At 37.2% G+C, this 69,909-nt stretch overlaps 1 protein-coding gene across 1 annotated transcript; it reads right to left on the bottom strand.

The window, feature by feature from the left end:
• Positions 1-29,728: 29,728 nt before the first annotated feature.
• Positions 29,729-39,248, bottom strand: LOC113303344. The gene is made up of 7 exons (XM_026552371.1): positions 39,053-39,248; positions 36,452-36,580; positions 36,286-36,329; positions 31,583-34,951; positions 31,138-31,242; positions 30,797-30,974; positions 29,729-30,283 (listed from the first exon to the last, which is right to left on the bottom strand). The coding sequence occupies exons 2-7, from the start codon at positions 36,566-36,568 to the stop codon at positions 30,074-30,076; spliced, it is 4,023 nt and encodes a 1,340-aa protein (XP_026408156.1). The 5' UTR covers positions 36,569-36,580; positions 39,053-39,248; the 3' UTR covers positions 29,729-30,073.
• Positions 39,249-69,909: the final 30,661 nt, after the last annotated feature.

The raw sequence follows: 69,909 nt of genomic DNA on the forward strand, positions 1-69,909 counted from the left end.
AAACCAGTAATGTAAGGACCCTCAAGGAGGACAGGATAAACGTCCCAGCGATTGTCATTAGATTTTCGTGCGGTGCGGTTAGTCTTATCGTGAAAATCAACATCTCGCATAATCCTTTCATCCTCCGTGATGCCATCTTTCCTCGCCAGACGAACAGCCCAGGGGGATGATTCATTCTTCATAATAACAACTTCGTAGTTAGCGAAGAATCTCTCAACAGTATAGTTAGAAGGGATAATTTCCAAATCAGCATACGCTTTATTCTTGTATTCTTTAGGGTAAAGGGATCCTAATCCAGCCGCACGGCGAGCGAACTCCACCATGATCTTGATAGCATCCCCACTCAACTGAAAGATCACACGCTTAAAATCATCATGAGATAAAATTTTATAAAAACAGAGGAATTCGCGGGTCAAAAAGAGAAATAGGAAGACCAGCGAGAATTTGTCCCAGGGAAATGATGATTTTTTGATCATTCGATTGATCAATCTCAAACCATCTAGGGTTAACCGTCAAAGTAGGTCCTGATAAAGGAGGAGCGGATAATTTAAAACCTTTATCTCGGAATTCAACTTCAAGTCTCTCAAAGTCTTTAACCATTTTCCACCCTGCCTTGTGCCCCATTGTTGTTCTTATAGAGTGAGAATATAAATATCAAGATAATCAAGATGATCAAGAAAGCGAGATAATACAATGAGCGGGAGATTGAAACGGTAGTTAGAACGAAGGCGAAAAAGAAAATGTGAAGCAAGAAGGATCAAGAATCAAGATCGAACGGAAGAACAACGGCAGTAAGAAGAAAATAAAATGCAGAGGTTGAAAAATAAAGAAGAGAGTAAAAAGAAAGGGATGAAAATGAGAGGGGGTATATAAAGGATTTTGTTTCCTTCCTATGAAATCCTCTTTTATGAATGCATTAATGGGTGAGAAGATATGAAGCGACAGGTGCAGGGGTCAATCACAACGTATCCAAAGATAAGACGATAAAAGCGACACGTATAGCTGTTAAATCCGAGATCTCGAAGTGTTGTCAGTTAAGGAATATGAAAAGTTGATAGGGTGCGGCAAACATCATGCAAAGGCGCGACGAGATGACTTAGAAGAATTTCTCTCATCGCTCTTTCTTCAACAAATACCGCTAAGAGGCAAAATGTAGGGGTAAAATATCGCACACGTAGTTATCACGCGAAGTGGTAGCATTATAAGGGGGCGAAGTCACTCGCACATATCATATTTCGGATGACGAAACTAATGACGTCATAAAGTCACGAGTAAAGCGTGAAAGTTGTGTGAAGTTAAAGAGCACGTGCGAGAAGACTCAACATAAGCGTGCGAGAACCTCGCATGTCAGATCCGAAAATAGGGGATTTATTAGCTGTCCTCCACTATATAAAACTCATATATATAGGACCAACTACCACTGTGTTGAGGGGAGATCTTTTTGAGAGTTGAGATAGAACTTTAGGAGAGAGAAAGTTTGCTCCCCAAGTTAGGGTTTATCTTCTTTCTTTATATTGATTTTTAAAACTTAATAAAATTCTTATAAATGTTCTTCATCATGATTTAATAGTTTAGTCTATAGATTATTCAAGGGATGTAGTTGTGGGATTTCGTGCAACTACACTTGACGTGCCTGGTTGCACAAGCTAACCACATCGTATCAGCCTCTTACCGAGCACAACTCACATTATCACGGCTCAAACCTACATCAACTTCTATTCTTTCATATGGAGTTTTTCTACACCTTCATAAACTCGTATTCGCAGTCACAGCCAATAGCAGTAATCAATACTGGCAGCAACCCATTCGACAACAGACATTGAACTCCCAAAGTGCATCGTCACCAATTCAGCCAGTAGAATAATCAAACTGTCAACAGTTTATGGAGCTTGATTCCATCTTCTTTCCATCTAGCCATCACCCCTTGTTGTACAAGCTCCGGACTCACTACACTAAACTCCAACTGCTCATCCTCCCTGACACCAGCAGCCGTCTGGTCATAGTAGAGACCTTTCTCCGAACTCCTAATTCGATCACAGCAAGAAACCCCAGCTTGTGTTCAATGTCGATAGCCTTCTTCTTCTTCTCTTGATACCGGCAAACCCAGCTTAAATTGGATTAGCCACCTGCTGCTTGAAGGAGACGGGAACACAAAACTGTTGGTCGAAGTTTTCTTCCTTATGTTTCATAAGAGCACCACTACAATATAAAGAATGAGAATTTCTCTGAGATGAGATGAGAACATCGAAATGAATATTTCTTTTTATTATGCACAGAACATGTGATGCTCAAACTGAAACGTAGTGGAGTTAATGTTGCCACATCATTCAGCCTTTAACCCTAGTGGAATTTAGGTCCTGCCTTTCTATGATGCCCAAAATGGCTGGGTCGCACAAGCGGATAACACGTTAGCAAAGAAGCCCAGGTCTGTCTCTTTTTATTTTCATGAGTTGCAAGTGACATTTAGCTTGTAATTTGGCCATTCCCAGCGGATGATCGGATTTGTTTGTATTTCCTACAAATATCTCGAAACATTGTTATTAGCCAAAATATTGAGTCCTATCTCGTATAAATATGGGTATAAAATGTAGCATTTACGTGTTTATCATGTGTTCAATCTGGACTAGGTCCTGGGGTTTTTCTGCATTTGCGGTTTCCTCGTTAACAAAACTTTCGGTGTCTGTGTTATTTCTTTTCCGCATTATATTTTGTTATACAATTGAAATATCACAGGTTGTGCGTTGAATCGATCATTTGGTAAATCCAACCTTTGGTTGTTGATTGAAATTGATTGATCCTTGAACATTGGTCTTTGGTACCGTTCAAGTTAATTTCTCTTGTATTCAATTAGACTCGCAGATTAATATTTGCACGAGTAAGTATTGAATTGAGAAATTGAGATATAACTCCTTGATATACTTTTCTTAAGATTGAGTCTGACTGTATAGTTGATTCTCTTGAAAGTATATTGGAGTTAGTCCATACAGATTGCTAAGCGAAATGTTGGGTGAGGTTGTTAGACCCTCACTTTTCAATTGGTATCAGAGCAGGAAACACGTTTAAATACCTCATAAGTCTGTGTTGGTAGCAATCTGTCTTTGTGGACGGAAAATTATCTCTTGCTGTTGCGCACACCAAAATGTCTTCCAAAGCTTTCAATTATGCCAAATGCCTTGGGATTGCCTCAAAGGATAACTCCTTAGCTAATAGACGCATTGATCGAATTTTTGATAGTGGTAAATAAGGTTTGTCGTTCACTCGGACTTAGTTGAGATTGATTCTAGGCTTAAATATAAAAATAAGAAATTATATACAAAATATGTCACGGGATGAAGAATTCACAAGGACTCGGGATTTCATTGTTTTTCATATTCAAGTGGTTCAGAAATTAATCCTAGGCAATTATAGCTCCAAACAAGAAATATTGACTCTATTCTTTGCCAAAATAGATTTCATAAAACATCAATTGTAAATTACAAGCATAGTGTATCAAAAGCACCTAAGACTAAGCATACACTATCCAACAAGATAACAATTGATTAACAGAAATCATAAATCATTTATAATCGGTGCAAAAAGTAAATAAGGAATTAATTAAATTTACCACATGATGAAATTCAGCTTCGTCCGTCGTCCCAGCGATGGGGTCTAGCTCATCATGTTGAAAACCCTCTCAAAGAATTTATTTATGCTCAAAAATGGTTTACAAATGATGAAAAGGGGAAAAATGATGAAAAACCGGGTTTGTAACAGTTATAAGTGTTACAAAACGAACTGTTACAAAGAACGATACAACTAATGTGTCACTGTCACTGTAGCATGAACGACTGTCTACAGGCGTCTTATGTTCTTCGTGTTCATCAATGGCAGCAGCAGCAGCGGGTTTCTCAAACTGGATTTCTCTCCATTTTGTTCTTCCCCCTCACGCTCCATCCCCTTATCTGACTCCGAACTCAGCTATAAATACACCACAGGACCATCAATCTCTCGAGTAAATACCAGAAAATATCGTATTAAAGTTTAGGAGATTTTATTCTTCTTTCCTCTATTATACACGTCTGAGTTGTCCGAAACTTTTTAAACTCTCTCTGGATTGGATAGAAACAAATTTTCAGAGAATATATCCTCTTAAATCCCACGTAATATGCTCTTATAACTCAAGCGTAATCCGAGAATATTTGTTCCCCTGTTTAACGCAACAACCATTCATGGGCAGATTTTATTCCTTGTTTTCCTTCCAAAAACACATCCTGCACCTATTGATTAAGTGACAACATAATCGCAGCATAATATCCATGAAAATCTCCCAGAAATCTTTCTCAAAATCTCGTGCAGTGGTGATGAAATATTTCCCGCCGAAAATGATTTTCAAATGAAGAAGAAGGGGGTGCCTTTAGTACTTTTCCGGGGGTGCCTTGAGCAACTTTTCGAGCCGAATCTTCCAAAAATGTTTATTTCCCAAAAATACCTACAAACACATAAAATACCATAATAAGTACGAAATCGAGTACCAACAATACAGAACATTGAGGACAAATTAGACACAAAAATGTGTCTATCAAATACCCCCAAACTTATTATTTTCTAGTCCTCGAGCAAAACTAATCTAGAAAAATAAAATCCTAACTCGCTAGGTGGCCCTAGCGACCGAGTTAATCTCGGGAGGGTTTACCAGAGGTGTACCCACAAAGCCTTTACTCCAGACCCTAGCTATCTACGCAAAACCCTGGAAGGCACTAAAGAATCTCCTTGGTTAGCATACTCTCATTGACTATAGGAGGAAGTGCCCTGATGCGAAATTCCGATTGATGTACACGAGTTTGCACTCAGCATACGAAAATTCATATATAATTGACAGATCTCTACTCAGATAGTTTCTGGACATCATAGCCGGAGTCAACCAATCACATGGAAAGATTAAGAAGATGGATAAAGAGAAAAGTAGATGGTTTAAATTGAACGGTGTTTCCCATATCTGTCTGAAGGCCTCTGCCAAGATGAACCTATCCTAATGGACTGAGATATCGGTCTGACTAATATCAACACAACTAGGATATACAAGGGGACCAGTGGTCGATAAACTTAACTCTAGGTAAACACAACTGGCATATACAAAGGCACCAGTGGTCGACTTTATTGAATTTATTCCGGTTGGTCTGATGGTCTGGTCTCAATTTTTTTTTTTTTGGTATCTCAATCACCCTAATTCACCCTAGCAAAGGTAACAACTTGAATCGTGTGCCCCACCAAGTCACTTAAAAAAAAAAAAACAGAAGGATTAGGATTCAACGAGATATGGCGAAACTACCATTTTTTTTTAATTCTAACACCTGAGCTCCGTGCTTTTACGAATAGACTCTTTAGATGTTTCCATCTAATCATATTGGTTCCTCAACTCCTACAACCAAGATGTTCCCATCCACTTAGATTGGTTAGTGCCAACCTTTAAGCATAAATTTCTAGGCTTTGGAGTTTATTTATTGCAACTAAAAAGTTTCTCCCGTACCCCCAAACTTAAATCTAACATTGTCCTCAATGTTCTAAAGATAAAATTAAAAGCATGAACAAGGAGAAACTGTTACCACCCGAAGCAAAAGAGTTAAGGAAAGATATTACCGTGAAGCATTAGATTGGGTTACCTCCCAAGAAGTGCTAAGTTTAAAGTCTTCAGCCAGACATCAGAAGGAATTAATCACCTCATAGAATCATAAAGTAATAGCCGGAATAACTGTGGATCACCAAAACCAAATCGAGCTATCACAAGTAAAAGGAATCTGCAACATGCCAAGAAAATTAACAAATAAAGCACAACCTTGTCTAGTTTCCTGTTTAAGACAACTACATCTAGCTGTGATTCAGGTTCAGGTTCAGGTTCTATAACAGGGTCTAGATAAAATATTTCCATGGGTTGCATTTCCTCATAAGTTAGATCTGAATGTTCAGGTTCTAGAGTCTGAAAAAACTCAAATACAAACTTAGAAGCACATAATAATAACCTGAATAATTGGGGATCCTCTATGTCAATCAGATTTGATTCACACATCTGACCACAATGAGAGTGGTGGTGTTCCTTAAATAAATGTGTCGACCCTAATCTCCTAAATTAATTAGGTTTAGTCTCAAAACTCAATAACTCACACATTTCAAATTCAAACGTTCCCACAATTGGAATAAAAGTTTTTGGTGGGAAAATAAAATCAATCTGGGTATCATATCCTGGGTAAACCACATCAACCAGAGGATGGGTTTCTAACTATTGAACTTCTTCCTGGACATTATTAGGTTCAGGAAAACGCGTATGAAGGTAATCTTGTAAAATGGTTGAGGCACATATGTCAAGTCCCAAGTGAGGGACCTTTCTAAGAGTTAAAGCACATGGAGAATGATGATCACCCCTAAACTTAGAGTATTCAGTGTCTCTAGAAAGACTAGTCACAACTTCCCTAATTTCTAGGTCATCAAATTCCTGGAAATGGTCAATTGATTCTTCTAAGTCGGGTTCATCCTCGCTCATCTCTACGAGTTCATTTTCTTATAAGAGTAGAGTTTCTAAATTTCTAGACTCGAAAACAATATTCTCAGGATAAACTAGTTCCTCTAAACCATCATTGGCTTCGTAATCAAAAGGAAGTACAACTTCGTCTAAAACGGTATTATCTCTAGTCAAATCCACGTCCTTTTGAATAGGTGGATAATAATTAAAATTATCGGGATTTGAACCAGAAATATCATTATCAAGCTCAATAGGAGTAACAAATTCCTGATCACCATGCCTAAATACTTCATATTCTTCATCAACATTGTCTACATCATACTCATCATTATCATAACATGGAAATGGATGAACCTCATATACACGAGTGTCGCCAATTCAACCTCGATATCTTGATTATGCAAATAACTATCCTCATTTTCAAGAGTATTATTGGATACACTATATTGGAAATTCAAGTCATTTCGAGCAATACTTTCTTTCGTCTCTAACTCAAGTCTACGTGTCGACTCAATTATCCTCTCAAGGGTCTCTTCTAAAGAAAGCTCCCTAAGTGTTGGATCTAAGTTTTCACTTAACCTATTCAGGATATATTCCAAAGAAGATTCAGCCGTTACTGCAGTTCTTCCGTCTATAACTACGTTGTTCACCTCATCTAACTTGTATGTCGATTCAGCTAACTTACGTGATGACTCAGCTAAATTCCTGAGAGACTCTTCTAGAGAAGGAATAGGAACTGAAGGATCATAAAAAGGACTACTTTTCAATAGATTGATTGTATCATCTAAAGACGAAGAATTAGTATTATAATCTTCTTGCCCGTATGACCAATGCACGTGTGGATAGTAATTGGGATCACCATGGTATGACCCAAAACCTTGAAAAGGTTGGCGTGCCCAACCACTATTCACACTATGATCATAAAAAGAGTAATGTCCATGTTTTTCAGTTGGATAATCATTGTATTGGCTATACCAGTTCGACATCCTAACTGCAAGGGAATTATAAACAAGCACAAACAAGGCTGACTCGACCACAACAAGCCTATTTTATCTAGCAAACAAAAAGCATGATGGCTCCACTTAGATTGTTTCTAGACTAGCTTCTATTATTTCGAAAAGGAATTCGTTACAATCTGAGCAAACCTCTCTGGAATCAATCCGAGTTAAAGTAAGTTGAATAGAGACGAGGAAAGCTCAGTGGAGCTTTGATACCCAAGGCCTCACCGGCGTTACAAGGCGGCGTACTCAACTCACAGTAACCATCATGAACTTTAAAGTATGCTCAAAAAAGTAACCAATATTTTTCGAACGATTTTCCTAATAAGCTCACTACCCTATCGGTCTCTTTCTAGTCCAAATTTTAAGGCTTAGGTTCACGTAGGTTACGTGTTCCTAAGGCAGGCAAGAAGGAAACGATGATGAAATCCGAGTCCTTATCTTGATTGAGCCAGGCCTTGCCCTTTACTAGAAAATTAAATCCGATTTCAGGTCCTCAACATATATGCATACGAAATCATCCAGTAAACCCGCTGACAAGGGATTCGCAGGTGTTTAGAATTCTTACCTCCCGTTCCAGACGGGGGATGAACCGTGGAAGTCGACTCGGGCCACCGACTCCAATGTCAGTGTACGAACCCGAGGGGTCGAGGCGATATCGTAATCGCCGTCCTTCTCTGCAAACAGTTTATTTAAAACTACCCTTCTGCAGGGTTTTAAAAATAAAGTCTAATGTTCAACGTCCAAAAGAAAAGAATAAGAAAAAAATTGTCCAAAAATAAAATATTACAAAAATAAAAACCTTAATTACAGTTTCTAAAAAAATAAAAATAAAATTATTTACAAAATCTTCTTCTTAACTCCTTTTGGATTTCTCTTTTCTTTCCTTTTTGGGCTTTTCCTTTCTTTTCAGCACTTTCTCTTTTCCTTTAGCTTAGCTCCAAATCTGAAAGCAAACAAAAATACAACGGTAAAAAAGAACAAATAAAATAAAACCTAAAAACAAATCTATAAACAAATCCGCGTCGGCGGCGCCAAAAATTGATCGAATTTTTGATAGTGGTAAATAAGGTTTGTCGTTCACTCGGACTTAGTTGAGATTGATTCTAGGATTAACTATAAAAATAAGAAATTATATACAAAATATGTCACGGGATGAAGAATTCACTAGGACTCGGGATGTCATTGTTTTTCATATTCAAGTGGTTCAGAAATTAATCCTAGGCAATTATAGCTCCAAACACAAGAAATATTGACTTTATTCTTTGCCAAAATAGATTTCGTAAAACATCAATTGTAAATTACAAGCATAGTGTATCAAAAGCACCTAAGACTAAGCATACACTATCAAACAAGATAACAATTGATTAATAGAAATCATAAATCATTTATAATCGGTGCAAAAAGTAAATAAGGAATTAATTAAATTTACCACATGATGAAATTCAGCTTCGTCCGTCATCCCAGCAACGGAGTCTAGCTCATCATGTTGAAAACCCTCTCAAAGAATTTATTTATGCTCAAAAATGGTTTACAAATGATGAAAAGGGGAGAAATGATGAAAAACCGGGTTTGTAACAGTTATAAGTGTTACAAACCGAACTGTTACAAAGAACGATACAACTAATGTGTCACTGTCACTGTAGCATGAACGACTGTCTACGGGCGTCTTATGTTCTTCCTGTTCATCAATGGCAGGTAGCAGCAGCAAGTTTCTCAAACTTGATTTCTCTCCATTCTGTTCTTCCCCCTCACGCTCCATCCCCTTATCTGACTCCGAACTCAGCTATAAATACACCACAGGACCATCAATCTGTCGAGTAAATACCAGAAAATATCGTATTAAAGTTTAGGAGATTTTATTCTCCTTTCCTCTATTATATACGTCTGAGTTGTCCGAAACTTTTCAAACTCTCTCTGGATTGGATAGAAACAAATTTTCAGAGAATATATCCTCTTAAATCCCACGTAATATGCTCTTATAACTCAAGCGTAATCCGAGAATATTTGTTACCCTGTTTAACGCAACAACCATTCATGGGCAGATTTTATTCCTTGTTTTCCTTCCAAAAACACATCCTGGGACCTATTGATTAAGTGACAACATAATCGCAGCATAATATCCATGAAAATCTCCCATAAATCTTTCCCAAAATTTCGTGCAGTGGTGATGAAATATTTCCTGCCGAAAATATTTATTTCCCAGAAATCTTTCCCAAAAGGGGGTGCCTTTAGTACTTTTCCGGGGGTTCCCTGAGCAACTTTTCGAGCCGAATTTTCCAAAAATGTTTATTTCCCAAAAATACCTCCAAATACATAAAATACCATAATAAGTACGAAATCGAGTACCAACAATACAGAACATTGAGGACAAATTAGACACAAAAATGTGTCTATCACACATTTATGTGTCTATTCTGATATCTATTTTCTATATTGTTAGTACCCATTTTTGTACTTATTTTGCTATTTTGTGTTTTTGTAGGTGTTTTTGGAAATAAAGCTCGATGTACTAAAATTTGAATTTTTGCTCGTAAAATGGAGGAAATGAAGTGATTTATAATTTAATGGGCTAGGCCAAAAAGGAAGAAAATTTGGGAGTTATTTCATTTGGTCCAATTATTTGGATATGGGAGTGTGGAAAGCGTGGAGCCCATTATGTCGACATAATTTACAAGATATTTAAAAGATATTTTATTATAATGAAGAATAAAGGTGTTGGTAAGAAATCTGCATGGAGTAACTAAAGGGAATTAAATATATGAAGAGTATGGAAAGAATAATATTCTTTATGGTTGGAGTTAATAAAGAATAAATAATTCTCAAATATAACTGAATAAGAATTATATTATTTGACGCGTGGCACTATTTTATTGAAGGGATTTGCATTGTATTGACATGTGGCACATTCTCATTGGGTGATGATGTGGTAGTGAGAAATAGAAAAGGAAATTGCTTTTCTTTGGAAGCTATAAATACGTTGTGGATACAAGAAAAAATGGAGTCCGGAGTATGAGCAAAAGAGTAGGGCTTTTATTTCATTCATTTAATTTTCTTTTGTAATAATGAAGTAATTTCTCCACTGGGGTTAAGGAAGAATCCAACTTTGTCATGTAAGAACTCGGTTATTTTCTAATTAATTATTCTTTTGGATTTAGTTTCTTATTAATTTCTCTTCTAAAAATGCTTCATTTTAACTGTTTTGGGTCGTCTTCGGCGATCGATCTTTTATAAGCGAAGGATTATACTGTTTTGGGTACAACAGAAGTTGTAATATTTATTTTTAACCGTAAAATATTTCGAGACCTATCAGTTGAGTCTTGGATAGTCTTAAATTATAAAATGAATATTCATTAGAGATTGATTGAGTAGTCTGCATAATTAAATTGGTGAAATCCGAAAACCCCGGTTCTCTTTAGTTTGATTGTTCTTATTTTATTATTTTAATATTTTCCAAATTCCTATTTTTAGCTCATAATTTAATTGTAAATTGGAGATAACAATATTTTAGTCCCTGTGGAACGATCTCGTATTTTGCATACTCTCCAATCGAGAGCCGTGCACTTGCGGTATGCATATTTTTATCTCATCAAGTTTTTGGCGCCACTACTTGGAACTAAAAGTTGTTATTTTTAATTTTCGATAAATTTATAAATATTATGATAGATTAGGATAGATTAAATTTTGTTTTTTTTTCTTTATTTTATTGTATCTTCTGTTACTTGTGGGTATCTTTTTATATTTGGTGTGCAGGTTTAAATGCATTAAAAGTGGAAATAAAATTTGACTACCAAAAGGTAAGTAAGATAATCCATTTATTTTTGTAAATATTTATATTAGGAATCTAGATATTTTGTTTTTAGTGTACATAATTAGATATTTATAAAAAAAAAAAAAACACAAACGCACACGTGCACACCATATTGCATCGTCTGGCACCGATTTTAGGAAAACTCGTGGTTTAGTACGGTGAACCCTCTGGGCGTTATCATCCGAAACACCACAAACCTTAGCCTCGTACTGTTGACCATTCTTTGACTATAGGTATATTCTGCTTAAGGTAACCTGAGCCTACCAATTTTAGTCGACCCTGCATTTGCACGTGCACTGAAAATGTCGAGCTGGTATTATAAAGACTAACGTAATTAATATCGACCAAAATTTCAACATGGGCATCATTCTTTTTATGACCATAGTGTGGATAGTGTTTCGGAGCACCGACCTTTTCAGAGTTATGGTCCATACCATAGTGATCCCAATTACTATCCGCACGCGTACCGGTCTTACGAGCAAGAAAATAAGGAATATCATAGTACTAGTTCCTCGTCTTTGGACGACTTAATTAAACAGTTAAAACTAGTCCTTCTTATGATCTTTATATTCCTATTCTTCCTCTAGAAGAGTCTCTCAAGATACTATCTGAAAATACAAATAGGTTTGCGTTGGAGACGAACGAAAGAATTGCTCGAAATAAACTTAATTTTCAATACAGTGTTCCCAATACCACCCTTGAAAATGAGGAGAGTTATAATTCACCTAATCAAGATCACGAGGTTAGAATTGGAAACACTACTTTAGATAAGGTTCGACCATCTTCATATTATTATGACAGTGAGGATAGTGCCGACGAAGAATCTGAAATATGTAGGCATATTGATCAGGAATTTACTACTCCAATTGAACTCCATGATGAAAATATTATCTTTAGTTCAGATCCTAATAATTTTAATGATTATTCACCTATTCAATAGGATGAGAATTTGACTAGAGATACCACTGTTTTATACGATGTAGTATTTCCTTTTGATTACGAAACCGATAATGGTTTATAGGAACGAGTTTATCCTGATAATACTGTTTTAGAGTCCAAGGGTTTAAAAACAATAGTCTTAGAAGAAGAAGATGAACTCGTAGAGATTTTAAAAATGAGTGAGGATGCATCACCTGAGTATAACCTAAAAGAAGCAATTGATTATTTTTCAGGATTCTGATGATCTAGAAATTAGGGAAATTGTATATAGTCTATCTAGAGACACCCAAAACTCTAAGTTTGGGGGTAATTATCATTCTCCTTGTACCTTACCTTTATCTCTTACAAAGATCCCTCACTTGGGATTTGACATATGTACCCCTACCATTTTACAAGATCATCTTCAGACACGTTTTCCCGAACCTAATGATGTCCAGGAAGAAGTTCAGTTGTTAGAAACTCATCCTCTGATTGATGTGGTTAATCTGGTCCATGATACCATGATTGACTTTGTTGTCCCACCAAAATTTTATTTGCCAAATGTGGGAGTATCTCAATTTGAAATGTGTCATTAATTATATAGTTTTTAGAACTAAACCTAATTATTTTAGGATGTTAGAATCGTCGACACATTTACTTAATAATGACCATCATTATGGTCAACTGTCTAAATCAAATTTGATTAACTTTGAGGATCCATCATTATTCAGGTTATTATTATGTGCTTCTAAGTTTTTATTTGAGTTTTACCAGACTTTACAACCTGATCCCTCGGATCCTGACTATGAGGAAAATAAGCCAATGAAAATATTTTATCTAGACCCTTCTATAGAACCTGAACCCGAACCGCAGCTAGATGTAGTTGTCTTAAAAAGGAAACTAGATAAGGATATTCTTTATTTGTTCATTTTCTTGGAATTCCTTTTATTTGTGGTAGCTTTATTTGGTTTTGATGACCCACGTAGGTTCCGATTATTGCTATATAATTTTATGTGGTGACTAATTCTACCAATATCTGGCCAAAAATACTAAACTTAGCGCTTTATGGGAGTCAACCCATACACGGTGATTTTAAGGTCCCTCTGGAGGACCATGTTTTACATTAGTTTGATTTTGTTTTTATTTTCTTTCTTTCTTGCTCCCCATGGAAGGATTGATATGCTTCATCCAGGTACTATCTTTCTGACTTCTTTGTTTATTAATTCCTCTTGTTACTTATATTTTTGGTACTGCACTTTAATTTGAAATATTAAGGATAATGTTAGATTTAAGTTTGGGAGTGAGGGAAAAACTTTTAGTTAGTTTTTAATAAAAAAATAAAAAAAATGTTTCCCGACTCTCATCCATTCCTGTGTAAATATTTACTCTTTATTTTTCAATAAAATCTCAGTGCGGCCTCTTTTAAAAAAATAATAAAAAAAAAGAACTCCAGAGCCTAGAAATTTGTGTCAATTTAGGATGACACTAACCAGTCTAAGTGGATGGAAGCATCTTGGTTGTAGGAGTTGAGGAACCCACCCGAGACTATAACTCGGCCACTAGGGACACCTATGGGTTTAAAGGCTTGTTATACATGCTAAGTGTGACCGTATCCTCAACGAAAGGGAGTTGTATGTTTTAAAATTAGTTTAGTTTGATTTGCTCGGGACTAGCAAATAATAAGTCTGGGGGTATTTGATAGACGCATTTATGTGTCTATTATGATATCTATTTTCTATATTGTTAGTACCCATTTTTGTACTTATTTTGCTATTTTATATTTTTGTAGGTGTTTTTGGGAAATAAAGCTCGATGGACTAAAATGTGAAATTTTACTCGTAAAATGGAGCAAATGAGGTGATTTATAATTTAATGGGCTAGACCCAAAAAGAAGAAAATGAGGTGTTTTTGTCTTTTGCTCATACTCCGGACTCCATTTTTTCTTGTATCCACAACGTATTTATAGCTTCCAAAGAAAAGCAATTTCCTTTTCTATTTCTCACTACCACATCATCACCCAATGAGAATGTGCCACATGTCAATACAATGCAAATCCCTCCAATAAGATAGTGCCACGCGTCAAATAATATAATTCTCATGCAGTTATATTTGAGAATTATTTATTCTTTATTAACTCTAACCATAAAGAATATTATTGAAAAAGCGGGGGTCTAACAACACCACCCAATATTTCGCTTAGAAATCTGTATAGACAAACTCGAATATACTTTTAAGAGAATCAACAAGACTCAATCAATTAAAAGTATATCAACGAGTTTATATCTCTCTTCTTGATTTGATTTACTCAAGCAAGAACTGTGAGTTCTAATCAAATACAAGGAATAACTTGGATGGTACCAAAGACCAATATCCAAGGATCAATCAATATCAATCAACAACCGAAGGTCGGATTTCCAATTGATTGATTCAAATGCACAACCTGTATTATTTCAATTATATAAACAAATATAATGCGGAAATGGAAATAACACAGACACCAGAATTTTGTTAACGAGGAAACCGCAAATGCAGAAAAACCTCGGGACCTAGTCCAGATTGAACATACACTGTATTAAGCCGCTACAGACACTAGCCTACGCCAAGCTAACTTCGGACTGGACTGTAGTTGAACCCCAATCAGTCTCCCACTGATCCAAGGTACAATTGTACTCCCTCCGCCTATGATCCCAGCAGGATACTACGCACTTGATTCCCTTGGCTGATCCCACCCACAACTAAGAGTTGCTACAACCCAAAATCGCAGGCTTTGACAATAAACAAATCTATCTCACACAGATAAGTCTATCAAAGGATCAATCTGTCTCCCACAGATAAACCCTGAAAGGTTTTGTTCTGTCTTTTGATAATAATCAAGGTGAACAGGAACCAATTGATAATCCGGTCTTATATTCCCGAAGAACAGCCTAGAGTTATCAATCACCTCACAACAATCTTAATCGTATGGTAGCGAAACAAAATGTTGCGGAATCACAAACAATAAGACGGAGATGTTTGTGATTACTTTTTATATCTTTCCTATCAGAGATATCAATCTCAAGCCAATTAATCTGATTGTACTCGTACGATAGAAGATGCAAGATCAGATCACACAACTACGATAAAAGTATTATCAGTCTGGCTTCGCAATCCCAACGAAGTCTTTAAGTCATTAACCTGGTTTTAGAAGAAAAAAACCAAAGGTTAAAGGAGAACCAACTCTAGCACGCAAACTAGTATCACATGTGAGGTGTGGGGATTAGTTTTGCACAGATACTAGAGTTCCCCTTATATAGTATTTCAAATCAGGGTTTGCAATTATGTTACCCTGGTAACAACGCAATCAATATCCACCGTTAGATGAAAACCTGATTTAGATTCAAGCTAATATTTCTCAACCGTTAGATCGAAAACTTAGCTTGTTACACACACTTGACAATGCACGCTTCTAGGTTTGTTAACCGTACCCAAATGTATGCACTTGTTGGTTCAACAATAGTTAACCAAAAAGGTTAGCCATATGAGAATTCCATATCAACCACTTTCTTATTCACTATAACTAGTTCAAATGACTTCAAGATGAACTAGTTAGAGAGTTGTTCAATTGCAAGGAAATATCATGTACTACACAAGACACAATTAAAGCAAAGATAATTTGATTCACTTGAATCGGTTCATGAACTTTTACAGCCAAGGTTTGCAAACTGCATTCCTTAGTCTTTTTTAAGTACAAGTTCAGAAATCATCTTCAGATATATATCCTTCTCAAGTTCGCAGACTAGGTTCGCGGACTTAAGTTACCGGGAAGAGTTTACAAACTCCAGCAGAAATTCTCGGGTATGAGAAATTCGTCGGTTCGCGGACTGAGTTCGCGGACTTAGTTTCACGCAAGTAGTTTGTCAACTCTAGTAGAAATTCTCAGGTTTGAGAACTTCGGTAGTTCGCGGAATGAGTTTGCGGACTTGGCTCACGCCATTCTTCCGGTTCTCTTGATCAACAAAGTTCGCAAACTTTGGTTCAAGGAATAAGACTTATACATAAATGTGTTTCCACAACAATGCTTATGTCCACCATTGGTTATGTAATCTAAACCCTCATTTCAATCATTGAAACATTCTTGGAGGACGTCATATAGTTTCTACATCATTTCTTGTCAAAGCAATTTTCAAGATGATTGAAACATACCATGACTTTCGTCACATGGTAAAGATAAACTTGGTTAAAGCGAAAAGCTTACCAACTCATATTTCGAGATATAGATAGGCGAGGTATACTCGGCTCGAAATACCAAATTTGTATAATCAAAGTCTATATATATTGCATACGACTTCTTGTCTCAAAGAGTAGGAGATATAGTAGATAGATTTTTGAGTGATAGATAAGTTCAAGTCTTCACATACCTTTTTGTAGAGAAGTTCCATTGGTTCCTTGAGTAGTTCTTTTACTTGTATAATGAATCTCCATGAAGTCCTTGAGCTCAACTACACTTTCTATCCTAGTCTGAGACTTAGATATAATACACTATAAATCAAGACTTATAGTTTTGATCACTAACATTGACAAACATGCTTGAGATAGAAACGCATGCGAGTTCGACCGAGCAATGCTCTAACAGGTATTTATATGGGAGACAGATTTATCTATTCGTGTAGACTTTTCTGTGTGAAACAGATTTGTTTATAAAAGTATTCGACTTTGGGTCATAGCAACTCTTAGTTGTGGGTGAGATCAGCTAAGGGAATCAAGTATGTAGTATCCTGCTGGGATCAGAGACGTAAGGAGCGCAACTGTACCTTGGATCAGTGTGAGATTCATTGGGGTTAAACTACAGTCCAGACCGAAGTTAGTTTGTAGTAGGCTAGTGTCTGTAGCGTCTTAATACAGTGTGTGTTCTATTTGAACTAGGTCCCGGGGTTTTTCTGCATTTGTGGTTTCCTCGTTAACAAAACTTCCGGTGTCTGTGTTATTTCTTTTCCGCATTATATTTTGTTATATAATTGAAATACCACAGGTTGTGTGTTGAATCGATCAATTGGTAAATCCAAACTTTGGTTGTTGATTGAAATTGATTGATCCTTGAACATTGGCTTTGGTACCGTTCAAGTTAATTTCTCTTGTATTCAATTAGACTCGCAGATTTCTATTTGCTTGAGTAAGTATTGAATTGAGAAAATGAGATATAACTCCTTGATATACTTTTCTTAAGATTGAGTCTGATTGTCTAGTTAATTCTCTTAAAAGTATATTGGAGTTAGTCCATACAGATTGCTAAGCGAAATATTGGGTGAGGTTGTTAGACCCCAACTTTTTCACATATGGGTATGCGTACCAAAAGTTGTTTGTCGACATATAGATACTCTGTTACGTGTACTGAGTACATGTATTACGACTTCAGACTTGTAACAGTTTTCCCAGTTTATAAGACTGATATGTATACTGTCTAATATCTGAATTTACAGTAGTTCTATATTTCTCTCTAAATCAATTCGAAAATTTTCAAATAACATCAATGACATGTATCATTGTTTCAGGTTATTTTCGAATGATAATTCTTGAATCATGATTTTAATTGCGAACAATAAATTGTTCTAAACCGAAATTCATCAAGTATGAAATATTCAATAAGCTTAGTCATATATTTCGAGGACTAGTTACAAGATACACTTGACTCGAAATTCTTGATATGCTTATGATAGTCTAATTAGATATGCGACAACGTCTTGTAGATGGAAAGGTGAATATAACTTGAGAAATAGGTGGTTCAGTCTTCACTTACCATTTGTCGAAGAAGTTCTCCAAAAACTTCGGTTGATCTTCGCCTTCAAACGGTAGAACGCAATAATGATTGGCGTGGTATCCGTTTCTCAACTACATCTTCTATCCTAATCCGAGACTCAAAAAATTTCAAACTATAAATCAAGATATAGTTTTGACAACAAGCTTGAGATAGCAAAACTTGTGAGTTCGATCGACCAATGCTCTAACAATATTATTCTATTGTATTTTCAAGATAATTTCTCACATGCTTACTTGAAACCCTGATTAGAGTTTCATCTTAATAGAGAAAGTATTTGCTTGATTCTCAAGTTATCTTAGCTTGAATTCTAAGCAACCCTCAGTATTGAAAAACTATAGATAGAGATGCTCTTTCAACTGGAAAATTCAATTACTGACGCTTTTTGTCCTAGTTGATAGCTAGAGTCGTCCTCTATGAACCTAGGTTTCCTATGAGAAACATAATTATGTTTACGATTAAAAGACTTCTTTTTGGGGATTCGTGAATCCAGGTCTGACTATCTTTACCTTGATAGTTCGTGTTTTTTTATCTTTCTTTTCTGCTATCGAGATTATTGTAATCTCTTTTAGAAACGATGAATATAAATCGAAAAGTTCTTTTCATCGCAGACTTTGTGATTCGTCAAGAAAGATATCTGAAAACTGTTCTTAAGTGATAATTTGAAGATTGTTCTTGAGAGGTGGTAAAATATTCAGGCTTCTCATCTAAGTGAGTGTAAGTGTTCCACATTGTGAGGTATATCTTTGTCTATTGCAAACAGATTTCCAAGCCTTGATCTAAAGGGAAATCAAATATACTTATCTGTTAGAGGTGGATTGGTATCAAAAGTTCGTGTACTTAACAGGAACTATTTAAAATCAACTAGTTCACGTACTGAACAAATTACTTCGTGTACTTGAGTATTTAAAAGTATCCAGGAGATAGTAGTTCAGTACGCGAACTTTTGATATACAAAGTCATAACTTCTAAGACTTTCATTTCCAAAAGAAGTTCAGTATACAAATTGTCAGTACGCGAACTTTTGATACCAATGTGCCTGTAACAGATAAGCCTATTTAATTTCCATTTAGATCAAAGATCATGGCTTGGAAATCTATTTGCAATAGACAAAGCTAGCAAACCTCACAAATCTGGAACACTTACACTCACTTAGATGGGAAGCCTGGATTCTTTACCACCTCTCAAGAACAATCTTCAACTTATCAATTAAGAATAGTTTTTAGATATCTATCTAGAAGAATCACAAAGTCTGAGACGAACGGAACTTTGTGATTACTATCTATCTTGCATAAAAGAGATTACGAGAACCTTGATAAAAATAAAGCATGATTAGGATACACTAACTATCAAGGTAATAGATAGTCGAACCTAAATTCACGAATCCCCAAAGCGAGGTCTTTTAGTCGTAAACCTAACAGAGAAAAATTAGGTCAATAGAGGACGACGCTAGCTATCAACTAAGACAAAAAAGTGTGAGGGGTTGAATTTCCCAGTTGAAAGAGCATCTCTATTTTTTCAAGACCGAGGGTTGCTTAGAATTCAAGCTAACGTAACTTGAGAATCAAGCAAACACTTTCTCTCTTTAGATGAAACTATAATTAGGATTTCAGGTAAGCATTCGAGAAATTATCTTGAAAAATGCATAGAAGAATATACACATAGGTCCAGTTACGGAACCGTGTATAATGACTGTTCTTTTTGGTAAATATGCCTTATGAACAATAAGCAATTTGATGTTTATTTAAACACTTAATATTTTAATCATGATGCACATATAAAAGTGCTTTAGTGATCAATGATGTCTTAGAGTTGTTTAAGAGAGTCATAACAATGCTAAACAAATTTAAAAAATAAGTCTTTAAGCATCTGCTAAATTCTACTGGGACTGTTGGCAAAACGGTTCGTGAACCTGTTTGAGGGTGAAAACAATTTCTGCTGATTTTGGTAATCTCGTGTATGTGGGTGGAAACGAGTCTAAACCCTAAACAATGTACTACAAGGGAGTACTTTGATTCGAGAGATCAATCTGTACAAATCCGGCCTAAACCAAGAAATGGTCGTTCCAGACTTGCTTCGGTTACAAAGTGAAGGAGAAGGGTTGGTCTTAGGGAGGGAAGCGAAGAGAGTGTTGAGACCAGAATAGTTGATTCTGGAAGAGTAGTTGTTTGACGACTTGTATCAGAAAGTGAAACGCTAGCAGATTAGAAAGCTAACAAGTGATTTCTGAATGTTGTATGCTCCTGACCAAAAACTTATCTTTGGTGGAAATAGGTGAGACCTATTTATACAAGTCGCAATGAAACGTACCCTGACCTCGTAAGAAGTGGAAACAGTTGAGTAATGGAAGAAAGTGGTAACGGGTAATGCCTGGAATTGATGTTTCCATAATAAAGGAAATGTTTCACCATTACTTCTTGTATTTACTAACCGCCTCACTCTTATGACACTTTCCTGTAACGGGAGTATTGCACGCCGCACGCTGTAAATCGCCAGACCAATACCCTGATGAGCATCCCCCAGTTTGTGACATGTTTTGATGTCTCGAGTGTTTTCTTGGAAAACGTGTAGCATGTTGCTATTGTTTGGCAAGTTAAAATTGAGAGGCTTGCCGGTTCGGTGACGAACTTGTACGGCTGAGATTTGCATCTCAGAAGGAAGGGTAGCCGTTGATTGTTGCAACCTTCCGTTTGGCAGCCAGCGGCATGGAGGCATGGTCGGCATGGCTTTGGCGTGGCCAAATTAGGGTTTTGGCACCGTAGCCAAGAGATTGCCACAAGTCGTTTGGTGGAAAGTTTGTACGGCTGAGATATGCATCTCAGGAGGAAGGGTATCCGTTGATCGTGGCTAACTTCCGTTTGGAAGCCAGCGGCATGGTTGCATGGCTGGCATGGATTTGGCGTGAAGTGGAGCCGCTGGCAGTGTGCGGCTTAGAATAGAAGCGCTTGCGGCTTGGAAGGGAATCACTTGCGGCTTGGAAAGGAGCCGCTGGCAGCGTGCGGCTTGGAAGGGAGCCGTTGGCGGCGTGCAGCTTGGAAGGGAGCCGCTGGCAGCGTGCGGCTTGGTCTAAATTAGGGTTTGGTATGCTGAAACCCTAATTAGCGCCCTTTACTAGAATCGTTGTAGAATTCTCGTACGAACTCAGATTTTGATGGTTCGCCCCTCCATTATGCACGGAAAATAATTTCCTATCTCCTTTCGTGGGAATATTTAGGTTTTGAGCTCGTTAGGGAGGAGAAAACAGCCCGAAAGTAAAGCTCAGTAAGAATTCAGGAGGGATGTTGGCAGCCAGCGGCATGGTGGCATGGCCGACATGGCTTTGGCGTGGTCAAATTAGGGTTTGGCATTTGGCCAGAAGTTTCCACGCTTTTGGTGGCGAACTTGTACGGCTAAGATTTGCATCTCAGAAGGAAAAGTGGTCGTTGATTGTTACAATCCTTCGTTTGGCAGCCAGCGGCATGGAGGCATGGCCGACATGCCTTTGGAAATGTTTTTGGCACGGCCAAATTTGGGTTTGTCCGGCATGGCTGGCAGGGATGGCATGCCATTGGCGCGGAGATGTGGCTGGCATGCCTTTGGCGCGGATATGTGTCTGGCATGGCATGCCATTGGCACGATGGTGCGGCTGGCATGGCATGTCATTGGCACGATGGTGCGGCTGGCATGGTTGGCATGCCTTTGGCGCGGAGATGTGGCTGGCATGCCATTGGCACGATGGTACGGCTGGCATGCCTTTGGCTCGGAGATGTGGCTGGCATGGCATGCCATTGGCACGATGGTGCGGCTGGCATATTATTGGCACGATGGTGCGGCTGGCATGGTTGGCATGCCTTTGGCGTGGAGATGTGGCTGGCATGGCATGCCGTTGGCACGATGGTGCGGCTGGCATGGTTGGCATGCCTTTGGCGCGGAGATATGGCTGGCATGGCATGTCATTGGCACGATGGTGCGGCTGGCATGGTTGGCATGCCTTTGGCGCGGAGATGTGGCTGGCATGGCATGCCGTTGGCACGATGGTGCGGCTGGCATGGCATGCCGTTGGCACGGTGGTGCGGATGGCATGGTTGGCATGCCTTTGGCGCGGAGATGCCGCTGGAATGGCATGTCGTTGGCACAGTGATGCCGCTGGCATGGTTGGCATGCCTTTGGCGCGGAGATGTGGCTGGCATGGTATGTCGTTGGCACGGTGGTGCGGCTGGCATGGTTGGCATGCCATTGGCACGATGGTGCGGTTGGCATGGTTGGCATGCCTTTGACGCGGAGATGTGGATGGATGGCATGTCGTTGGCACGGTGGTGCGGCTGGCATGGTTGGCATGCCTTTGGCGCGGAGATGTGGATGGCATGGCATTCCGTTGGCACGGTGATGCGGCTGGCATGGTTGGCATGGTTGGCATGCCTTTGGCGCGGAGATGTGGCTGGCATGGTATGTCGTTGGCATGGTGGTGTGGCTAGCATGGTTGGCATGCCTTTGGCGCGGAGGTGTGGAAATTAGGGTTTAGCGTGTCGAAACCCTAATTAAAATATACGGTATGTGTTATTGGCACGCTTGGCTAGCATGCGCGGCTGGCATGTGCAGAGACGATGCCTGTCAATACTGAGGGTTCTGTCGTGGAACATAGCATATACATATAAAAAAAAGGTACCCTGGTAAATTTCTCGTAGACGTATTGAAAGGCTCAATAAATGTGCTAGTGGAGATATTGGTACTCATGGATCAGTTTCTTTACAGAGTGACGTCACGTCAGACTAAGATTTTACGATATTAACCCTAAGCTAAAAACCACCATCAACAAAACCGTAAGGCTAGTTTACGAGTCAGGTGTTACATTGCGTAAATCGGGTTCGCCAACCCTACTTGGCTCGAGAAATCATATGGAATCGATTCACGAACCGAGTTTGCCAACTATAAGCCTTTTCTATCAACATTAAAAATTCAGTTCACTATGGTTCGAGAATCTTCTCATTGAACTTGCGGTTTGCGAAATGGTTCACCAACCTTCCTTGTATTTTTGAGACTCAGATATATATAGTTTGTGAAGTGGTTCGCAACCTACCTTGAATCGAAATATCATAAGTTCTAAATTTTTCTCTTTTGATGTTTGAAACATTCCCAAATCATAAAATCATTTGCATGGGAAATTTTCAATTGATCTACAAATTAATTCTTGAATAACAAATTGTTTTGAACTAATATTATTAAGGAACTTTGAACATCTATGCTTGAATCATATTTCGATATTTTTAACAAGACAAGCTTGACTCGAAATTTCTTCTTTGTAAATCTACCAGAAGTCATATGATATAGTCTTGTAAGATAGAATGGTAAGAAGGTGAGTAAAATAGAATACTTTAGTTTTCACATACCTGATAAATGAAGTTATTCAAATACATTCGTCGATCTTCAGTCTACGAGGGTAATGTCTGATAATCAACTACCAAATTCTAACCTAGTACGAGACTTGATTTAGTATACTAGAAATCAAGATATAGTTTTAATTATCTAACATTGACAACAAGCTTGAGATAGCAGAACTTGTGGGTTTAACCGAGCATTACTTAACAATATTTCCTTTCACTAATTTTATAGTGATTCTCATGGATCATGTTCTTGTCTCTTGCTTAGGAGTAAGATAGGCTGGGAGAGTACTAGAGAGAGTATACAAGGCATGTTGATACCCATACTATGTCATTATATTTTTGGACTTACTATCATGATGTGGTTACACCAAGTCAAGAGACTCATTTTGTGGTGTAAATAAGATTGTTACCAAAAAAATTGGTAAGTAAACCTTTTTTCACGATAAGTCATAATGACTTATTAGTAAAGGAAATTTCTCTAGGAGTGTATCTCAACAATTTGAGAGTTTTTTTGAGTCTTATAAAGGATACAATTCATCAATTTTGTCATTTTCCTTCAAAAAGTCTTATAGAGAGTTTATTTAGACAATCCTACGCTCTTTAGGTTTTAGTTCTTACCCAAGGGAAGATGAGAACCAACCAAAAGATTATTGCAGAGAGCAATTCCTCCCACTAGGTAGGGGTTAAAAGGTTTTTCAAGAATAGAGAAGTACTTTGAAGAATTCTTATTCAAGTGAAGTCCTTCGACATGAACCTAAGGATCAACAATTGAATCAGAGGACTTACCTGAGGACTTTGTGTGTCTTTTCTTGTTACGTAATTTATTTCTTAATACTTTGATAGAGCTTCAAAGATCAAGTATAAATAGTCTGAGACTTAACTTAGTAGACTAGAAATCAAGGTATAGTTTTGATCATCCTACGTTGACAACAAGCTTGAGCTATAAAAACTTGTGGGTTCAACCGAGCATTTTTCTAACAGAGATTGAATTCACCCTCCAAGCAATTCATCTGCAGTCGTGCTCTTTATGTCTTTTGAACCTCGCAAAGCCCTGCGCAATTGATTCCTTTAACTGAATATTTTGTAACCTAAGTGTTCCTTCATTCCAAGTGAAGACTTTTGATACCAAACTTCCTCTAACAGATAAGCCTGTTTGGTTTCCCTTTAGATCGAATAGATCAAGGATTCAAAATATGTTCACAATAGACAAAGCTAGCAAACCTCGCAAATCTGGAGCACTAATACTCGGTTAGCGGAGAAGCCTGGATTTTTAACCACCTCTCAAGAAAAATTGTGAACTAATCAATTAAGAATAGTTTTCAAATATCTATCTTGAGGAATCACAAAGTATAAGACGAAGAGAAATTTGCGATTTCTATATATCTCGCTCCTGAAAGAGATTAATAAAACCTCGATAATATAAAGAGAAAGATCAAGATACATGAACTATAAAGGTAAAGATAGTCAAACCTGGATTCACGAATCCCTAAGTGAAGTATTTCAGTTAAGGCCTAGGTCAATAGAGGACGACTCTAGCAATCAACTAGGATACGAATTATAATGGATTATATTTCCCAGTTAAATGAGTCTCTCTATTTATAGATTTTCAAGATTGGGGGTCGATTAGAATTCAAGCTAAGATAACTTGAGATTCAAGCAAACACATTCTCTATTTAAATGAAACTCTATAGGTTTTCAAGTATGCATGTGAGAATTTTGTCTTGAAATCACATAGAAGAATACACATAGTGGTCCTGGTACCGGAACCGTGTACGATTATAATTCACTAGTAAGCAATATGTTCTCATTTAAACACTTAAGACTTAAATCATAATGCACATACACAAGGTGTTTGAGTGATCAAATATGTTGTACAGGTGTTTATGAGAGTCATAGCAATGCAAAACATATTTATAGAAATTATCTCTGAGCATTTGCTAATACTTATTAGGACTATTGGTGAAACAGTTCGTGAACCGTTAGCCAGTTCGTGAATTCAGGGCGCTACGGTTCGTGAATTGTCCTGCTATTCATGAACTCGTACGTCTACCGTTCGTGTACTGGGTTCGTGAACTGTTGGCTATTTCACAAATTCATATCACCACAGTTCGTGAACTGTCCCATTCAGAACCTTACCATTTGCGAACTAGGTTCATTAACCTTCCTATATTTAGAACATTAGATATCCATGGTTTGCGAAGTGGTTTTCCAATCTACCATGAGTCCAAATTAAAGTAGTCTTGATAAACTCTTTTTTGATGTTGAAACCTTTCCACTTTCCATGGATATAAATATCAATGATTTGTAATTTTTAAATTATCCATATAACACAAAAATAGTTCTTGAACAATAAATTGTTTCGACCTACGATTGCTAAGGACCAATGAACATCCATCGCTTAAACCATATTTCGATATATTTAACAAGACAAGCTTGACTCGAAATTTATTCTTTGCAATATTAAATCTACTAGAGGTCATACGACATAGTCTCGTATAAATAGAATAGTAATGCAAGTGAGTAAATAGAATGGTTTAATTTACACGTACCTCTTGTGTTGATAATGTTCTCCAAATGTTTTCTTCGATATCCAGTCTTCGAAGGCTATTCAGTGATGTATGATACTCAATTACAAACTTTTATACCTGGTCCGAGATTTGATTTAGTAAACTAGAAATCAAGATATAGTTTTGTGCAAATAACATTGATGACAAGCCTGAGATAGCGAAACTTGTGAGTTCGACAGAGTAGTGCTCTAACACATAGTTTCATCCTCCTCCTTAACAAACTTGGGTACCGGCTTGAGATGATCTTGCTTGTGATGTTTCCAATTTTTCATAAAAAACACTAGGAAAAAGTTTTGAGTTAGAAAAAAATTGTGTGAGATTAGATAAAGTACGAGTTGATATGAAATTATTTATATATATATATATATATTCAATTTCACTCATTGGATGATATATCCGTTCAAACTATAGCCATTGAATTTGAGTCATTAAATGTGTTTGGCGTGCTTGGATACAAAATTATTCACCTTTTTCAAAATTTTCAGTTCTTGTACCAATCATAAGTTTTGGTAGTGATAAGGGTACTCATGAAGGTGGTCCTTTTTATCCTTTTTTTTTACCATTTTCGGAGAGGTTTTGAGTCATATTTTTTAAGAAAGGCTCAGGAAGTTGGTAAAATTTCGGGTTTTTCAGTAATGAACGGGGGAACTAGAGTTAACCATCTCCAATTTTCCGATGACACCATTATTTTTCTCGATGCACAGTGTGAACAGGTAGATTCTCTTTGATATTTAGTCTTTGTTTTTTTAAGTTACCTCGGGATTGAAAATTAACTTTGCGAAAAGTTGCTTGTTTGAAGTAGCTCTCGTTGAAGACATTCAAATTTTCTAATATGTTGGGGGTCTAAAAAATCAACTTTTCCAAGTATTTATCTCGGTTGATACATGTGTATCTCTACTCCTTTAGAGAACTTAGTAAACATCAAACTAAGTTGAGGGTAGAATCCTTTTTCAGGAAGGAGTCTCTATGTAGGCAGAATTCCTAGTTTAGGGAGGAGTATTTAATTGGGCAGTATTCTTAGATTAGAAAATATATTCCTAAAAGGTTTGGGTTTTCTTGTCAGCTAAGTACGACTGAAGGATATATACAAGGAGGTTTGGCTTAAAGCTAAAACACATACCTAGAGAAAGCTTGTAGACAAACACCTATCTTATTTTCAAAACAAGCTTAGCAAACAATTTAGGGTTATTCACTGTTTAGAGAGATTGTGAGCGTAACAAAGAGAGAATTGTAATAGTTTTCTTGTTTATAATTTAGAGAAGATAATTTCTTACAATATGGTTTCTGGAATTTTTTGTTTTCTAGTTATTCGTCTATCATTATTCTGAATTCCACCTCTATAATAATAGTCAACAAGGTAAAGAGATCATATGTACCATCGGTATTCCATTTGGTGATAAAGTTAGTGGCTCACAAAATTGAGAGAAGATTATTGAATAGGATGACGATATCACGAGGAGGTAAATTGACTCTCATTAAAAGTGTATTGCTAGCTTTCCCATTTATTATTTATTAATATTTATTGCACCGTGCTCCATTAAAAATGAGATTGATAGAATAATAAGAGAATTTATTTGGGGCGATGATTCATGTTGTCGGGCGGTCTATAGTCGTAAAATCTAAAAAAAGTGGTGGTATTGGAATTCAGAAGTCTAAATATATGAACTCGGCACTTTTGAAAGAGTGGTAGTGGAGATTTGGAACTAAAAAAGATGTTTTTTGGAGACAGATAACAATGGAAAATTTAGGAGAATCATCAACCGGTTGGGAAACTTTTCAAGCGAAAGGGCTAAACGTGTGGTTGGGAAACTCTTCAAGCGAAACGGCTAAATGTGTGTAGTGTGTGGCACAATAGTTATAATGAGCTTGAATGTGCATGATGGATATAAATAATACGATTGATGCTTATACGATTAAGTGTGGTGTTGATTATCTTTGTGAATCAAACGATATTACCTTCCCAAATAATAATAAGGTAGAGATAATCAAAACACCAAACCACCCAATATAATTGCGGTTTTCTGTGATGATTATTATTTGGAGTCATTATCCATGTATAGTAAAAAACAAATTTTATGACTTCTATACCATGAAAATTTGGTGTCGATGGATAAGCTTTTTAGAAGGGGTATGAATGTAGATAGGATGTGTCGGTTTTGTGAAGAAGAAGATGAAACAAGCTCTTATTCTTTTTATGATTGTTGGCGAACAAAGATAATTTGAGATTATTTTGTCGAAAGAATGCAATTTCAATTTGGATTACCGTAGTAATATTTCCATAACTATAAAAAGCTTGGAATCACGTTCGGGGTGACGAACGGCTTAATCGTATGTGAAACAATCTAACGGCTGCAACACGATGGTGCATAAAAAGAAAGGAATTCTAAAATCTTCAATCACAAAAATAAAAATTTAGAAAGTATAATTAATTAAGAATATTCAAACATTAAAATGTTGGGTTTACGGATAACATGGTAATAGACTTATGGAACTCAAGTTTCTATCAACCGCTTTGAATATGATATGAGATGATTATTATAGGTTATTTATATTACTTTCATTTGGCCTTTTGTCTTTTCTCTTCTTTGGATGGTCAATTTTTATTTTTATTCTTTTGTTATAGTTATTGGGTTGAGCGACTCCCTCATTTACCTTCTTTTTCATGAATTTTTTTCCTGTTGACCGATCAAGAAAGAAATATAAACTAACCTCGTCCCACATATTCGACCGCCATGGATAAGAGCAAGTCTTATGTGGAAGAAGTTCATCTTTCATCTTCCATGTCACCTCAGCATTTGGAATCGTTCATGGAATCTCAATTCTTACGATGGAATCATAGAAACACATGGTTCAAATTAAGAGTGGCTTTTCTACATTTGATTTATGCTGGAAAAGCTATTATGAATAGCATTTTTCGTCTTTTAACACGCTATTTAGAATAACGTTTTCTTTGGATTCCACACACCATTCCACAAACATGAAACATGGCTTATTAAAAATGTGGATGATACCAACTTGGAATCCACTAAACTTGACATTCCACACTTTTTCCAAACTTAGAATATGTTGAATTTCCCCATAAGACCAGTTAGAGCAATTTGCTCATGGTCTTTGTGCATTTGAGCAACTCATAGGACTCGCCCCTTTTCCTAAGGAGAGGTAAAATTTTCAGTTGGTTGTGCCTGTATTAAAAACAACATTATCATGTATCAACCACCATCAGAAATATAAATACAAATTTTAATATCATGTTTGTCAAACTTAAGTTGCCGTTATAGAGAAATTACAATCATGTTTGTCACGACTAACCATGGAATTTAAAGGACTAATAATAATAATATATTAGTGCAGTATTGATGGATTGCACGTCGTCCCCAGTCCTGACTATATATCTAGCTAATGAAGATAGATATACGCAGAATCCGATTTACTGAAAAACTAGAGAACCTTAAACATCTAAAAGATTGCTCGATTGAAGAAAAATGAGAAATATATCAATAAATACACTACCAGTAGCTGCTTCGTTGCATTTTCCCATACTTATTGCAGCAATGCAGCATGAACTGTCTAGCGAACACGAATGCGCAAGTCCAAGACTCCAGCAAACAGATCCACCACAAAGTAGGATGAGAAGTGCTACTGCTGCGTGAACAGGGAAAAAGCACCCCAAATTTGCCCATGAAAGGCATTGAAAAATGAAATCTGACATGGAAGTGTATTGTGCAAATCATTCCGTAAATATATAAAGTAACCCATAGTAAAATATAAGATAAGAATTCTGAGAACCAATAGTTTTTTTTTTCTTTTTCTATTAATCAAAAGAAAAATAATTAGCCAGGGCTAGATAGAGCACCAACAGCAGCATTCATTTTCAAGCCCTCAAAAGAAAATTTAACTTATGATACAATTTTTCAACTAAGTCCTATACAAAAGAAGGAAAAAAGATGTTGTACAAACTGACAACAAATGACATTTCTTTTTTCCTTTCCTAATTATTATTTCTGCTCTCTCTGTTGGTTAAGATGCTTTGGAGTATTTGTTTATAAAATTTGGACTATGTTTTGTTATTGGTAATCGACGCAAAAAAATCAGGCAATTTTTGAGTGAGTGAACCTGAAGAATGCTGCTGGAATCTCTATTTAAACCCTCCTCGAGTAGCAAAGAATTTGAGATCTCTGTGTTCTGTAATTAAATTCCCATCTACTTTGTTAACAACAGCTCTTGCCATAGCATACGCTGTTTTTTGTAGAGTTCTCAAACGTTCTTCCAGAATTTCAGCATGGTTAGAGATTTCTTCTTGTGTCCGAGTCATCAAAGGCGTCTTGAGTTTGAACCAGGATTCCTTCTGTAATGTATAACATATGTTAAATGAGTAAATCAGCTCAGTCGTGAATACATGATGCCAAAACTTATTTAACAAGAAAAATACATGAAGGCGGAGAAAATTATCGGTGCACAAGATCAAACTTAAGATATCTCACGGGAAGCAGAATAATGAGATCCAACAATCCTAAAAGGTCACTAATACAAATAAAAGATAATCTTATCACGGTATACTGGGGCCTAGTTGCACAAAAATGAGATATCATTCTCTCGGTGATTAATGATTCAGACAAGTCAGCAAGAAATATATGGCATGAGGGCTTCAACATTTTACTAACACTGACAGCATCATGTAAAAAATGTAGAGATAAAAAGAGTAGATCGTGTTGAAAAATAGGTGAGCGTAAAAGCCAAATCAATTGCCTCAAGATCCTTAGATGCTTGCAAGCTGAAGAAGGACCTCTTCTTGTTGCTGTGGATTAGGCTAAGGAGAAACCTTGCACAATTAAACAAGTATGAGTACAAAAAGGAGTACCTGTGTGTTATAGCATTGAAGACCCACAACTGGTGATACTATACTAGTTGTACTACCACCACGATTGTCCGATGGTGCACACCTTCTGACAAACTGCCCAAGTGAATGGAACGTCAGAAACGCTCCTTTCAAGTCATCTTGGGGTATTCTATAAATGGGATACCAGGCAACGGAGTACCTGAAACAGAACCAAAATTAGAGACCTAGTTGAGGTAGATATCGATTCAAGTCGCATGAGGCAATAGATTAACTTAATTAGAAAATGTTCAGTGAGCTAAGAAATAATTTCGAAATATCAAAGGCAAAAACTTCTGGGGTTCACAAAATAATACTCTACTTACCAAGACGAAGGGTGCAAATTTTGCAGATTGATAGATTCTAGCTTCTTTGGATCTCCATATGTTTGGCATTTCTGAATTCCACCACCTCTAACCAGGTCTTTTATCCTGATTATTTAGAACCACAACAAAGTTGTACCATGAATAAAAGATAGAACGCCTTATACAAATAAAACTGTACTTTCACAAACTATTGACAAAAGATAAACTAATTGGCCAGTGTTCTTGAATAGTAACCATGCAATGACTATGAACAGTGATCCTGAACCAAGGATCACTAATTCAGAAGAAATGAAGAACATGATGAACTGACGGACCATCATTCTCCCATTAACTTCTGGGTTAAGTTAGGTAGAGTGACGAAGTCTAGAACTTACCCTCGGAGTCATCAACAATAATGCTGATAATAGTGACAATAACAATAAAAGAAAGAAGCAGGTATGCTTACTTGTCGAATAGTGGTCGCCTATGAAATGGCTGCTCGAGTTCATAGTACTCAAACAGGAGCTCTGACTCAAGTGGTGTCATACCAAGTGAACGATCAATGAACTCATCCTGTCCATACACAGAAGATGAACTGCATGGTGAACAAAAATCTGCTGCCGATGCATTTGCTCCACTTGGCTGAGGCAAGAGGCCTGAGGATTTTACAAGATCTGCATCATATTTGGACTCTCCTACTGCTTTCAGTGCCTTAGCTCTAGAAGATCCTCTGCTGCAATCGGAAGTACTTCTACAATTTCCAAATAGCTGAACTGCCGATAAGGAGGGAACATAATAGGCACTGAACTTGGGACAATCCTCCGTTTTTATTTCCAATCCAAAGGTCGAATGTTCCTCATACCACTGCCAAAGTCTTCCAAGAGATGCATCTGGTATTTCATGCTTGCAAAGGGAAGTGCCAATGAAATGATCTCTAGAGCAAGATGTGCAATCATGAGGAGTGCGAGTTGAACCAAGAACTGGTGAAGCGGAGTGAAGAAATGTTTCAAACTCAGCTAGTGGCTTGCTAGTTGCCAGATGAACACCTATTGATCTCATTTCCGTTCTATAAGCATCCCCTACGGCTTGTACTATCTCGTCTGACTCATCTGTTGCAAGTGTTCTCAACTTCTCTATCTGGAGATTCTGGACTCGATCTGTAAGAGGTGGATTTTTTAGGATTGGGATTCTATCTCTGCCAGTTGGGATTGCAGAACTCTTTCCAACATTTCTCACATTATTACTTTGTAACGGAACAAAAACATGAGCATCGGGATTCAATTTTTTTCCACCATGTTTCTGCAGAGTCGACCCCCCAGATACTGATTTATCAACCGACGCCAATGAATTCTCATATGTTCTTTTACCTGTTTCCCCAGAAGCATCTTGTCGCGGAACAGGTAACCACTTCTTCGAGATGGATCCAGAAATATGGCCTTGATTTCCAGATTCTGGACAAGAATCTTCTATCTGCTGTATGTTGATGGTGGCATCTGTGACAGGAATGGGACTGCATCCCTCGGAATTCCCTAACAGCGAATAGTTCTGGTCTGCAATTTCAGGTGTTGAAGATGATGAAGTTTTACCATTCATATCAGAAACTGTAGTGCACACAGCTTGAAGCACTTCTTCAGAGGTATTTGAGTCCACAACACGATCACAGGCATTATAGTCACCCTGTGGGAAAACTGTAGCACACACATCCAGCCCACTCCTTTCATCTTTAGAGCTTTCTAAGTTTGCAACAGGTTTGGAGTCCTTGCGGTCAATGGCATGAGATGCTGTCTTTGTCACATATTGAAGCACCTTCCTTTCGTCCTTATCAATTTCTGAGTCCACAACACGATCACAGGCATTATAGTCACCCTGTGGGGAAACTGTAGCACACACATCCAGCCCATTCCTTTCATCTTTAGAGATTTCTAAGTTTGCAACAGGTTTGGAGTCAATGGCATGAGATGCTGTCTTTGTCACATTTTTTCTTTCGTCATTATCAATTTCTGAGTCCACAAAACGTTCACAGTCATTGTAGTCGACCTGTGGGGAAACTGTAGCACATACATCCAGCTCACTCCTTTCATCTTTAGAGCTTTCTAAGTTCCCAACACGTTTAGAGGCCTTGCCGTCAATGGCATGAGATGCTGTCTCTGTCACATTTTCAAGGTCCTTCCTTTCGTCCTTCCATTTCGCCAGCTCTGAAATCGTCAATGGTTCCATGTTCCCAGTCCTCTGCAATCGTTCTAGTCTGACTAAGAAAGCATTGGGATCTATCGTTCTAGTCTGACTCCGTCCTGTGAAATCTTCAAGCCGCGCTCTTCTTAAAGGACGTTGAACTTTCTGATTCACCTGTACAGGGTGTTGCAACGCTTCCTTATAAGGCATGTCTGTTGCTTTTGGTTTACTGTCATCTTTTGACTTAACTACCTCCTCTGAACCCAGAACATTTGAAACCCTGTTCGAAAGTGGAGCTTCTTTTAGTGAAGAATCAAACTGCAACCCAGAAGAAGCACTTGACTCAGAAACACCTTCAACAACATCATCCTTTCGAACCTTCTTCTGCCTTACCAAATGGTTTTCCTTTCCAATTGGTCCACTAGAAACATTCCCTTCTAGACTGAGTCTTCGAGCACTAATAGAAGACTCGGACAAGTTTTTGTCTTTCTGTTCACTTTTTATTGGTAGAACTGAAGGCAAGTCAGAGCTTCTGCGCCAGCCAGAGCGCTTATTGCCTTTATTACCACATTCTGAGACTGTAGGAAACTCGTGCAACTGCAACAAAGAAGAATCACTTGAATTAGAAATACCTTCACAAACATCATCTTCTTGATCCTCCCGCCATATGTAATGACTTTTCTTTCTTATTGGACCAAAGGAACTCTTCATTGCTTCACCCATATTTTGAACACTTGAATTCCCAGACAAGTGTTTATCTTTTTCATCAACACCCTCATGTGATGAAGTACCAGATGAAAGACCTCTACTTCCAGGAAGATCCAAATAGCCATACTTACTGTATTCAGATGTCTCCGATGGATTTATAATAGAATCTTCCCTAACAGATGATTGGACTTCAATATCATCACCAGCATTGGTACTTTCATAACTGTTCCACTCATCGTAAAAAGGCTCTGTAAAAGGAGCACTGCATGCATCAAAGAAGACTTCAGAAGAAATATCAGTGCTCTCATGGGTGTATGCAGTTTCTTCGTCAAAGGAGGACAGGATAGAGTATCTGTTGTCCATCTCATTTGTAGAGCTTATTCTAGAATCAACAGAATGAAAGTCCTCTGATACAGAAGAAGGTACTGGAGATGATGATGCAACAACCCCATCACTATGAGATACGACAGTATTTGGAGTTTCAGGCTGTTTAGCTCTGGAGATACTGTTTCCCTCGGTATCGTTTTCCTCAGGCAACTCGTACTCTGTATAAGGTCCCTCATTGGACAAGTCTGTATGGCCACAGGTTGCAGAGGCAGAACTTCCACTGACCTCTTTGGAAGATGAAGTTTCCGACTTGGTACCTGCTGAAGTCTTTTTCGTTTTCTTACTCTTCTTCTTCAATTTCTTTCTGGAATTTTTGTCTTGATCATTTGATGCGACAGGCCCCTGAGGGATCCATTCCGATAAATCCCTCGGAAGGAAGGAATCTTGTTGATGGATAGCCTTAGCCATTTTCTTCCTTTGTCTTTTTGAAAGCGTAGGGGCACTTGGCGAAGATGATGAAGCAGATTGAGAAGATATTAGATCAGCATGATCCTGCCATAGAAGAAAGGGAAGCAGTATGCGACAGTTTTCGCCCCTTTCCGCTAAAAATCCAGGGCAAACAATAAACCTGTTGAATGAATAGGAGCAGAGATTAGCTATAGCCATGAAATTACTAATCAGTAGAAAGTTGGAGTAGATAGATTTCACATGAGATGCAGGAAGAGTAGAATATCACAAGCAAATTATTTTTTGGCATCCAGTCTAGAAAGTGGTATGAAAGAAATCTAAAATCCAGCGCCAAAGTCTTTTAATACACGCCGAGATGGATCATTGTATATCATTGCATCAGGCTGCATCTGAAGTGCCTATAGCCACTTGCATCAACAATATCCAAAGAATCCTGTAACTAAATCAGGCATGTTCCACAATAACAATTAACTGGTACTGAAAATTGTGAGATCTATCAAAGAGGAGCAACGAATATGCCACCAAAACTACTGTGTCTCCATTGCATAGTTAATTCCAGCTTTGAGGATCTTCTCCACCAAAAGCCAACCCCATTGTCTGATACTCCAGTAAAAATTGATGTCACCCCCATGTAACATAAACACATTATCCTAGTTATACTGCCGAATATAGAGTGTCTTACTAGATAAATCCTGTGATCGACGCTAAAACCCCAAGCAACTGGTGTTGTAACCTATGAGTGCGCAAAGTTGACTCGTTAGCTATGGTTCATAATTATCCGCCAGTAATTATGGTTATGAAATATTAGTGTTGTAACCCAAATGAAAATTACTGACATAATTGGATCACATGTAGTAATTTTGGTTAAAAATATTTCCTAAATGGAAATTCTAGCATGTGCTACAGATTAGTAGTACTATTTTGATTTTCAAAAATAGAGAGAAAATCTTTCTCACCAAAAGGAAAAATATTCATGGCTCATTAATCCATTTATTTATGGTGAGAAATTTTTAAACATTTTCTTACATACTTCTATAGGCCTAGAGTCACCCGTAAATATATATGGATCCTCCGGTAAAAGCCCTCAGCTTATATTTTTTAGCATCTAAAGTCGGTAAGTGTGAAATGGCAGAATGACATGGAGCAAGGCTGAAGTTGACTTACAGGTTGGTTTTTGGTGAATATGATCTCCTTATTAAAGAGAGTATCTGCACTAAAGATAGGAACTATGAGACTTCTAAGTATACCTAGGTTACAGATACCAAATATAAGCCTTCCGGTTCATCTTTTGCCATCAACAAAAGATTGCATCTGACAGAGACATAAGATTTTCAGATGATATTTATATTTTCATTAATCCTGTCTATCATGGTTGTTATTTGCATCGCCGCTAGAACGATCGTATCAGAATTGCCTTGTCGACTGATATCCAAACTAAAGAAATAAATGGAAGAATAAAATAGAGAAAGACACAAGTGCACCAAAATATGCTACCTTTGTGGATCAAGCATCACAAGAAAAGCCGCTTCAGCATGATCCTGGAAAAATAAAAGGGTGTTCATTACCCAGCAAAACTCACAAACAGTAAATGGTCCACAATTGGTTAGGCCTAGCAGAAGGCTTATATAAGTCAATAAGTGGATACAAACATGTGTGTGACCTTTAAGGCACTCAGGATGATCTCTGGCTCTGGTGCTCTCCCCGATATAGAACTGTTTCCACCTTGTAAGACCCTGTTCCTCCTGCTCTCTGTGCTCCTCCCCAGGGCACGCTGCATTCCTTTATCTTCCTGTCCATATCGGCACACGAGAAAAAGAAAATATTAGGTACGGATAAGCAACTACTACGAAGATAAAAAAAGTAAACTTTCGAAAGCATCGGTAAGTTGACAGACAAATACCTAATCTAGCTCTAAGAAAAAACTCAACATATAGTCAGGTATCCACATAATTACTACAGCATAAAATTTCAAAGGAAAGAGCATCAAGGATTATTAGCACAATCAGAAACTAGTTATACATGCGAGCAATTGTTGTATGCTTAACTCATGCATGAAACCAATTGAAAACTATTGTGTTGTATGATGCAGGTGCTATCAGTTTTTAAAATACAAGACAACATTGTTTTGGAAATCATTTAAGTAAGGTGCATGCTGTTAAGAAACAAAACATGAAAGTCAAGTACAGAGAGCGATAAATGAAAGAGCGTCACGTTCCACTTATCAGAACTTCATTGTAGTAGCATAAGATGATCACAGGACAATCCAACTGAGTGATGTCTCATCCTTGCTATGGCTATCATTGTTACTTAGTACAATGCATGCCTTCCTATAATATGTGGAACGTTGACCTCATAACGACAAATAATGCATGCCAATAGAAAGTTCCGTTTCTTGTTTGGTAGTTCCAGGAATACGATTTCCAGTTCATCAACGTATGTTCTAAGAAACTCTTTAGGATGCCTCATATAATGTTTAGGAATGTCTTCTTTGTTTCGAACCTACCCAAAACATACCGACAAAACGATTGAACCTTGTCACTTATCAGGAAGTAAAGGGCTGTCAAATAGCAAATAATGCGTCTTTCTAACAGGTCCTCAAGTGATCCTAATCTCCTTAACTACACTCTAACATACAAAGATTAACACCGACCTACTTTCCCATAATAGAAACAGAAAGCAAAATGAGCCTGGCATGCCTAGTCATGTTACTTATACATATGCTTCAACTGAGCTAGTAAGGGGAGTCAGTTGGCTTGGACAGTAAACTATATCAACCTAGATTATATTTTAAATGTAAAAAAAATAGGCACGTGACTGGAAACGTGATTAGGCGATAAGTGAGTAGCATGTCATGGGATATAACGACAACTAGATTTGACAAATGCAGAAAACAAATAGCCCTGAGCTGTTATTACCGTTAAGGTACTACACCGAAGAAAATAACAAGAGACTGCATTAAAGTAAAAACACGTGGCTCTAATTTAAGAATCGTTATTAAACTAGGAAGAAAGCAAACCCTAGCTGCTATACACACAACATGAGACCATAGAAACATACTTTACAGAAATGTTTTATACTTTCTCGAACAAGTAAACAGATAAGGTCAATCAATTTGAGCATCCTTGGGGAACATTTGAAAATAGGTGAAATAATAAAGCAAAGGAAAGCATGGGAAACCTAACCATATCATGAAATTGGAAAGAAACATCCATCATGCAATCTTATAAATATGTACAAACAGTACGGATTCTTTAAACGTTATATACCTTGAGCAAATGTGCTCAAAGAATAAGGTCCAAATTGCCCAATACTGCAATTCAACCAGCAACAAACCTCATCTACTACAAATCCAAATTTAGACCACATTAACAGACCCGAGTGCATGAAAGCATAATCATGCTTCTATTTCAAACTCATGTACAAGAGGAACCCATTTTCTTAAAGTTCAGAAGGTGTAATAACTTCAAATATATATGATTTAACTTAGATAAAAATCCTTTCAAACCCTCCCTTATCTAAACATGACATAGTAGTCAAAGATTGAAACAAGACAAGACCTATTTAATCTGCTTATATATCTTTCTGATCTTTCTGATATCAACAAAAAAAGAGTCAAAATCCTAGCAGAAGGAAAAACCAAATCTAGCATGTAACTGACCATGACCATTGAAAATACAAAAAGAAACCCAAGTTTCTCTCAATCACAATAACAAAAACATAGAAGAAACAAAGAAATGAGTAACTAAAACCTCTGATTAATGATAAAAATCTCACATGAAAACACCAAAACAAAAAAAAACGCCCTCATATACTTTTAACCAAACAAGCAATGTAGGAAAGGATCCACAAATGTTTGCACAAGTAAATCCTTGAAGAAATTCTCAACACACTAATAAGAACTTTCAAGTAAGTACATACTGAGTAAACCTTAAACTTTACATCTTCCTAAAAAAGAACTTCAGTCAGTCAAACTAAAGCCTCAAAGAACCTCAACTAAATTCATCAAAATAAACAGACCCTTTAAACAACATTCCCCACTTGAATCAAACAAACAACAAGGAAATGAAAAAACCCATAACTCAAACTCTTCTAAAACACATAATTTTCTCACAAAACACTTAAACTTGTACAATCAAAGCAATGGCGATAATAAAAAGAAAAAACAATTTAATTCAGACACCCAGACATACTGACAGACAGATAGACACAGTAAAACAAAAACATAAAAAATGAATAATGAAAAAGAAGAAGTTCATTATACCTGCGATTGTTAGCTATTTTAAGAAACACCAATCCTTCAAAATTCTTCCTCCCCCACAGCCCCACTTGTTATATACCAGTTTAAGTTGAACAAAACAAGAATTTCCCTTGTTTAGAAACAAACTTAGATGAGCAACAGTGAGAGTGAGAGAGAATATCCTCTGAAAGAAACGAGAGAGAGTGTGAGACTGCTCTGAATTCTCCCCCTAAAGTGGTTTGATGAAAATAAGACGAGAAAACAATTGAGTAAATAGTGTCTATAAATACAAGAGTCCAGAATAGTCTTGTCATTTTCAGTTGTTTCACTTCTACCTACTTTTCACAATATGATCGGATGTTTGTCTGTATACCTTTGTGGGTCCCGCTTTTTGGCCTGAGATTACTGATCTCCGGCCGTTAATGTTTTATGTTCATGTTGATAGATGATGCACGGAGTGTTTATAATACTCCATGTTGTGTGTTAACATTTTAGCTTTTCTCAATGTTGCGACTATTTGGTCCTCTTGGAACTTACGGTTGCACTTACTAGTACCAAGTGGACCTTGTTCAGCAAAGAAAGGTGTACGGGAGAGATGCCATTAGGTAGCGAAACCCACGTGGCATATGTGCGGAGCATGTTAAGCTTTTCTTACAGAGCCAAAATTGGAGAGTGAAGCAAGTGCTTACTCATGGATTTGTTTTCTAGGATTGGATTTTGTTTTTAATTCTCATTACTAATAAAATTTTGAAAGATTATTTTCCTAAACAAACACCTGACATTTGAATTGGTTGTCTTATGGTAATTATTTTTAGGGTTTTGTCAAATTTATTATTATATGTTGTCTGAGTCAATATTGCACTAAAATCATTTTTAATATCATAAATGATTTTAACGGATGAATAGAGCGCCGACTAATAGTAATAAATGCAGTCACGAGGGATAAAACAAATCTCTGAAGCGATATAACCTATGTTGTTTTCTTTTTTGTACGTTTCTGGGAATATCCATGGTGAATTCAAGAGATTTCTTCTTTAAATGAACTTTTCTAATTTTAGAGAGTAATAGTTATTATCATTCTCTGATGAGATACAACCTATTACATTAACTAATTTGCAAATAAACAAAATCATATAGTAACAATAAAAATTGAGTGGATGGTAAATTTTTCAACTTTGTTTTGTAAAAAAGAGTTTTTGATACTAAATTAGACCATGAACTTTTTTCATCGATGAGGTTAGCTTTTCAACTTACGCATACACATAGCTAACAATTTGCTTCATTATTTTGTTTATGGTTGAAAAGAACAACATTTCATGATATAATGTAAGATATTTACAATTTTCAAATGAAGAAAAAACAAAAAACTTAATTAAATACTGAAAAAGTTGTCGGCGCCGCCAATTTGATAATGTGTGTTAACATGCTTAACCGAGCATATAAAATACGACAAATTGTAAGATTTTATTAAATAATTTTGATCCGATAAAAAATGAAAAACTGGCGGCGCTGTTAAATTGAATACACAAATCATCAGGCTTAACTGAGGGTATATGGTACGACAAAATAAGAGATTCAGTTCGTTTCAATCATTCATAGATATTTACTGATACAATTATTTCGATTAGCAAAACGCGGTTATGTCAGAAAGTTAAAGACCAGTGGCTGAGTTAATATAATAATGTAAGTAAGCCGACGTAGATACATGATGAAAGTAAGCCGATGTAAATAGAAACGAATAATACGTCATCAAGTTTTATTCTACGACATTGCTAATGTGCATGTTGATTATAGATAATTTTCATATCAGTTATGTTAAAAAAAAAAAATCAAATGGTCAGTGGTAAGTAGGGCTATCAACAGTACTTAACAGAATGAATACGAATTTTCAAGTATCTTAATCTGTTAGTTTCATTGGTGTAGATGGTGATTTTTGGACCGAGGATAAAATGGTCATATTACGACCAGGGGTAAAATCATAATTTTGGTAGTCCGAGGCGAAATCGTCACTCTGTCGAAATGTCCAACCCAATCAAGGTACTTAGGCCCATGAATACGGTCGACTACCAGGCCTTGCGGAGGAGCATCTAAACTCAAACGCAATTTAGTCAGTATGAAGCCCAAAACTCCAGTCAAGAAAGGGTTCAAAAAGGATTTCAACTCCTGAAGAAAAAGAATTTATCTTAAAGCTGAGGAAACCTAGTTAGTCTCTAAGAGCTTCCGCCGTTCCGAGACGAAGAGCTTCCGCCGTTCCGAGACGAAAAACCTCCGTCGCTCTAAAAATAAAGGACTTCACTACTCAAAGGTAAAAGGTATCGTTCTCCTACAGGTCCGCGTTAGACCACGCGCCTCAGCCGAGGTCAAACGGCTCGCCTCAGTCGAGGTCAAACATCTCGGGTCAATGTTCGACCGCCACCAGGTCATAGCGCCCATTTTGTCCAGACCTTGCCCTAAGCCTCTTCATAGAGCTGGCTCAACATGCCTCAGCCGCGGTCAACATTCACGATTAGGTCACGATAGACCTCAGCCAATTTTGTGCTCTCTACATGATAAACACGACTATAACAAGCCTTTTGGATCTCTTTACATGACTCTAGATGGCTTCCACGTGCAAACACATGCAAAGTTATGAAAATTCGTAAGTATGCTAACATGTCACACGATATATCACATATAAAGGTTGGTCACGCCACAAATGTGGGGGGGATAAACATAGGGTTTTGGTTTGGTGGTCTACGAAAACATGTGGGTATGATCCTGCCCATACAGAAAGAGAATAGTCGGGTGTAAGGACTCATCTTAGCTAGGATAGACTATACAGGTTGTCTATCCTTAGTTATTCCTAGGATCTATGAGAAAGTGATGATCATCTCTCCTTATCGTTATCCCACCAACTAGAGATTAGGGGTTTGTAGAGATACTAATAGACCTACCACTGGTCATTCTAAACAGAACAGAATAACTAGAACAACAAAAAGTTATCTACAATTGTCTCTCTCTTAGAGTTTCTTCGTCTGCAACTGAGAAAATAAAATATGATCTCTTTTTGATTCTCTCCCTTGATCAATCCTGGCTCCCATATGTGACTGAAGCAGTCTTTGAATGACCATCATCTTGGTTTAAGCAAGGATTGTTCGTCATCAGCCTCCCGTCTTCACGGTCGAACAAGTCAGATTAATCGACAAACCCTCGTATATTTTTCGACATATATATTTTGGCGATCGCGGCGGGATGGTTGATCACTTAGTCATAATTACAGATTACAATCATGGTTTTCATCATAGAGGAAGTTGATTCTTCAACCACCAACCAAAAACACAAACGTACTCAAAAACCCAAATTTGAACTTTACGTCTAAAGAAAGGTCTTTTTGTCGACTCGCATAATTTTTCCACAACGAAGAAGAAGTCTGGGAGGCATCATTCTCAGCTGCAAGGTGGTTCCACGTCTATCACAGACACATACAAACGGAGACTTCTGTGAATTCCCCCTAATAGTTTGACGAAAATATGACGAGAAAACAATTGAGTAAATAGTGTCTATAAATAAAAGAGTCTTAAAGGATAGTCTTGTCATTTTCACTTGTTCACTTCCACCTACTTTTCACATATGATCGGATATTTGCTTGTGTTCCTTTGTGGGGCCCACGCTTAGTTTATTCATTTTCGACCGCTAGTGTACTGATATTATGATGACAGAGTGCTTATAATAGTCCATGTTGTATATTAACATCTTAGATTTTCTCAATGTTCTGACTATTTGGTCCTTTTGGAACTTACGGTTACTAACTAGTACCGGGTGAGACCATATTCCGCAAAAAAAAAAATGTGTACGGCAGAGATGCCATTAGGTAGTGAAACTCATGTGTCAAATGCTTGGAGCAAAAAACTTGGCCCATTAGAGCGTCGTGCTAATGGGTCCAAGGGGATAACTCAGTGGTATTTCATCAACTCCAGTAAGGAGGAAGTCATAGGTTCAATCTCCGCCGTAAAGGTTTATATTTAAATTATTGTATAGAGGGTTTGGCGGGGTTGGGTCTGGTAGTTGGGACAATCCAACTGGCTGGATTTGGGTAAGGGCATGAGTCTGGCTTCATCCTAGCAAAAAAAAAACGCTTGGAGCAGTAAAAAAACAATTACAACGCCAAAATTGGAGGGTGAAGCAAGTGCTTATCCATGGATTTGTTCTCTTGAATTGGATTTTGGTTGTAATTCTCATTAATAATAGTAATTTTGAAAGATTATTTTCCAAAACAAACACTTAAGATTTGAATTAGTTGTATTTTGGTAATTGTTTTTAGGGTTTTATAATACTTATTACCACATGTTGTCTGATTAGTATTACATTAAAATCATTTTTAATATCATAAATGATTTTAACGGATGAATACAACACTGACTAAAAGTAATAAATGTGGTTATGGAGGAATAAATCTAATCTCTGAAGCGATATTACCTATGTTGGTTTTTTTTTTGTATGTTTTTGGGAATATTCATGGTGAATTAATAAAAGATCTCTTCTTTAAATGAACTTTTCTAATTTTAGAGAGTAATAACTATTGGTATTTCTAATGAGATACAACCTTCATTACATTAACTAATTTCCAAATAAACAAATTCGTACAGTAACAATAACAATTGAGTGGAGGGTAAGAATTTCAACTTTGTTTTGTACAAAAAAAATGATACCAAACCAGACCATGATCATCGATGAGGTTAATTTTTTAACCTACACATACACATAGCTAAAATTTACTTCGCGACTTTGTTCATGGTTGAAAAGAACAATATTTCGTAATATAATGTAAGATATTTACAATTTTCAAATAAAGAGAAAACTTAATTGAATATTGAAAAGTTTGTCGGCGCCGCCAATTTAATAACGTGAGTGAACATGTTTAACCGAGTATATAAAATACGGTAAATTATAAGATTTTATTGAATAATTTTGATCTGATAAACACTGAAGGTGCTGCTAAATTGATTACACAAATCATCAGGCTTAACTAAGGGTATACAATACGACAAATTAAAATATTTGGTGCGTTTTAATTATTTATAAAACATTTACTAACGCATTTATTTCGATTAGCACAACGCGGTTATGTCAGAAAATTAAAGACTTGTGGATGAGCTAATATAATGATGTAAGTAAGCCGGTGTAAATATATGATGAAAATAAGCCGATGTAAATACAAACAAATAATACATCATTAAGTTTTATTCTACGACATGTCTAATGTGCATGCTGATTATAGATAATTTTCATATTAGTTATGTAAAACAAAATTTATTTCAAATGGTCAGTGGTAAGTAGGGCTATTAACGGTACTTAACAGGATGAATAAGGGTTATCCAGTATCTTAATCAGTTAGTTTCACTAGTGTAGATGGTGATTTTTGGATGGAGGGTAAATTGGTAATTTTATGACTTGGGGTAAAATCATGATTTTGGTAGTCCAAGGCAAAATCGTCACTCTGCCGAAATGTCCAACCCAATCGAGGTACTCAGGCCCATGAATACGGTTGCCTACTAGGCCATGCGGAGGAGCATGTGAACTCAAACGCAATTTAGTCACTATGAAGTCCAAAACTCCGGCAAAGAAAGGGTTCAAGACGAAGTCCAACTCCTGAATAGTGAGAAGCTAGATCAAAGTTGAAGAAACTAGTTAGACCCGAAGAACTTCCGCTACTCCAGGGCGAAAAGCCTTAATCTCTCTGAGGCGAAGGGATTCCTTCACTCTAAAAAGAAAGGACTTCACCACTTGACAGTTAAAGATATCGTTTTCCTATAGGTCCGCATTCGACCACGCGCCTCAGCCAAGGTCAAACGGCTTGCCTCAGCCGAAGTCAAACGGCTCAAGTCAACGTTTGACCGCCTACAGGTCATAGCGCCAATTTTTGACCAACCTTGCCTAAGACTCTTAATAGAGCCGACTCAACACGCCTCAGCCGGCGTCAAAGAGCTCTTCTTAGCCGATGTCAAACAGCTCGCCTCAGCCCAGGCCAAATGGCTCAAGTCAATGTTTGACCGCCTCCAGGTCATATCCCCACTTTTAGATCGACCTTTCTGAAGCCTCTTCATAGAGCCGGATCAACACACCTCAACCTGCGTCAAATGGCTCTTCTTAGATGAGGTCAAACGGCTCGCCTCAGCCGAGGTCAACATTCACGATTAGATCACGGTAGACCTCAACCAAGCTTGTGCTTTCCACACACAGATATAACAAGCCTTTTGGATCTCTTCACATGAGTTTGGATGACCTTCATGCGCAAACACATGCAAAGTTGTGAAAACTTGTAAGTATGCTAACACATCACATACAAAGGCTGGACGCGTCACAAATGGGGGGATAACCTTAGGTTTTTGGTTTGGCGGTCTACGACAACGTGTGGGTATCATCCTGACCACACAAAAAGAGAATAGTCGGGTGTGAAAGGAGTCAGCTTAGGATAGACTAGACGGGTTGTCTATCCTTAGCTATTTCTGGGATTTATGAGAAAGTGATGATCCTCTCTCCTTATCATTATCCCACCGACTAGATATTAGGGTAATGCAGAGATATAAATAGACCTACGATTGGTCATTCTAAACAGAACATAAAAGCTAGAACAACAAAAAGTTCTCATCAATTGTCTCTCTCTTAGAGTTTCGTCTACAAATGAGAAACTCTAATCGCATCTCTTTCGGCTACCTTCCCTAGACCATCCCAACTTCCCATATGCGACTGAAGCGGTATTTGAACGACCATCATCTTGGTTTAGGCAAGGATTGTTCATCATTAGCCTCCCATCCTCACAGTCGAACAAGTCAAATTACCTGACTAACCCTCGCATGTTTTTGACATATACATTTTGGTGATCACGGTGGGACGGTTGATCACTCATCCGTAGTTACAGGTTACGATCACGGTTTTCATCATGGATGAAGTTGATTATTCAACCACCAACCGTAACACAAACGTACTCAGAAACCCATATTTGAACTTTACGTCTAAATAAAGGTCTTTTCGTAGACTCGCAGAATGTTTCCACAACGAAAAAAAATATGGGAGGCATCATTCTAAGCTGCAAGGCGGTTCCATGTCTATCACAGACACATCCAAGGCGGTGATTCCCTATCAGTGTCTTTCTTGCATCAAAAGGACGCTAAGTCCCAGGCAACCCGAAAGGCTTCAAGACACTTAACAGGATCTTACGAGATTTCGGATCGACATCCTGACTCATATGAAGACCATGTTAAGCCTCACCATTATGTCGATCCCCGTTACCATGTAGAGATTTTTTACCTTGGTGAAACACCACGGTGAGCCTTATGATGAGCCTCTTGAGAATAAGACGAATGTAAGTCATGCTACAATCAGTTTAATTAAGAAAGATGATGCTCATCACGAACGCAAGAAGCAAATGAGCAAGAACCCAACAACTTTATCACTCTCAGAGATTGAATGACGTTGGAAACTCAAAATTTTGATGAAAGTATTCTCAAAATCTCGTTTAGGTTAAATGCCATCTGACCTGATCGTGAAAAACCCGGCAAATGTACTATAGTTCAAGGTCTTGCTTGTATATTTGATTATTTATCCGATTGACCTCATTCTTTTGAATTTGTCTTTTCACCTCCTACGAGATGAAGTTATAAAACTTTTGTTTATCATTCTTCCTAGGATGAACTACAAGTTCTGAATGATATTCATATTACAGCAGTATAATGGTTTTTCCTCTCAAACATGAGTTGTATATACTTATTAATTTCCGGTTGTTAATGTACTGATATTCGTGTTCGTAGATGATGCACGAAGTGTTTATAATAGTCCATTTTGTATGTTAACATCTTAGCTTTTCTCACTGTTGTGATATTTGGTCCTTGCACTAACTAGTATTGAATGGGGCCATATTCAACAAAAAAATGTGTATGAGATAAATCCCATTAGGTAGTGAAACCCATGTGGCAAATGTTTGGAGCAGTAAAGTTTTTTTTGATAAAACCACAACTGGAGAGTGAAGCAAGTGCTTATCCATGTATTTGTTTTCTTGGATTAGATTTTGTTTTTAATTCTCATTATAATTTTGAAAGATTATTTTCCTAAAAAAAACACTAAAATTTTAATTACTTGTCTTACGGTAATTATTTTAGATTTATATAAAACTTATTATCACACATAGTGTCAGTCAATATTACACTGAAATCATAAATGATTTTAACTGATGAATACAACACTGACTAATAGTAATAAATGTGGTTTATGAGGAATAAAATCAATCTCTGAAGTGATATTACCAATGTTTTTTGTATGTTTTTGGGAATATTCATGGTGAATTTATAAAAGATATCTTTTTTAAATGAAATTTTCTAATTTTAGAAAGTAATAACTGTTGTCATTTTCTGATGAGATATAATCTATTACATTAACTAATTTCCAAATAAACAAAATCGTACAGTAACAATAAACATTGAGTGTAGGGTAAAAATTTCAAACCAGACTATGATTTTTTTTCATCGATGAGATTAACTTTTCAACCTACGCATACATAGCTAATAATTTACTTCACTATCTTTTTCATGGTTGAAAAGAACAACAATTTATAATATTATGTAAGATAACTATAATTTTCAAATAAAGAAAAAACTTAATCCAATATTGAAAAAGTTGTCGGCGCCGCCAATTTGATAATGTCAATTAACATGTTTAACCGTGTATATAAAATATGACAAATTATAAGATTTTATTAAATAATTTTGATCTAATAAAAACTGGCAGCGATGCTAAATTAAATACACAAATCAGCAGGCTTAACTAAGAGTACACAATACGAAAAAATAATAGATCTAGTTCGTTTCAATCATTTATAAATATTTATTGATACAATTATTTCGATTAGCAAAACGCGGTTACCTCAGAAAACTAAAAACCGGTGGCTGGGCTAATATGATGAAAGTAAGTTGATGTAAATACAAATGGATAATACGTCATTGCTAATGTGCACGTAGGTTATAAATAATTTTCATATCAGTTTATAAAACAAAATTTATTTCAAAGAATTTTTATGGTAAATGGTAAGCAGGGCTGTCAAGTGTACTTATCAGAATAAATAAGGATTGTCCAGTATCTCAATCTGTTAGTTTTGCTAGATATTTGTATCAGATAACTATCCGATGGATGATAGAAATTCATTCGTATATCTGAATCCGTTAAAATTAACGTATACCCGATGATCCGATAATTATTTCAATACTATATAAGAAAAAAAAAGTTGGATGTGTGTGCTTAATCACTTCTTGTTCTCGTGATTCCGAATTGTAGCACCAAGTTAACTTTGATGAAATTGTGATTTCTTCATTTCTTTTGAGCAAAATCATCAACACATGTAAAAAAATTATGTAAACTTAACCTATAATAATAATTTTATTTGTATATATTTATGTTATCGGATATCGGATAATTATCCTATAATATATTAATATTCCCATATATGTATCAGATGAGATATTTGTATCTGTATCCAATATCTGAAATTTGAACAATATCGATCGGGATTAAACGAATATCGAATATCCGGTTATCCATTGACATAACTATTAGTAAATCAATAATAATATACTGTAGAGACAAAATATATCATCTACCAGTACCTGACAGCTGGAGCACCCTGGAGTTCATAGCTAAGAAGGAGCTCACGTTGTAATCGAGTAATAAGTCCTCACATCGAGCATGATCTGAAGGTAAAGACTTAATAGAGGACGAGACACAACACATAATATTACGACACATGGACGACGCGAGTTATAGAACAAGAAGTGAAGACAAGACTATCAAGATCGATCTGAAGATCACAGGTCAAACCGACTAAATAAGTAAATCCTGAGTGGATCATGACGTTACCTCAACTAGGCATAAGTGGTCTCTATTAATTAACGTGTTTAGCGTGATTCACACGCTAAACTATCTGTGTATAATCCCTCGGAGGCACACTTTGTAAACTATGACGTATGATTCAGTCTAACTAAACCAATAAGAGTTATTTCTTTGATTCTCTCTCCTATTAATTTGTGATCACCGGCCTAGAGATAACTCAATAATCGTCGATTGAACTAAAGGTAAATCATTTACAAACGAAGATCAAAAACAGATCGAGTCTGGAGATAAGAATGAAACCAATAATCAAATCATAAAATTGTGTAGGTACATATTTTGTAAGCTTGATAATCCGATACGAAAAGAATGCATCTTCATATGCCACTTCATAGTATTAGCAGTTGAATATATATGTTACAAAATCTTATACACACACGTGAATATTAATTCAATTACAGGTTTTATTCAACATGAATTGGTGCCCAATGATCGAATTTTATATAGTGGTAAATAGAGTTGTCGTTCACTCGGACTTGATGAGATTGATTTTAAGAATTAATAAACTAAAATAAAAGAAAAATATATACAAAATATTGTCACAAGATGAAGAGAGTTACTGGGACTAGGATTTCGTTGAATTCATAACATAGGGTTCGATTTATTTATTATCAACAATTAAAGCTCAATAAATAAAATTAACATGGACTCTGATTTTGCCAAGTAGATTCTCAAAATATTAGTTGTAAATCCTAAGCATGATGTATCAAAACATTTAAGCTAAGCATACCTCATCAAATTAAACGACAACCAATTAATTCAATTCATATTTCAATTAAAATTAATGCAAAAGTCTTAAAAGAATTTAATAATTTTACTCATGTATGAAATTCGTCTTCCTCCGTCGTCCCAGTGTTGGGGATTAGCTCATCACGCCGAAAACACACTTAAAATATTTATTCATGGCTCAAAAAGTGGTTTACAAATGATGAAAATGTGAGAAAATTATTAAAGCAGTGATTTTCTTTTCTCTCCAAAACTCTCCCCAAATGTGCTCTCTAGCTCTCTATTTATACACACAAGTACACATCACTCAAATATATTCTTCCATAACTCGAAAATCTTCTCATTTTTAATTAAAAATATCTTCAAGAATTTTTCCTTCTCTTTATTCTATATATGTCTTTACTAAACCCATATCTTTTTTAATTCGCAATAAAATCCAGGATAAAATCTTCTAAGGATATCTTTCTTGTTTAATACAAGATAACTTCCTTTTTCTTCAAAACTTCATGTTTGTAAGGCAAGAAGATATTCTTATCTTAAAGATAACAAATCCTTTACCATTGAAACCAAATTTCCCGCCAATTTTTTTGTTCAAATCAAGGAAGAAGATGGAGTCCCCTTAACAAGTTATAGGGTGCGATTAGCAGTCGGCTCCATGGAGTGCCCCTTATCAGTTAGGCGCCCCTTATCCAAAACTGAGAGTCTGAATAACATGTGTCCTCCGGGTGCCTATACCAACTTTTCGAGCCGAATTTTCCAAAAATGTTTTCCAAAAATACCTACAAACACATAAAACACCATAATAAGTAGAAAATCGAGTACCAACAATACTGAAAATTGAGGACAATTCGGTCACAAAAATGTGTCTATCAAATACCCCCAAACTTATTATTTTCTAGTCCTCGAGAAAATCTAATCTAGAAAAATAAAAATGACTACACTTAGCACGTGCAGCAAGCCGTTAAACCGCTAGGTGTCCCTAGCGGCGGAGTGTTGTCTCCGGAGGGTTTACCAGAGGTGTTCCCACAAAACCTTTACTCCGGACCCTAGCTATCTACGCAAAATCTTGGAAGGAACTAAAGAATCTCCTTGGTTGGTATACTCTCATTGAATACAGGAGGAAGTACTCTGATGCGAAATTCCAATTGTTGTACACGAGTTTGCACTTAAGCATACTAAAATTCATATAAGTTACAAAGCTCTACTCAGATAGTTTCTGTACATCATAACCGGAGTCAACCAATCACATGGAAAGATTAAGAAGATGGATGTATAGAAAAACATAGATGGTTTTGATGATGACTAAGATGAACCTATCCAAATGGACTGAGATATCGGTCTGTAAGATTACACAAGGTGTTTCTGTAGTATGTTAATACGAAAAGATTTTGGTGTACTTGAAATAACGAGGGTACCAAGTATACCACAATCTTTTTGATATCAACCTATTCAAGACATACTTTGTGTGATCTAATATAGACAGGAACTGTCAAGAATATGACACCTAGTGCATTTACTTTGTTATAACTAAGTCAATATAATTATGTACTTGGTACCCTTGTCATTTACTTGAATTTTTTTTGTTTATATCAGACCAAACAAGATATGTCTTAAACATGTTGATATCGAAAAGACTGTGGTGTCCTTGGTACCCTGGTCATTTCAAGTAAACCAAAATCTTTCGTATTAACATACTACAGAAACACCTTGTATAATATTGCAGAAGCACTTTTTCATATCTCTAGTCACAATATTAATAAAGTATGTGTACGTATGCTAGCCAATATTAGTTGTCAACTATTTCAGTATATTGGCTGAATTACAATTGGAGTCTGTCAAGAAAGAAAATATATATTTATTGCATATCTTATAATACAGACTCAAGAGATTTTGGTTAATGAAGAAAACTACAATCCTGTAGATAAACCCTGGAACCTAGTCCAGATTGAATACACACTGATTATAAGTTGTTACACCAATTACCTACTACATATTCAGACTAGATGTAGTACTTGATTAAGTTGTATTCGCGCACCTGTAGAACTCCTAGCAGAACACCAATTCTCTTTAGGAATGCTTCTCTTAAATCTTCTAACAGAACACCAATTCTCTTAAAAATCTTCTGGCAGAACACAAATTCTCTTCAGTAGATACTCCTCAAAAATTAGGTTACGGAACCGTAACCCTAACTGACTCTTCCTTACAAGATTACCTATAAAATACTAGGGTTATCTTACTCTATCAATGTAAGGATCCTCAAGCTCGTCAACGCTATTAGACTAGTCAAGAGACGAGTAAGCCGTCAATGACTCGATTAGTAAGAGATGAGCCTTAATTAATAGAAATTAATCTAAAAACGATCTAGATACGATAATAGTACCGTTAGATAGATCTCGAAAAGTTATGCGAAGTCGAATACTCGAACGTGACACTCGGATACCAGGGGAAGAAGAAATCGTCTGGATAGTTAGAAGGACAAAATAGACTTTTTGCAGTGGACCGACCTGGCTTCCCATATCCAAGTGATGGGTGCCTTTATCATTTTTTCGTTGGTCTTATCAAAAAAATCGACCGAAGAATATTATTTATTCTTATCTTTCATTTCTTATTTTCTCTTCTTCTTTTGCTCCTCTTTCCTCTGTTCTTCGCGCTCGTGATTCTGTGAGAGGATTTGAGAGTTCTTGAGACCGGAAACTTAAGGGAAAACATCAAGAGTTGATCGTTGGTGATGCTGTTGTGTTTGTTTGTGCACGGAGTAAAGAGGATGGAGTTTCTGATGTAAATCGAACATATGAATTTTGAAGTTAGGGTTTGTGACGAATTGGGAGGTGAATTGGGTTGTTGTTAGATGAAGAACAACATGGTTGTAGCTGAATTGAAGTTCTGAAGTAGCTTTGAATATGAATCAAGAGTTAGGGTTTCTCAGAGATTTGAATTAGGGTTTGTAATAATTTCTGAGAAGATTAGAATATGAAGTTGATGGATTAGGGGATTTAATTAATGATGGGTTCTGTTATATGAATAATTGGGTTACTGTTCTTGGTTTGAATTAGAGAAGTCTTGAGTTGGGAATTAATTTAGGGTTCACGGGATTCCCTGTTTTGACCTGACCCGATGATGAGTGCCAAATAATGTATATATTTATCCCTTTTTGTTGGCATTTAACTCATCTTTTGTGCAGTAATTCTACATTTTATCCCATATTCTGTATTTTCATTGTTTTCAAGAATAAATATTTTTCTTACTTAATTTTGCATTTTTAGGTAATAAATAAAGTCTGGATAACTTGCGGAGCGGAAAAGAGCTGAAGAGTGGTGAAAAACCGGAAGAAATTACGCAAGGAAGCCGCAAAGAATGGAGCGCACGTCCAAAAAGCTAGGAATGGGCTCAAGAAGGAAGAATTGTTCTTGAAGAAGATATGGGCTTGGCATACCCAAGGCCCAAAACCCTTACCCAAACCCATTTTATATATCCATACCCGCCTCCATTCTCAACCGTTAGATGGGATTACATCGAAATCCAATGGTCGCTTCAGTAGAATGCATCAAATAGCGATACTTCCGCTAAACACTACAGCACCTAACCTCGATCTTCGCCGTTAACTTCGTTGTATCAAGACATCCGACGGTCGCTACCAGACTCTTCAGGGGTAGTCATCCGATTCACCTACCAGCTTCGCATCCAGTGACTCAGATTCGCCAACATCTAATATTGATATCCCGCCTAACACCCAAGTATCGAACACTTATACCCTTCAGCCAAACGCACCTTACCCAAATTCTCATCTTCCTCCTTCGAGCAGTCGAGCTCTGCTCCTGCCAACTCCACCACCATCACCCTGCCACTGCCATCGCCACCACCTACTCCATAGCCACCTAAACACCACCACCAACTCCACTATAATCACTCCCCCATCTTCTAGCCATCTATCCTACCAATTTCTTTTCTTTTCTTTCTCAGAGAACCCTAGGAAAGAAATTGGTACAATAGCTCGAGCTAGAAAGAGAAATTGAAGGCATGGGAAGGAGCATAGAAGGGAGAAGAAGCATGGGTTGAAGACGGACTCGTCTTATCACGTTTGGTAAGTTCGAAAATCAAAACCCTAGTCTACTGTCAATTTGGGGGAATTTATTAAAAAACCCTAATTTTCTGTTAGGGAGAGCATTAGAAGATATGGGTCTGATTTGTACTGTCAAATTAGGTAGAAACAATTTACCTAATTTCTGTTTGATTTTAGGGATTTTTTGGGAAGAACCCTAATTTTGTAATTTGGGGGAAAACCCAAATTGGGTCTGTGGGTATAAATAGAAGGGACTGGTGTGATGTAAAGGCTTATGCTGGAATAGCCAGTGTCCAGAACTTTGATGTTCTGCATATGTTCATGTTCTGTTTTGTGTAATGTTCATGTTCTGTTTTGTGTAATGTTCATGTGTTTAATTCCTTTTCCTGTTTTAATATCCTGTTGTTGTTGTTGTTAATGTGATGTTTTGGGAGAACTGGATTAGCCAGTCTCTCCAATTTATGTGTTGTTCCATCTGTTAATTATGTTCTGAGTTCACTGCTGAGGCTCAGATGAAGCTTTAGTGCACTGTTAGGTAGTGGAATGCTAGGTTAGAGCCTTAGTGCAGTGTTTTGCTTGTGCAATGGGAAGAAATTAGTGCTCTGGTATGCCTGTGATTGACTGTGCTGTCAAAAGACAGTCAATACTAGGGGCATATCAGTGAGCAAGCTGATTTTCCTCCCATTCTAGATGTATGCATAGGATGTTCAATTCAACCTAGGATCACATTGCTTGGCTAGGACACAAGGGTGGATTCAAAGCCTTAGCTTAACCCACATTCTGTTTTTACAGTCACTTGCAACTCTAATTCTGTTATTCTTATTGCTCAGTTGAGTTTTCCTTGCTGTTTTATTTAGCTTTTGCACTTCACATCTTGTTGTGCACTGAAATCAGTGCACTGCCTGCCATTGCCCTTGGCTTAGGCCTTGGTTCTTTCTCTTTGCTTTATTTCACTACCATCTTCATTGCTTTGTAAATATCACAGCTTCACTGCCACTATTTGCTCTTTCTTCTCATTTGTTTCTCCTGTTCTTGTTACTGCATTCATTACCTTGTTTTACAAAAGCCCATTGTAATCTGTTTAAAGCTCAAAAGCCTAGCTCAAGCTAAGGCCCAAACTGTTAGCTCAAACAGGCTCAGCTCAAGTTTACACCAAAAAGTTCAAATCACTCAGAAACCCAAAAAGGTTAAGTCCAGTCCACTGTGAACTCAAAGCCCAACGCACTTGCAAAGGTCCAGAATCAAGTTTAGAGATCCAGGGCTCAGTTCACTACACTGAGCCCAAGCCCAAATTCAAAATCAAAGGCCCAGTTCACTGTTACCAGGCCCAGTGCAATTCAAAAGACCAAAAGCCCATAAGTTCACAGTCAATCCAAAAGCCCACTGAGCCCAAAACCATTTCATTGCTACAAAAACCCACTAAGCCCAAAGCACAATTAGAAGCCCAATAGCAATTTAGAGCCCAAATAGCTAGAAACTCCAAACACCCCCAGTCTCTGTGGATCGACCCGTACTTGCACGAGCTACAACTGACGACCGTGCACTTGCGGTATTACTGTAGGCCCGCGTTTTCATTTCGCTTCAATTTTATACGCTTTCCCGGGTCCACCAAGTTTTTGGCGCCGCTGCCGGGGATTGGTGCTGTGTTTTTCTTGTAGTTTTATTAGCTATTTTTGCATTTCACTGCATAGCATTTGCATCTGCATCTGCTTCACTTCATTTGCTGTTGGACCTGCTGTTCTGAACCTGTTTTTCCTCTGCTGGGACGCCACCAAGGAAAAGAACCAAAGCCCAACTGGGTTTTTGCAACAATATCAGAGCAGCTGGGCTGTGCTTAAAAGGTAACCCATTTTAGAGAACCCGAATTGTGGGCTTCCAATTTTTAATTGTGGGCTTGTAATATTAAAGCCAATTTTTGGGCTTTTTATTTTCTGTTGGGTTTGTAATTAATTTTTGTGGGCTTGTTTGTTTAATTTGTGGGCCTGTATTTAATTTTTGTGAGCTTGTTTAATTTGGACTGGTATTTTGTATTCTGGGTTTTTAAACCCAGCTGAGCTTGTAACCGATCACGCTAGGTTAACTCGTTAGTGGGCCGAGTACCCAAATTCTAGGCCGAGATTTTGGACTCAGTTTCACCAAACGTTTTCAAACCAGCTGAGCCAAAGCAAACACAAAACCAACAGTGGGCTTGCTCCCATTCAAAAAACCAAATTTTATTTTCTTTTAAAATAAATAAATAAATAAATATTTTCTCTCCCGTTCAAAAACCAAAATTTTTACTTGCTCCCAAATTTTAAAACCAAATTTTATTTTGCTCCCACATTAACAACCAAATTTTTTTTCTTTTATCCCACCAAAACCAAATTTTTCCCAAATTTTAAAAAACCAAAAAAAATGTCTCCCATAAAAACCAAATTTTTCCCAAAAATCCAAACCCTTTAAAAACCAAATTCTGAGCTTTGTACATTCTTTACTTAGCTTTTGAGCCAATCATGTCTAGATTTTGGCCTGCTTCGGGGAGTGGAAACAAAACACTTAGAGAACTTGCTTACAGGCCAAATTCACATTGTGATCCTCCCCCATTCCATGATGTCAATAGTTATAGGAATTATTATGGACATTTTCAAAGTCCCGAGCCGCAATACATGAACCCTAATGACTATTCACACATGCATCATTCATCGCAACGTGAAAATGAACATTCTGCTAGAACCTCACTCACACAATCATCACTTATGGATCAAATAGAAGCTCGAATCACAGCTTTAGAAATGCAATCACATGAGGAATCTGTCACATCTAATTTTCTTAGGCAACCTGAAATCTATGCATGTCCCGCATGTGGTAGTTTAGACCACCCTGTTGAGAATTGTCATATTTTGCATAATTTTAGGCAATCTAGAGAAAATCCAAGGTATGAAATGCCCATAAATTGTGAGAATGGTAGTCATTGGGACCATAATCAATCCTTTGAGGGTTGCGATCAATATTTTGTAAACCCTAATGACCATGCACACATGTACCATTCACCAGAATTTGAACATGAAGAATTTGGTACTCCCATGAATTTAGACTCCACCACGGAAGCTTTAAGACTCAGTAAGCAAGACTATGATAGATCTACATCACGAATTCATGCATATATAGATCAGATTTTGCTTCACCTACAAAAGGAGGAAATTCATGAGGAAATGTATGTTGTCCCTAATAAGTGTCTAGTCCCATTCATGTAAATAATGTTGAATATGAACCTAATTTAGAGGAACATGAATCGACTAATGACACCACCACTGTTAATGAGGACCAATATGCATGCTACCATGATGATGATTATGATGATTATGATGATATGTTAGAAGAACATGAAAATATTGTGGAACCTGTTGGTTCAAAAACTATGGCTTCTCGCCCTCGACCTTCATGCATGTTGTTCTTTCTAATACTCATTGTAATTCATATGATTTTGATATTGACATGGGATTCGTACAATTATTCTGTGAAGATGAGCATGACATAGGAATAGTTGAATCTTCTGTAGACACTAATATGCATGAAAATATATTTGATGTGTCTGATTCTCTACCTAGGTCACATTGTGATATTTCTCCTGATTTGCCGATGCATGAGAATAAATTTGTTGATGATGTTGATGACTCTGATTGTGATCTTGCCAATTTGTTTGATGATTGTGAGCATGTTATGACACTTGTAGAAGACTTAGGAGATGTTGATGTGATTAGTAATGATGTGCCTATCGTCCTACATAAGTCACAATCTGATGGCCTTCCACCCAACCTAGATTTGGTTTGTACCCATATTGTCAAACCGACTTTTCTGAGAGTCCCTAATCTAGGTTTGGAACTGTGTGCTTCCCAAGTCCTCTTGGACTATTTTGCTTCTAAGTATAATACATTTGAGGAACCACAGTTGGAATTAGCATGTTTGCCCGTCCCTAGCGCAGTTCACTTTGAGTTAGACCTTGTGCATGATGAACCCCCGAAACTGCGCGATTTTGTTTTCAAAATTATATCTTCTGTAAAATCCAGGTTTGGGGGTAGCTCATTTTGTTTCACAGCTTCACTTGCATGCCTATCATATTATTATTGTGTGAAGCTGTTGAAACCTCTACACTTTGTCTTTTGGGTTGATCCTCAACTCTTTAGATTGTTAGTGTATGGTGAATTTTTGTATATAATCCAGTAGATAAAATTTCTTAAAAACCTTTTGTTCCTTTTGTATAATTTTGCTAATCCAATATGATCTCGGCTGACATATGTTGGATTCTTTCCTTGAATAACGGAGTTCTAATATTGCTTTCGCCGAAATCGGGTATTCTCTTTCCTTTTTCTCTACTCAACATGATCCTCTTCATATGTTGTATTATAATTTTGTTCATATTTTGAAACATTGAGGACAATGTTTAGTTTAGGTTTGGGGTGAAAAGTAGATACTTTGATAATGCCATAGTTGAAAACAAGAACTCCTTCTTTTTGAAAAAAAAATGAAAAATGAAAAAAAAAATTAAAAATTAAAAATTGAAAAAAAACATAAAAAATGGAGCTCATTTACCTTGAAATGTTGACTCTTGTGCAAATATGTAATTTTTAGGAGTCTTAGTCTAGATATTTAGGCACCCTGATTCTAGCACAATTCACATAGTGATAAGAAATTTGCACGCGCACGATCTACCAATACATGTATGCCTCGATCTTCAAGGTGTTTGATAGGAAGTCACGATTGCCAATCACTTTAGAATACTGAACGAAACTTGACTAGCTTGTTCTTTGGTTGGTTGGGATAGAAGGTGGAGGTTACATTAAGAAAGACAACCATCGAATTTAACTGGGTGCATCAAAAAGGGCTACCTCTTGCAAAGTGTCATGTAATTTTTTGTTTCTTTTTCCTTATGTATCAAAAGTGTTTCCTTATCAAAAAAAAAAAAAAATGATGTATATATTCAGAAAAAAAAAAAAAAAATCAATCAAGTATTTATCAATTCCATCCTCTCTTGTTCCAAAAATAAAAGAGAGTAGTCAATGTAAATAAGAGTCATGTAAAGAGTCATTTTGTTTTTTCATTGTAATAAGCAAGGAAGGGTGTATGCCATTGATGTACAACGCGAGTAATTGTGAAACCTCCTACTCATTCACAATTCTCGTAAAGTCCGGACAGCTAGCTAGATTTCGACCTTGGTTCTTAGCCTGAGAAACTATCTCTTGGTGATTAGTAGTCATAACATCCGATCTTTCTTTACACATGTGTAGATACACTTTACACTACTCTTATCACATGTCTTTTTTGTTATCAGTGCTAGGATTGTGCCTTGATAGCTAGATTGACATCTCCATTTTGCTGTGAGCTTACTGACTTGCGCATGTCACATTTGATGGAATCTGAGCTTATATTTTGACCTAGAACTTTGTAGGTACGTTCTAAGCAAACCTTCACGAGACTTCAACTCGTCCACTAGGGACACTTAGTGGTTTAAAAGGCTTAGTGCATACGCTAAATGCATTCGAGAGACCAGCGACAGTGGTATAGGTAGGATTTCCTTAGTTTTGTTTTACTTGAGGACAAGTAAAATTCAGGTTTGGGGGTATTTGATGAGTGCCAAATAATGTATATATTTATCCCTTTTTGTTGGCATTTAACTCATCTTTTGTGCAGTAATTCTACATTTTATCCCATATTCTGTATTTTCATTGTTTTCAAGAATAAATATTTTTCTTACTTAATTTTGCATTTTTAGGTAATAAATAAAGTCTGGATACTTGCGGAGCGGAAAAGAGCTGAAGAGTGGTGAAAAACCGGAAGAAATTACGCAAGGAAGCCGCAAAGAATGGAGCGCACGTCCAAAAAGCTAGGAATGGGCTCAAAGGAAGAATTGTTCTTGAAGAAGATATGGGCTTGGCATACCCAAGGCCCAAAACCCTTACCCAAACCCATTTTATATATCCATACCCGCCTCCATTCTCAACCGTTAGATGGGATTACATCGAAATCCAATGGTCGCTTCAGTAGTGCATCAAATAGCGATACTTCCGCTAAACACTACAGCACCTAACCTCGATCTTCGCCGTTAACTTCGTTGTATCAAGACATCCGACGGTCGCTACCAGACTCTTCAGGGGTAGTCCATCCGATTCACCTACCAGCTTCGCATCCAGTGACTCAGATTCGCCAACATCTATATTGATATCCCGCCTAACACCCAAGTATCGAACACTTATACCCTTCAGCCAAACGCACCTTACCCAAATTCTCATCTTCCTCCTTCGAGCAGTCGAGCTCTGCTCCTGCCAACTCCACCACCATCACCCTGCCACTGCCATCGCCACCACCTACTCCATAGCCACCTAAACACCACCACCAACTCCACTATAATCACTCCCCCATCTTCTAGCCATCTATCCTACCAATTTCTTTTCTTTTCTTTCTCAGAGAACCCTAGGAAAGAAATTGGTACAATAGCTCGAGCTAGAAAGAGAAATTGAAGGCATGGGAAGGAGCAGAGAAGGGAGAAGAAGCATGGGTTGAAGACGGACTCGTCTTATCACGTTTGGTAAGTTCGAAAATCAAAACCCTAGTCTACTGTCAATTTGGGGGAATTTATTAAAAAACCCTAATTTTCTGTTAGGGAGAGCATTAGAAGATATGGGTCTGATTTGTACTGTCAAATTAGGTAGAAACAATTTACCTAATTTCTGTTTGATTTTAGGGATTTTTTTGGGAAGAACCCTAATTTTGTAATTTGGGGGAAAACCCAAATTGGGTCTGTGGGTATAAATAGAAGGGACTGGTGTGATGTAAAGGCTTATGCTGGAATAGCCAGTGTCCAGAACTTTGATGTTCTGCATATGTTCATGTTCTGTTTTGTGTAATGTTCATGTTCTGTTTTGTGTAATGTTCATGTGTTTAATTCCTTTTCCTGTTTTAATATCCTGTTGTTGTTGTTGTTAATGTGATGTTTTGGGAGAACTGGATTAGCCAGTCTCTCCAATTTATGTGTTGTTCCATCTGTTAATTATGTTCTGAGTTCACTGCTGAGGCTCAGATGAAGCTTTAGTGCACTGTTAGGTAGTGGAATGCTAGGTTAGAGCCTTAGTGCAGTGTTTTGCTTGTGCAATGGGAAGAAATTAGTGCTCTGGTATGCCTGTGATTGACTGTGCTGTCAAAAGACAGTCAATACTAGGGGCATATCAGTGAGCAAGCTGATTTTCCTCCCATTCTAGATGTATGCATAGGATGTTCAATTCAACCTAGGATCACATTGCTTGGCTAGGACACAAGGGTGGATTCAAAGCCTTAGCTTAACCCACATTCTGTTTTTACAGTCACTTGCAACTCTAATTCTGTTATTCTTATTGCTCAGTTGAGTTTTCCTTGCTGTTTTATTTAGCTTTTGCACTTCACATCTTGCTGTGCACTGAAATCAGTGCACTGCCTGCCATTGCCCTTGGCTTAGGCCTTGGTTCTTTCTCTTTGCTTTATTTCACTACCATCTTCATTGCTTTGTAAATATCACAGCTTCACTGCCACTATTTGCTCTTTCTTCTCATTTGTTTCTCCTGTTCTTGTTACTGCATTCATTACCTTGTTTTACAAAAGCCCATTGTAATCTGTTTAAAGCTCAAAAGCCTAGCTCAAGCTAAGGCCCAAACTGTTAGCTCAAACAGGCTCAGCTCAAGTTTACACCAAAAAGTTCAAATCACTCAGAAACCCAAAAAGGTTAAGTCCAGTCCACTGTGAACTCAAAGCCCAACGCACTTGCAAAGGTCCAGAATCAAGTTTAGAGATCCAGGGCTCAGTTCACTACACTGAGCCCAAGCCCAAATTCAAAATCAAAGGCCCAGTTCACTGTTACCAGGCCCAGTGCAATTCAAAAGACCAAAAGCCCATAAGTTCACAGTCAATCCAAAAGCCCACTGAGCCCAAAACCATTTCATTGCTACAAAAACCCACTAAGCCCAAAGCACAATTAGAAGCCCAATAGCAATTTAGAGCCCAAATAGCTAGAAACTCCAAACACCCCCAGTCTCTGTGGATCGACCCGTACTTGCACGAGCTACAACTGACGACCGTGCACTTGCGGTATTACTGTAGGCCCGCGTTTTCATTTCGCTTCAATTTTATACGCTTTCCCCCGGTCCACCAAGTTTTTGGCGCCGCTGCCGGGGATTGGTGCTGTGTTTTTCTTGTAGTTTTATTAGCTATTTTTGCATTTCACTGCATAGCATTTGCATCTGCATCTGCTTCACTTCATTTGCTGTTGGACCTGCTGTTCTGAACCTGTTTTTCCTCTGCTGGGACGCCACCAAGGAAAAGAACCAAAGCCCAACTGGGTTTTTGCAACAATATCAGAGCAGCTGGGCTGTGCTTAAAAGGTAACCCATTTAGAGAACCCGAATTGTGGGCTTCCAATTTTTAATTGTGGGCTTGTAATATTAAAGCCAATTTTTGGGCTTTTTATTTTCTGTTGGGTTTGTAATTAATTTTTGTGGGCTTGTTTGTTTAATTTGTGGGCTTATTTAATTTTTGTGAGCTTGTTTAATTTGGACTGGTATTTTGTATTCTGGGTTTTTAAACCCAGCTGAGCTTGTAACCGATCACGCTAGGTTAACTCGTTAGTGGGCCGAGTACCCAAATTCTAGGCCGAGATTTTGGACTCAGTTTCACCAAACGTTTTCAAACCAGCTGAGCCAAAGCAAACACAAAACCAACAGTGGGCTTGCTCCCATTCAAAAACCAAATTTTATTTTCTGTTAAAAAAAAAAAAAAAAAAAAAACCAAAATTTTGCTCCTAATTTCAAAAACCAAAACTTTTCTCCCATTCAAAAACCAAATTTTACTTGCTCCCATTTTAACAACCAAATTTTTTCTTCTTTATCCCATTAAAACCAAACTTGCTCCCAAATTTTAAAAAACCAAAAAAAATGTCTCCCATAAAAACCAAATTTTTCCCAAAAATCCAAACCCTTTAAAAACCAAATTCTGAGCTTTGTACATTCTTTACTTAGCTTTTGAGCCAATCATGTCTAGATTTTGGCCTGCTTCGGGGAGTGGAAACAAAACACTTAGAGAACTTGCTTACAGGCCAAATTCACATTGTGATCCTCCCCCATTCCATGATGTCAATAGTTATAGGAATTATTATGGACATTTTCAAAGTCCCGAGCCGCAATACATGAACCCTAATGACTATTCACACATGCATCATTCATCGCAACGTGAAAATGAACATTCTGCTAGAGCCTCACTCACACAATCATCACTTATGGATCAAATAGAAGCTCGAATCACAGCTTTAGAAATGCAATCACATGAGGAATCTGTCACATCTAATTTTCTTAGGCAACCTGAAATCTATGCATGTCCCGCATGTGGTAGTTTAGACCACCCTGTTGAGAATTGTCATATTTTGCATAATTTTAGGCAATCTAGAGAAAATCCAAGGTATGAAATGCCCATAAATTGTGAGAATGGTAGTCATTGGGACCATAATCAATCCTTTGAGGGTTGCGATCAATATTTTGTAAACCCTAATGACCATGCACACATGTACCATTCACCACAATTTGAACATGAAGAATTTGGTACTCCCATGAATTTAGACTCCACCACGAAGCTTTAAGACTCAGTAAGCAAGACTATGATAGATCTACATCACGAATTCATGCATATATAGATCAGATTTTGCTTCACCTACAAAAGGAGGAAATTCATGAGGAAATGTATGTTGTCCCTAATAAGTGTCTAGTCCCATTCATGTAAATAATGTTGAATATGAACCTAATTTAGAGGAACATGAATCGACTAATGACACCACCACTGTTAATGAGGACCAATATGCATGCTACCATGATGATGATTATGATGATTATGATGATATGTTAGAAGAACATGAAAATATTGTGGAACCTGTTGGTTCAAAAACTTATGGCTTCTCGCCCTCGACCTTCATGCATGTTGTTCTTTCTAATACTCATTGTAATTCATATGATTTTGATATTGACATGGGATTCGTACAATTATTCTGTGAAGATGAGCATGACATAGGAATAGTTGAATCTTCTGTAGACACTAATATGCATGAAAATATATTTGATGTGTCTGATTCTCTACCTAGGTCACATTGTGATATTTCTCCTGATTTGCCGATGCATGAGAATAAATTTGTTGATGATGTTGATGACTCTGATTGTGATCTTGCCAATTTGTTTGATGATTGTGAGCATGTTATGACACTTGTAGAAGACTTAGGAGATGTTGATGTGATTAGTAATGATGTGCCTATCGTCCTACATAAGTCACAATCTGATGGCCTTCCACCCAACCTAGATTTGGTTTGTACCCATATTGTCAAACCGACTTTTCTGAGAGTCCCTAATCTAGGTTTGGAACTGTGTGCTTCCCAAGTCCTCTTGGACTATTTTGCTTCTAAGTATAATACATTTGAGGAACCACAGTTGGAATTAGCATGTTTGCCCGTCCCTAGCGCAGTTCACTTTGAGTTAGACCTTGTGCATGATGAACCCCCGAAACTGCGCGATTTTGTTTTCAAAATTATATCTTCTGTAAAATCCAGGTTTGGGGGTAGCTCATTTTGTTTCACAGCTTCACTTGCATGCCTATCATATTATTATTGTGTGAAGCTGTTGAAACCTCTACACTTTGTCTTTTGGGTTGATCCTCAACTCTTTAGATTGTTAGTGTATGGTGAATTTTTGTATATAATCCAGTAGATAAAATTTCTTAAAAACCTTTTGTTCCTTTTGTATAATTTTGCTAATCCAATATGATCTCGGCTGACATATGTTGGATTCTTTTTCTTGAATAACGGAGTTCTAATATTGCTTTCGCCGAAATCGGGTATTCTCTTTCCTTTTTCTCTACTCAACATGATCCTCTTCATATGTTGTATTATAATTTTGTTCATATTTTGAAACATTGAGGACAATGTTTAGTTTAGGTTTGGGGTGAAAAGTAGATACTTTGATATATGCCATAGTTGAAAACAAGAACTCCTTCTTTTTGAAAAAAAAAATGAAAAATGAAAAAAAAAATTAAAATTAAAAATTGAAAAAAAAAAACATAAAAATGGAGCTCATTTACCTTGAAATGTTGACTCTTGTGCAAATATGTAATTTTTAGGAGTCTTAGTCTAGATATTTAGGCACCCTGATTCTAGCACAATTCACATAGTGATAAGAAATTTGCACGCGCACGATCTACCAATACATGTATGGCCTCGATCTTCAAGGTGTTTGATAGGAAGTCACGATTGCCAATCACTTTAGAATACTGAACGAAACTTGACTAGCTTGTTCTTTGGTTGGTTGGGATAGAAGGTGGAGGTTACATTAAGAAAGACAACCATCGAATTTAACTGGGTGCATCAAAAAGGGCTACCTCTTGCAAAGTGTCATGTAATTTTTTTGTTTCTTTTTCCTTATGTATCAAAAGTGTTTCCTTGTATCAAAAAAAAAAAAAAAATGATGTATATATTCAGAAAAAAAAAAAAATACAAAAAAAATCAAGTATTTATCAATTCCATCCTCTCTTGTTCCAAAAATAAAAGAGAGTAGTCAATGTAAATAAGAGTCATGTAAAGAGTATTTTGTTGTTTCATTGTAATAAGCAAGGAGGGTGTATGCCATTGATGTACAACGCGAGTAATTGTGAAATACCTCCAACTCATTCACAATTCTCATAAAGTCCGGACAGCTAGCTAGATTTCGACCTTGGTTCTTAGCCTGAGAAACTATCTCTTGGTGATTAGTAGTCATAACTTCAGATCTTTCTTTACACATGTGTAAATACACTTTACACTCTTATCACATGTCTTTATTTGTTATCAGTGCTAGGATTGTGCCTTGATAGCTAGATTGACATCTCCATTTTTCTGTGAGCTTAACTGACTTGCACATGTCACATTTGATGGAATCTGAGCTTATATTTTGACCTAGAACTTTGTAGGTACGTTCTAAGCAAACCTTCACGAGACTTCAACTCGTCCACTAGGGACACTTAGTGGTTTAAAAGGCTTAGTGCATACGCTAAATGCATTCGAGAGACCAGCGACAGTGGTATAGGTAGGATTTCCTTAGTTTTGTTTTACTTGAGGACAAGTAAAATTCAGGTTTGGGGGTATTTGATGAGTGCCAAATAATGTATATATTTATCCCTTTTTGTTGGCATTTAACTCATCTTTTGTGCAGTAATTCTACATTTTATCCCATATTCTGTATTTTCATTGTTTTCAAGAATAAATATTTTTCTTACTTAATTTTGCATTTTTAGGTAATAAATAAAGTCTGGATAACTTGCGGAGCGGAAAAGAGCTGAAGAGTGGTGAAAAACCGGAAGAAATTACGCAAGGAAGCCGCAAAGAATGGAGCGCACGTCCAAAAAGCTAGGAATGGGCTCAAGAAGGAAGAATTGTTCTTGAAGAAGATATGGGCTTGGCATACCCAAGGCCCAAAACCCTTACCCAAACCCATTTTATATATCCATACCCGCCTCCATTCTCAACCGTTAGATGGGATTACATCGAAATCCAATGGTCGCTTCAGTAGAATGCATCAAATAGCGATACTTCCGCTAAACACTACAGCACCTAACCTCGATCTTCGCCGTTAACTTCGTTGTATCAAGACATCCGACGGTCGCTACCAGACTCTTCAGGGGTAGTCATCCGATTCACCTACCAGCTTCGCATCCAGTGACTCAGATTCGCCAACATCTAATATTGATATCCCGCCTAACACCCAAGTATCGAACACTTATACCCTTCAGCCAAACGCACCTTACCCAAATTCTCATCTTCCTCCTTCGAGCAGTCGAGCTCTGCTCCTGCCAACTCCACCACCATCACCCTGCCACTGCCATCGCCACCACCTACTCCATAGCCACCTAAACACCACCACCAACTCCACTATAATCACTCCCCCATCTTCTAGCCATCTATCCTACCAATTTCTTTTCTTTTCTTTCTCAGAGAACCCTAGGAAAGAAATTGGTACAATAGCTCGAGCTAGAAAGAGAAATTGAAGGCATGGGAAGGAGCAGAGAAGGGAGAAGAAGCATGGGTTGAAGACGGACTCGTCTTATCACGTTTGGTAAGTTCGAAAATCAAAACCCTAGTCTACTGTCAATTTGGGGGAATTTATTAAAAAACCCTAATTTTCTGTTAGGGAGAGCATTAGAAGATATGGGTCTGATTTGTACTGTCAAATTAGGTAGAAACAATTTACCTAATTTCTGTTTGATTTTAGGGATTTTTTTGGGAAGAACCCTAATTTTGTAATTTGGGGGAAAACCCAAATTGGGTCTGTGGGTATAAATAGAAGGGACTGGTGTGATGTAAAGGCTTATGCTGGAATAGCCAGTGTCCAGAACTTTGATGTTCTGCATATGTTCATGTTCTGTTTTGTGTAATGTTCATGTTCTGTTTTGTGTAATGTTCATGTGTTTAATTCCTTTTCCTGTTTTAATATCCTGTTGTTGTTGTTGTTAATGTGATGTTTTGGGAGAACTGGATTAGCCAGTCTCTCCAATTTATGTGTTGTTCCATCTGTTAATTATGTTCTGAGTTCACTGCTGAGGCTCAGATGAAGCTTTAGTGCACTGTTAGGTAGTGGAATGCTAGGTTAGAGCCTTAGTGCAGTGTTTTGCTTGTGCAATGGGAAGAAATTAGTGCTCTGGTATGCCTGTGATTGACTGTGCTGTCAAAAGACAGTCAATACTAGGGGCATATCAGTGAGCAAGCTGATTTTCCTCCCATTCTAGATGTATGCATAGGATGTTCAATTCAACCTAGGATCACATTGCTTGGCTAGGACACAAGGGTGGATTCAAAGCCTTAGCTTAACCCACATTCTGTTTTTACAGTCACTTGCAACTCTAATTCTGTTATTCTTATTGCTCAGTTGAGTTTTCCTTGCTGTTTTATTTAGCTTTTGCACTTCACATCTTGCTGTGCACTGAAATCAGTGCACTGCCTGCCATTGCCCTTGGCTTAGGCCTTGGTTCTTTCTCTTTGCTTTATTTCACTACCATCTTCATTGCTTTGTAAATATCACAGCTTCACTGCCACTATTTGCTCTTTCTTCTCATTTGTTTCTCCTGTTCTTGTTACTGCATTCATTACCTTGTTTTACAAAAGCCCATTGTAATCTGTTTAAAGCTCAAAAGCCTAGCTCAAGCTAAGGCCCAAACTGTTAGCTCAAACAGGCTCAGCTCAAGTTTACACCAAAAAGTTCAAATCACTCAGAAACCCAAAAAGGTTAAGTCCAGTCCACTGTGAACTCAAAGCCCAACGCACTTGCAAAGGTCCAGAATCAAGTTTAGAGATCCAGGGCTCAGTTCACTACACTGAGCCCAAGCCCAAATTCAAAATCAAAGGCCCAGTTCACTGTTACCAGGCCCAGTGCAATTCAAAAGACCAAAAGCCCATAAGTTCACAGTCAATCCAAAAGCCCACTGAGCCCAAAACCATTTCATTGCTACAAAAACCCACTAAGCCCAAAGCACAATTAGAAGCCCAATAGCAATTTAGAGCCCAAATAGCTAGAAACTCCAAACACCCCCAGTCTCTGTGGATCGACCCGTACTTGCACGAGCTACAACTGATGACCGTGCACTTGCGGTATTACTGTAGGCCCGCTTTTTCATTTCGCTTCAATTTTATACGCTTTCCCGGGTCCACCACCCAACCTTGTCCTGGACTTGACCTTTGATTGACGTTGACTGTTAAGTTGACCTTAGACTGCCAGTTTGACCGTTAGTGACTGTTAGTTGACTAGAATGACCCTATTTCCTTAAATTGATATTTTGGACCCTTATGATCTGAATTAGCCTTTGACTTCTTCTACAAAGATATTCACAAGACTTGGCTAATGGACTATAAAACCAACCTAATTAAATTAGCAAACCTTAGATATGCTAAGGATAGATAAAAATAAGGTGAAGAACTATCAATAGGCTTAGAATCATTAGATAGAATTGTATGATTCTTGTATGAGCCACTTTGACTAAATTCTTAGAGTTCTTGTGTGATTAACAATTAGTCTATATTAATAACGATCGATTCAACGGACGAACCAGTGGATCGTGGATCTCGAGGTAGGCGTGGCTTGTCATCAAAAGAGGTGGGAATTTACATTTAACTCATTTGTGATTATTGTTGTTTTCTTTTACAAAACTTTATGTTTAATAAATTCACGCATTGTCTGATTGTGTATTCCATGCATTGTTTAATTAAGGAATTATAATGCTTTGTTTGTCCTTATGAATTGTTTGGGAAATAAGAATTTCTATATATGGTATATAGGAACAATATATGTTATTTGGTGTGTAAGGAATTGGTAGACACCAGTATATGCTATTAGGTGTGTAAGGAATTGGTCGACACCAATATTATTTAGATGTGTAAGGAATTTGTCGAAATCAATATTATCTATTAGGTGTGGAAGGAATTGGTCGACACTAATATAAACTAATAGGGTATGTAAGGAATTGGTCGACACTCAATATTACACCCTGTTTGAAGAAGGACTTAGTTCCATATACATGATTGTTTATATTTGTGAATTGATTGCCTTTTAATGTTTAGGAAAAACATGTATTGTTTTCTATATCATTTCAGTGATTATGTTATTCTTACCGGGCACCCCTTTTAGGGATGATGTGCTCATCCATTCCCACTTTCAGTTTCAGAGACAGTTCAGAGTTGCGCAGTGGAAGCTTCGAGGATTTGAATCCGTTAGTTGATTAACTTCGGCTATGTTTACTATGTTGTATATTCTATTTGTAAACCAAATGACTATTGTATATGTATCATTTGAGAGGAGTTCTTGTATATATATATTTCAAAACGGGGTTAGTTTTTGTGTTAAATTTTGTAGTAGATTTCTTAATTGAATGCTTAAGTATATATGTTTTAGATCCTTAGTGCCTATTTATTTAGTTAATCTCTTGGATTATTCAGCTGTTAGCTTTTGGGGCGCTACAATCAAATCTAGGGTTTATGAAAAACACCTAGGAACAGGTTCCTTAACTATCAAAGAAGATAGATTTCTTGTGCTTTACGATCCCCAAGTAAAGTCCTTTGAAACCTCACTCTTGTTGTTAAAAAACAAAAATATGGAAAATAACCTTATGTAACCGAACACAATTTTTGAAG

This window comes from Papaver somniferum, chromosome 8, assembly GCF_003573695.1.
Source record: "Papaver somniferum cultivar HN1 chromosome 8, ASM357369v1, whole genome shotgun sequence".
Classification (NCBI taxonomy): Eukaryota; Viridiplantae; Streptophyta; class Magnoliopsida; order Ranunculales; family Papaveraceae; genus Papaver; species Papaver somniferum.

Bases quoted from the DNA above. Each gene is read 5' to 3' on its own strand.
- LOC113303344 (XM_026552371.1), bottom strand. From the start codon at position 36,568: ATGCAGCGTGCCCTGGGGAGGAGCACAGAGAGCAGGAGGAACAGGGTC. The intron at 30,975-31,137 runs GTAAGTAGAGTA...GTTCTGTTTCAG, and splicing joins AATTTGCACCCTTCGTCTTG to GTACTCCGTTGCCTGGTATC. The intron at 30,284-30,796 runs GTACTCCTTTTT...TATACATTACAG, and splicing joins TTCAATGCTATAACACACAG to AAGGAATCCTGGTTCAAACT.